This window comes from Salvia hispanica, chromosome 5, assembly GCF_023119035.1.
Source record: "Salvia hispanica cultivar TCC Black 2014 chromosome 5, UniMelb_Shisp_WGS_1.0, whole genome shotgun sequence".
Taxonomy (NCBI): Eukaryota; Viridiplantae; Streptophyta; class Magnoliopsida; order Lamiales; family Lamiaceae; genus Salvia; species Salvia hispanica.
In genome coordinates, this window is record NC_062969.1 from 22,301,387 (window position 1) to 22,367,912 (window position 66,526).

Here is a 66,526-nt window from a genome sequence, read left to right on the forward strand (position 1 = left end):
AGGTGTTATCATTTTAACACAAACCCTAAAATATATTATCAAAAAATACTTTACCTAATACACTTTATTATCCATATATATGGCTAATTTAGAATTTTATATATTCATTCCAAAATGAAATGTCACGAAAAAAAGAATAAATGTCACACTACTACATTATTTGCGAATGTTTCAACTTCAAATTATTACTTGTCTTATACAGAATTAAAGATCGAAGACTTTTGTAATAGAAAATCTTGTGTTATTTTCAAATGTAGATTAATTAGTCGATGAAATGATAGTGCGAATCCAAATTATGCCAAACAGAATACTGTGGTTTAGGATTAAAGCATAATAATCGTCGGATTTACGATACTAATCAAATAAAAAATGTGAGAGGACTTTGCCTTTAATAATAGCACTAAATTTCCATTCACAACTTTTTTTCTTCCAATTTGATCGATTGTGTCCCACATTTTTTTTGAAATTTGAGGCATATAATATCTTCCAATGTTTACGCTAAATAAGATAATAGTACTACTATTCTATTGTACCATTAATATATCAAATCAATTGAATTTGAGTTTCGAAGGGCTCAAACCTTGCCGTCACATATTAGTGTGTATAAATCAATTAAAATCTACCAATAGTTTATATAGATCAAAATATTTATCTTTTTATACTGATGATAACCATTTAAATCACAAAAGTAATCAAATTATGATCAATATCATAAGGTTTGTAAACATAATATTAAATTAAAAATTTTAAATTTCTCATTTTTTCCATCTATGTATTATAATTTGAAATAAAATATTAAATTACTAAGTTTTCAATTTTTCCATTTATGTGCAAATGGTGAATGCTTAAAACAACATAATCTCATTAAATTTACGAAAAGTTAATGAAAAAGAAAAGACAATAAATTATTCTGATAAAATAATATCATTATTATTTTTAGAATTGACCAATCTCAAAAATCTGATTTTCTATACAAAAATTTGATTAAATTTTTTGACTTAAATTACTATTTTCTCTTATAGTGGTAAGTACTTGAATAAAGCCTTTATTTGTAAGCCCTAATTCTAATTAAAATTAATATTTCCTCCTTCCGTACGTCTTTAAATATTTCGTATTGCTCTTTGAAAATCTATCATTAAATATTTATTTCACTTTTACTATTTTAATAAATAAATATTATATTCCGCTAACTTATTTTACTAATTTTTTAACTATAAAATTAAATATATAAAAATAAAATATAATTTTACTAATTATTTCTACTCACTTTTCTTTATATTATCACTCCCTCCGTCCCAAATAATTTGTCTCACTTTGACCGGGAATGAGTTTTAAGGAATGTAATGAAAAGTGAGTTGAAAAAGTTAGTGAAATGTGAGTCCTACTTTTATACGTTAATTGTATAATAAAATGTGAGTATGAATGAGTTAATGGAATATGGAGTCCACTACCAACAATGGTAAAACGTAAAATGAGATAAATTATGGGGATGGACCGAAATGAAAAAATAGACAAATTATCTGGTACAGAGGTAGAAAAATTTAGGTAGTGACACTTAGTCAAAATATTATCTTATTGTAATTATTATTCTCTTGCCAAATATCACGATGAGTGGTGGACTCTCATACGGACGTCTGCATCGTACGGATACTCTCTATAATCAAGTGTGTCCTAATTTGTGGTCATATAAAATTTCTCCATATCACATACATGAGGTGGGATATTAACTGATAATACAATTAACATTCTATTAAAGCAAAAAACACTACTAATAATGTGAATCTCACAATTTACTATCACTACTTTTATCATATTTTTCTTATTTTTTACTTACTAATTACGTATTAAAACTCGTGTCATTCACAACTTAGTACTATCAATGAAAAATGAGTACTATAAAATCTCCAAAAATATCATAAAAGTTTAAAATTCCTCAAGAAGTTGGCTGTCAATTTTGTGAAGTTGCCTTTCAAAATCGTACGACAAAAAAAGGCATAGGCAAGTTGAAGGTGACACATGACAGCTATAAAACGACTAATAAAATAAAATCAGCCTTAAATTTGGTAACATAGTCTGTAAAATAAGCATTTTGATCTATGATGTTGTTGGAGCTAAGGGTGTGACTGAGAGAGTTGTGTTGGGAAAGCGAAGGAGCGGTGTTTGGTTTTCTTGGAATCGAGGATAATCCTGTGCATCTTTTGTAAAGAAAAGTAGGAGAAATTGGAATATATTTTTTTCAAGCGCGAAATCTCAAGTCAAGTGTGGTACTCCCTCCATCCCAAGAAAGATGATCCCTTTCTTGGGTGGCACGAGAATTTATGCAATTTTATTTTGTGTGTGAAGTGGAGAGAGTAAAGTAAGAGAGAGGAAATAGAGTAGAGAGAAAAGTGTTTCCATTTTTAGTAAGGAGTCATCTTAATTGGGACAAACTAGAAAAGAAAATGAGTCATCTTCAATGGGACGGATGGAGTACTATTTGTAATAAATGGATCATATCCGCATGCCTCTCCAAGGACTTGATGGCATGCTTCTTCTCTTAGTTGAGCATCTTTTCCGGTCCCTAATTAGTTTGATAAGAAAGTGTGAATCTCTAGATTCTACAGTATATTATATTTTGTTCGGTATGGAACAAACGGAATAGAATGACTTTCACATGCTTGAATACTGAAAACATAAGTTTTATATAGTGAGTTATATTATTTAGTAGAAGTTGATGCCCAAAATTTTCCCTCATAATAGAGTTGTCAATTGATCAAGTGAGTGATATCAAAGGTTACAGTAAAGACTGATACAAGGTTTATGTCCCCGGTCCCCCGCCGTGCATTATGGACTTTGTTTGTGTTTATGTTTTGTCGGATGCTTCGAAGGTCAATTTTTTGTTTGTGTTTATGTTTTTTAGTCTAGTTAGATTGTTTTCTATTAATTGAAAAAAAGGTCTAAGATATTCAGTTTATTTGTTCGCTTATTTTGCACACTTCACATGCACAACAAATTTGTATTAATTCTTAACCATTTTGGGTTGAGCTAATTTTGAGTTTATTAAGCCCAAATATGTATTTGCTTCCTACACTATAGTAGATAAACTGAACACCCTTTTATTTTGTCTGACCAAATATAACTCGTTTTTTTGCTTTCCTCCTAATGGTTAATATTTATTCACATATAGTAGTACAAAATTGAATTTTATTTTTTCTGCTACTAACTTTTTTATCTGGGTGGATTTTCATTTTCCTCAATAGTAGTAACTGCAGATAATTGCAGGGAAAGGAACAGGTGAGGTGGACAAGACAAGACGAAGTGGATAATTGCAGAACTGTAGAGGAATGGACGTCTGTGGGAGTGCAGTTTCCAAAATATAATAGAATTTCAATTTCTGTGTCGTCTGTTCTCCAATCATTATATCCAGACGATATTATTTTTATTTTTATTTCCTTTTTCATTTTTTTTCGAATAATTTGTCCATCATTTGCACACAAAAAATTGTGAATCAGGCTAATAAATTTCTAACTAATACTTCCTCCGTCCCAATTAATTGTCACTCATTTCTATTTCAGTCCGTCCCTTAATAATTATCACACTTTATTTTTATCATAAATGATAAGTAGGTCACATATTCCACTGACTCATTTCACTCACATTTATTATAAACAATATAAATAAGTGGATCGCACATTCAACTAGCTTTCTCAACCAATTTTTCTTTACATTTCTTAAAACACCTGCTCAGTTAAAAAGTGATAATTAATCAGAGACGGAGGGAGTAATTTCTAATAATCAAAAGATTGTTAAGTAAGATCAGTATATTTTACTCTGATAGCACGGAGTAGTTTATCATATTTTTTATTCATTTTTTATTATATTTTTTTAAAATATGTGTCCAGTCAAAATTGTTCTTGTATTGATGAAAGGAGGGAGTATAACAAAAAAAAAGTAAAAAAGTGGATCTAACTAATTAGTAAAATTTTAGTTATGAGAAATTAATTTGGTGCAATTAACTCTATGAAATATCACAAATATGCATCGTGCATTAACTAGATGCGAAATTTGCAATTCACTATTTAATGAAATATAGTAAGGGGAGAAATTGTGAAATAGAAAACCAAAATAACATAAGCATGGTAGTAAACTTATCAAAATAACAAAAACAATCGTTCAATTATTTACCTTTAAACCATATACTATACAGTATCTTATATAATCCTCAAAATACTGAACATTTATTTGAGGAATCATTAGACATTAGTTATTCACTTAATTGCTTAACCCTTATATATTGGTTTCTTGAAATTTACTATATGACCAAAAAAATGCACTAATTATGCATAACATCATTTTCATCATCACCATCGTATATTTAATGACTCATAAACCTCACATATATGTGATTAATATATATATTTATTTTTTCCCAAAAAGTACAACCCCTTTGCCCATCGAATTCGATAATGATATTTCCAATTTCATATCAAGAATATGATATAACTAACTTTTCTATTTTAAATACTAAACACTTGGAACATTTTTTTCTATAATTCTTTCTTTTTATACATGGCTTTTTTATTCAACAAAGAAATATCCACATATATATATATGTTGCAATCCGATTTGATTCGTGGACTCTACGCTTTCCTTTTTTCCAATCATTTTCTTTTTTTTTTCACTCTTCAAAATGTTATTTTTTGCGTTTTTATTGTCGATATGAAAATTAAGCTGTTGATTATCACCAATTTTACATTCGATCATTCATGTTTATCTATGGGGCTTTCTTATTGGCATTTTTTTCAAAAAATAAAACAATAAAACGAGATTTTGAGCTACGATTTTTTTAAATCATTTGCCACAAATTTAAAATCATCATTCAAGCTATATCTAAGAAAAATACTAGTGAATAAACACGAAATTTAAACCTATATAAAAATAGAAATTTTTACGAAACTTGATTTTATTACATTTCCTATTGTATATTTTTATTTAAGAACATGTAATATAATACTATTATATATTCATCTACATTTTTTAAATCACTCTTTTTTTCCAATTTAAAGACAATAATTATATAAAATTATATACTAGAATCAATTATTAATTTACCATGTTAATTAGTCATGCAAAAATATTCAATTTTAGTGGCAAAACCCGAAATAAAACATATTTTTTGCGTTGATTATGTCTTTTTAGCTTATTTAATTTCAACAGCTACTTAACATGGAGTGCATCATTACTAACAGAATACGAACCTCTCGAATTTGTGTTGCCTAAATTCAAGATTAACATAAATGAGAGGCCCAAAATTAATGGAATGCAACCTACGTTTAATCCTATTTATCACAATGAAAATGATTGTGGGAATCGAAAATTACATCTAGCCATGATTAGAAAATTTTACGGTTGATGTATATCTTATTAAATTAACTCAACAAATAGCTAGGTTCCTATCTCATGATTATTGGAAATTAACATAATAAAATTCGTTGTGAATTCATTGCCATGCCTTTTTATAATAATTTTTTCAAAAATTTATGTAAATTATTATGCAAAAGCATCTGATGAATCATATACACATATATTCTTGAATAAACTTTGGAAAACACAATTATACCATTTTTTTCATGTATACTAGATCTAAATAGACTAGTACAAGAAATTATTGCATTTGAAGTTTGAAAATCAATGCATGTGTAGTCAAATGTCACGTTTAAATAGGTAGACATAAATGTATGCAGTTATAATTCTCCCTATCTTTTCTACTCCTATTAATTATTTTATCTAGATAGAGCTATCTTAATTTATAATCCAATCCAATGCAAAAGCATCACCAGAATTTGCTTAGAAACCACTTGATTACTCTCTCTCTCTCCTCTCTCTCTCTCTCTCATATGACTTCAATCTTAAGTATGATTTCTTTTTTCTTCTCTTAAACCCCTTTAAATCATCACAACATATTCTCAATGATATACATGTTTGGTTCTACCATGTTGGGAACATGCCGTAGCTGTCACTATTAAGTCCCGATCTCGATAAAAGCCCGTTCGAGTTTGTGTTTCCTCTCTCCCAAGTCCCGGTCTCGATAAAAGCTCATTTTCCCTCTCAAGCCTCGATAAAAGCTTGTTCGAGTTCATTTTTCCTCTAGAGTCTCGATAAAAAGCTCGTTTATCGTCATCTGAGAGTGGGAAATGGGGCGGAATTCGTGTTGTGTGAAGCAGAAGCTGAGGAAAGGGCTGTGGTGCCCTGAAGAAGATGAGAAACTTTATAATTATATAACAAGATTTGGAGTTGGTTGTTGGAGCTCAGTGCCTAAATTAGCAGGTACATTATTTATTTATTATTATTTTTATTATTTTTTGCATATTTGAAATGGAGATTATAGTGATTGAATTCGTTGATTGATTCATGCAGGATTGCAAAGATGTGGGAAAAGCTGTAGATTGAGATGGATCAACTACTTGAGGCCTGATCTCAAAAGAGGAATGTTTTCACAACAAGAGGAAGATCTCATCATTAATCTCCATGAAGCTCTAGGCAACAGGTCTTTTTTTATTAATTTATTAAATTTTATATATATATGAAAGTATGAATTCATTTTTACCTATCCGATTTTAATTATTTGATCACGATCATCTACATTGAACGCATTATCTTGTTGAATAAATGCAACACTTGCGTTTGAACCCCATAACTTAATTATGTTTCAGTGGCGAATGCAGTAATTTTATAATTTAGTAGAGTATACTTTTATGTTCTAGCAATAAGAGTAGCAATTTTATTTTACGATTTTGTGGCGAATGCAGTAATTTTATAATTTTGTGTACGGGTTTTCGAATTTTGCGGCAGGTGGGCTCAGATTGCAGCGCAATTGCCGGGAAGGACAGACAATGAGATTAAGAATTTTTGGAACTCGAGCCTGAAGAAGAAGCTGCTGAAGCAAGGGGTCGATCCCAACACACACAAACCGATGATGATCAAAGATGAGAGAGAAAGCAGCGGCGATTTGAGTTCTTCATCGCTGCAGAATATTCTTCACCATCAGCAGCAGGTACGGGGGCTCCAAACCTCAGGCTCGGAAACGTACAACCTCAGCAGCCTGCTGTGCAACACCAATGCAGCAGGGAAAATGCGGGAGAATAATTGTTCGAACAAACAAGTCTACGATCCTCTCTTCTTGTCTGAATTCCAAGCCAACGTGGATCCTGATGGATTCCAATCCACCTTTCTCTCTCATTGCCAACAGAATCTTAATAATAATTCTAATAATAATAATAATTCTAATAATAATAATAATAATCCAATTTGTGGATTCAATTCAATGCCAGACCTGACCAATTTCGATCACCACAATTTGGGGAAATTGGTGATGAATGAAGCTAAAGAGAGCTCAATTTTGAACTTTCAAAGCGCAATGACGATGCAGACGAACAACAACGACAACAACAACAGCAGCAGCAACGCGTTTTCGTGGGACGGGAAGCTGGATTCGGTTTTCCAGTTCCAATTCAGTGGGATTCAGATTGAAGAAAGGGGTGATTTGAAGCTTCCGAATCAGATTTCGGATGATGATTTTGGTGCATACGTGTTTGATCATCGTATATAGATTGGAAATGTACATGGAGGAAAATACGTATAAATACAAAAGAAGAAGAAGGAAAGGAAAAAGGTAGAGAGGTGTAGAAGGATTTGATTCGGACATTACATTAGATTCCTACGTTGTTTGTTTGGATTGAGGATTGGTAAAAGTGATGTTTCAACAGTTTAATTATGGGAGGAAAGAAAAATTGGTGAAGTTTTGTTTTAGTGATGTGGTCCAAAATCTATTATTGTTATATATCCAATGGTAGTTTGATTTGCTGGCATACATACAATATAAGTAAAAGTCCCACACAAAATTGGTTATGCTTTTTTGTGATGCATGTTGCTTGTTTATATTATTGTGTGGTACGTACGTTTTGTAGTCTTGTTGTACGTGCCTTAGTCTCGTATTTTATTTCAGTGTCGAAATGTATATGGAAAATGGATATATTTGGAAATGTGAGTTTGGCGGTCCCATGTGGGGCCGAGGGCTTAAGTTAACGGTGCATTGATTCAGTATAGAACTGAATCGATGGTTCTAAATTTGAATTCGTAAATGTCCTTGGCTGACCACCCCGGAATTGGCTTTATCGGTTCTGCCAATCCGATTTTGATTTTGATAATTTGAACTTTGAACCTACGGTTAGTCATGATTTAGGCTCAAAATCGGTAAAATTGAAAAAAATATGTAAAAAACAACTGAAAATCGAATAAATCCAGTGGTAGATCATCGGATTTAACCAGATCCATAACCACCAATTTTGATTTAAAATCTAAATGGAAAATCTTCTTTCCAGGTGATTCTGGTTCCGATTTTTCGGAACCTGAACCACTTATTTGAACTAGCCACATCACTAGCCTGAGCTCTCAACCAAGCAAAAGTGTGTTCACAATTTCTTTATTCAATAATTATCAAATTATCGGGGTATTGTAGTATTAATTACTTGTATAATATCCCTTGTCAGCAATTTAGCAGATTATATAGGAAGAAAATTATTTATTTAAATTTCAAAACACAAAATTTAGAAAATTTAACACATATGAGCCATTTTGTATGCATTATGCGTGCACAAAATAAACATGCCTGAAGTTGTCACTTTATTTATCAATTTTTGAAAGAAGAATAATAATAAAAAAAAGCTTATGAAAGCATCTGATGTATAGTAGTGTTTAGTTGATGGCGATAATTAGTCTTAATGACGGCATTAATTTCAAAATCAATTTTCACACACTGATTAAGACAGAATGAAATGAGAGATTTTGTGTATACTTTAATTTTGTTCTGACTTTTGAGGTAAAAATTATTTCTAACTGGAACTTGTTAATGGTGGCTAATAAATATGATATGCATGTCCGACACTCGAAGCATTAATATTTTGTAAGTGCATAATACTCCTACAAGATATTTTACATATAAAATCCCAGAGAAAAACTGATCGACTTAATTAACATTAAATTTGGATTCAATCAAAGGACGTGGTTTACAAAACGGAAACATATTTTCATGTTATACAAAAGGTGCAAGTATTAATTTCATTAATGTGTGTGCCCATTATCATTTATTTCCTTTTAATTAATTATGTAATTAGTGGTTGGTTGATGATGATTGTATTAACTTGACTATATGCAATTAATGGAGTAATTTTTAGAATTATAAATACGATGACAACGACAAATCACAATTCAGTTGACAAAACGTTTTTACAAAACACTCTAGCCGAAACAAAAAAACACTCTAGCCGAAACAAAGACCGGCAACATAATATCATAAAACAATCAGTTGAAAATTAAAACATCAACAAAAACAACGAAATCAACATAGAACAAAAGCAAAGGCTCTACGTATACGTGTTGAAAGCCCGAAGTAATAAAATGTCTTTTCTCTGTACTCATTGAAATGGCCGACTTTTTTTTCTCTATTTTAATACACGCAACAATTTCAACTAAACTCCCGTTCCCGTGTCATTCAAAATGGACATCTAGACCGAGACAGAGGGGTAGAAATCAAGCCGATGGCGTGGGGTTGAAACTAATTGACCATTCATAGTTGCACACGTAAGGAAATAGACTGAGCCTTCTTTGTCGAATGTAAGAAAAAAACACAGTCATTTTTTGTCTCAATTTAGGTAATAACCTTTTGGTCCTCACATGAAGAATATCCAGAATCAGAAACTGGAGTGATGGAAAGAGCCTTTCCAACTAATTTCTCTATCATTTGAAAGATACACCACTTAGGACCAGTGGTCTCACTCTCACTCACCTAAGAGAGAGAGACTGCCCACCACTTCTCATTTTCATTTTTTTTTCATCTAAATAAAAAAAAAGTAAAAATAACAGATCATTATTCAAATTTCAAGAGAGGTAGCAACAAAGTCTGGAAATACATATTCATGTTCGGCGAGCGACAAGCACGAACTCAGAAAGAGTTCGACAACGAGTACGATAAAACAATACCGTCTGGAAAAAGAACTAGCAAACCGGGAGTAGAGCAAAGTGACGAGTCTCTAATAAACTGGGATGCAGTTATGTACAGGCACGTCGAATTCATCCATCATGGTTATCGAATAACGCATTTCATTCCCTTCAGATCTTTGAAATGAGAATAGGTGAACTTGCCTTAGCAACGCCGTTTTCTTTGACATCGTTCTCTTTTGGATCCATTTCCCAGGCACTGGGTGGCACATCCACTGCAGGAGAACAATTGAAGAATCCGTGCGGCTACAAAAAATAGCGAAGCAATAGAAGTGTTATGAATGTGATAAGAAAATATACGAGAGTGAGTTAACATTCATAAAACGTACCTGAAGCACGAAACCAATGTGCTCCACGGGCATAACAGGCCAGTCTTCCAGTCGAGGAACATGCGTGATGCCAAAGATGTACCTATATAGGCCGAAAAATGCATTCAGAGATGAAATATTTCACTGCAAATACTAGAAACAATTATGTTTTCTCTAAGATGCAAGAAACAGACCAGAGAACGATATCATTTTCCTCCAAAGGCCGATTCTGCTTCACCCATGAAGCCAATCCTTCACCAGCACGTGGATTTTGGTTGGGAAACTCCCCTCCGGGGAAATCCTCTCCACGTGCATATTGTGTTACCCACAGATTATGCTTCAAAAATGCAGCTCTTCTCAGAAATTTAGCCTCGGGACCAGCTAGTGGAAGACAATTTGAACCAGGCACCAGTTTGTAGCCTGTCAGTTTTCCAGTCCTATTCACAGTTCTTGTGTTCCTTATCTGAATGGAACAATAAACCCGATAACATTATCAGACAGAACATAAAATGATGTCATGTAATAGTCACAAGACACTATGGAGTCTATCCAGATTTAAAAAAAGAGAAGTCAGAGCAAACGACTCTTCCAGTCCTTTCTAGCAAAACCAAAAAAAAAAAAACTTCTATCTTAGTAGTATAACCAGATAGAGAAAGAAATCTCCCGCATCAAAAAAGGGTTAGCACAGAAACTACTTTTGGTGGGTAAAGTTGGATCTGTTTCGGGTGTTCAAAACATAATTCGTGTCAGGATGCTTACAATCCAGTGGCGGCCAGATAACGGATCACAATCACGCATTGCCTCTAACTCGGATCTAAGGACAGTTTCCTCAGCATAGAATGCATTGTTGTGAACATTGTCCTTTCCAGGTTCTTCAACTCTGACATTCACTTCAACAACCTGAAGAGAATAGGAATAGGAATAGGAATAGGAATAGTAACAGAACAAAACGAGTCAAACCTTGTTTATCAATCTTGGAATGAAGCGCATCAATCATCAACGTTTCCATCAATATAGCAAATAAATAACTGATTCTGGGCCAGATACCTGATTGTGTGCTTCTCCAGGTTTACAGTCGACAGCCATATCCATACGAGAAACAAAGAAATGTTGGTGAACAGGAGCATATAATCCAGGTGCAATGGTTGTACCATATTTTCTAAATTCACCAGGTTGTAGAGCCCCTAAACTGAGAATCCCAGTAAGTTTAACTTCAGCTTCAATCTTCCCATCCTGGAATCAAGAACACACGGCTATAATGCTATAATACATTATTTGTCCAGACGGCTTTCGTTTTAACATATACTACACTTTTTAATCATATTTGACCGAGAAAATTCTGCTTAACATTCTGCTTCCTATTTGTTAATTCAATCCTGTTGTATATCACTGACTAAACTAATACTAGGTTCCAGAGGAAAACAAGAAATGAAACGTCTTGTTATTAGAGAATGCTCCTATGTCCATCTTCTATCATCCTATACGAAAATATATTACTGCTATATAGGCGAGCACTATTGGGAATGCATTCTACTTGCCTGGTAAAAGTGCCAATAAAATCCATACTCATAGTTAGCCACAGTGCAGAAAAAAGAAACAGTAAGACGCCTTGATCTTCGGACTTCAGCCATGCCAGTTCTCCAATCTTGATGCTTCCATAGGACTCCATGATCCTCTTCATGCAAGCATACACAGTTTTCAATTGTCTCAACTCCTCCGGTAAAGTTTGTAAAATGAGCATCAAAGTACTTTATATATCCTAAGCAATCACATCCCTGAATAGGAAACGACTTAGACAAGAATTACACACTGAGATGAAGATTGCAGTGAACTAAGCAAAAATGATAATCAAATAAAAATAAGAATTTGAATTTGAAACCTTCTTCAGAGAATGGGCATTCTTGCCCAGACCATCTTCCCCTGCATCAAATGCGTTTTTCCTGTAATGAGGGTCATTAGGATCACCATACGGCACAACCATCTCCACGAAACTCAACCTATGCGCTATAGGTCTCCTTCCCCGGCTACCATCAACATAGGCAACAGAATGAATGACCAGACCCTCCCTTGGAGTGAAACCAATGCGAAAGTTCCACTGTTAACCAAAATTTCAACAGTGATTTTGACTAAACTCGGGCTGATTATGTGCATGTGTGAGTGTGTTTAGTTAGTAATAAAGAGAGAAAAACCTTCTGCCATTCTACGTAATTCCCATTGATGCGAAAACTTGGACCTTCAGGCTGAACAATTTGAAGAGATTTCACATCACTTCTATCTACTCCTCCCCTTGTTTCACCAGGAGTATAATTTCTCAGAGGATCAGCCGGTGGCAAAGGAACAAGCTTGCGATCTTCAAACTCGATTACCACCATATTTTGCATATCAACAAGAACGTGAATTCCTTCTACAGGACGCGCATAACCATTTTCCAGTGGGCAGTCACTCTCTGTCCGGCAAAACACAAGTGGTTTTGCAAGTCTACGACTAGGAGCATCAGCCTCGCTGTGGTATCCAACACACCTGCAGTAGGAATTTCACCAATCAGATCACTAAGTGAGTATACTAACAAGGTCGTTTCCAGAGCATGTCATCATCTGCAAATACTAACCATGGATCAACCATGACAAGGTCCATGTCATGAATGCCCCTCTTCTTCATTGCCTCCACAAAAGGAGGGTAATCTTTCACAATAGCTTCACATTCTGCATATTCTGTAGCATCCTGCAGTTGGAATACATAAGAAATTACCTAATTAAGTGGACAAGCATTGTATAACAAAGAAGACAAAAGCCAAAAATGAGTCCCACAAAGCACATGCAACAATTAATTAATCAATGAACTAACATTTATCTTTTTTTCACAAAAACACATGCTACATGACATATTTGCTATAAAGAATGCTCTGAATCCAAATTATGAGTATAGTGTGTTAAGTATTCCTGCAATTTAGTAAGATACCATTGGAGGCTGAACATCTGGAACAATTTCAGAGGATACAACTTTTCCTCGATGATGTCCACCTCGAGTAGTTGCATGTACTTCTGTCAACTCAACTATCCACAAACTAGTCTCATTGGACTTCTTATTGTAGACAACTAATCTGGCTCTCCTCGGTGGGAGCTTACTAGGTATTGCAGGCCCTCCTTTGGTTCTAGCCAACAATGATGGTTGGAATGGAGGAAAGAAATAAGCATCTGCAAGTGCAACAACATGCTTTTCTGGCTCCAACAAAACAACTTCAACAAACCTCATGCTATCTCTGACCTAAATAAACAAGGGACAAGTCAGAGGATGACCAAATTACAATAGCAGTAATTAAGTAACATGACATTAGTTGCATGGACATCATATCAATGAAAAGTAATTTCAGACCTCAGGGGTGGCCCCAGCTGCTCTGACAGTTGCCACAGCCACAGAGATTTCAGTAGCAGATAAGGGATCTAAAGGATGTTTTGTTTGAGCCCTTGTCATGACTTGGACCCCTGAAAAAACAAAGCATTGATAAGTAACCAAGTCCTTCAAGCAGGTTCTATTCATACCAAAAAGTTCAAAAGGGATTTAACATCATAAAAAATCCACAAAATTGAAAGATTAGCTCTGAGATGTTCATAGAGATAACATACAATTCTACACATCCGTGTATACAAGAAAATAATGGAAGCAAAGCATTATAGCACGTGTAACTACACACTAAGACCTTCAAGTATTTCCAACTACATAAGTGATACAAGAATGCGATTTAAAAAAGGGGTTATTAGCCTAAGCCCCGTGAGAAAAAGTAAAGACTAAAGGAAAAGAATCACAGTAATTGAATTGAAATAAAAATATATTCTTTTCACATCAAGTAATTCAGAATGACTTGTAAGATTTCTAAAAGCACACCTTTTGAAGTCATCAAACCAATTACACACTCCCTTCATTGTCAATTGATAAAGATAGCAATATGAGATGGACACATAATGATGAGTTTCATATCAAGCTTGTCTTCTAATGATGATTATCGTAAACTAGGCCTCCATCCTTTACTTCATAAAGCACTCACCAACACTTTCATACACCGGAATATCAAACATAGAGCAGTAATAGACCTTAAAATAATCCACCAAGATGACAAGAGTCTCAAAAGCACAAACAAGAATAATCCAATGAAAAATGTGGAGTAAAGTTAATGTTTACGCAAATAAACAACCAAAGAACACCCAATGTTTTGTGGTCCTCACTCTTCCATCAACTCCAAATCACATAGTAAAATTAAACTTTCAATGAATGTAAGACTTTCTGATCACTAACTTTTTGCACAATCAAGTTCTGTTCTCTTTTTTTGTGTTGTTTCTCCAAAGTCACTGACTGTATGGAGAAAAAACAGATTGAAATGCAGATAATCAACATCAAAGGAGAATCTCTCTGATATCTATTTTCCAAACCTTGATGCCTTCCACAAAAAAAAACATTAAAATCGATAATTACGCAGTAAAATTCAATAGCATGCCAGACACAGATAGATACAGAGTCATTCGATATTCCTATCAACCACCAAATATAAAAATCACATAATTTCAACATAGAGAAGAAGCGAGATCTCGATCAATGCACACCACATGCACACAAACCAAAACAACGCAGCACACATCAACGCCAAAACGGAATCACACAGGAAAGGGCAAAAAAACAAATTCACGATCGCATTTGATTAAGACCTTTCGCTGCGGCATTGGAAGAAGGCTCCGTTCTAATCAAAGCCGCCGCGGCCGCCGCCGGCTTCTTCTTCTGATCCTCAGCGGCGGGAGGCACAGTCCAATCCGTGGCGGAGACCGACTCGCGGCGGACTAGGGCGGGCGAATCGCCGGCGCCGGCAGCTGGAGGAGCGCCGCTGCCGCAGCAGCTCGTCGGAGGAGGAGTAAGCGTCGCCTTTTTCGGAGCTGTGGCCATTGCAACTGGTTCGCAATCTCACCGAATCCACCGCAATGAGCGTCGCAATTCAGTGACATACAGCAAGCAATCGAGCTCCTTCACTCCACCAACCAACACCGCCACCACAATTTATTCAGATACGGATTGATTCGAGTGCTGTAACGGAAAACGGAGTGAAGTGAATGTGAAAGCTAGGGATTGATTCTGTGATCGACGATTTGTGTGTATCTAATTGTATGTATAGGCTGTTTTTTCCTATTAATGCAGAGAGAGAGAGAGATCCCTACAGAGATACACGTGAAGGGGCTTTAAAAAGGTTAAATTTCAGAGCAAAATATTTATTTGCATTTAATTTTTAACCATTTTATCCTTTAAATTTTCCTGTTTTGTTTTATGATAGATAAGTAATGGTGATAGGCGCATTTGCTTTTAGATACCCCAACTAACCATATTTTGCTTGATAAGGCCATGATTATTGGATATTTAACTTCTATTCCGATTTTCTTTGTGAATAATGTACCTATTACTGAAAAGAATTTCTATAAATGGTTAAAACTTAAAAGATACCCCAACTAACCATACTACTATATCTATTCAGGGATGTATCGATCTCTAATTGTCACTCACTAACTGAATCTAAATTGACATATCGATTCTACCTGTACGTGATGTGCTTATTTTGAACTAGAATTGGGAATGTGAATTTATTTGCTAGATCGATTATGATTCGACAACCTTTATATCAGTAGGCTTAATTAAAGATATTGATCGAATGTATTTTAATTATATACTAATATTTAAAATATGGAATCTTTGGATTTAATATGAAAATTTATTTTATGATTTAGTAAATGAAACGAGTCTGTATATACCAGTGTTTTGGATATATAAATATGGTAAGTATGTAGGTTAGTCATTTTTATTTACATTATGATAATGAAATATTTATTATTCGGAATTTTTGGATTGCAATATGACAAATTTAGTTAATGGTTTCGTAAATGGAACGAGTCTATACGTATTAAATTTTGTCGCATAAATTATGGCTAAATGAATGAGGTAAGGAAGAGTTTATACACAATGAATGAATTTCCTTTTGTCACATTTGACAGTGATAGATGAATGTACGAAAATACTTTTGTATACAAATTTGACCCTTGTTGCTGGCATAATTATAACTAATGAAAATGATATAATGGCCTACAAAAGATTCATTTTTGTACACCTAGCTACCACTAACACAAAAAAAATATACTATACACAAATTGACATACATAATTATGTATGTAGTGAACTTATAAATTACTAAGTATAGTGAACCTATTAATAATTTTTTTAGTGACAATTATGGGTTGTATATGTAAAGATGAAGCAACGGTTGTTTTTGCAACTAATTTTTAAAGTTGCAGAGATCAAAATTTAATATTTTCTGACTTTATTAACTAGGTCAAATTGTTTACGATAGGATAGATAAAGGCATGAGACATGGCTTAGCAGCTGATCACGAATTAATAATTTGATTTATCAAATATATTAAACCCCACATCACTAATATTAAATCTTCATTATTTTGAGCTAGGCTGTCTCCTCGTCACCAAGCCATCGGTGACGAAAGTGTGATACAAAAACATTATTCTTATACCAGATTTAAATTATTATAAAAATATAAAAATCAGCCCAGATTTTGGTGTTACATGCATTAATTATGTATCAAGTTGCAAGTACCAAAGTGGGGAGATCAGTGTTGTGTACTTGAATTATTTAATCCAACAAAGCAAAGGCCAAGAAGATTCCAGCCCCACATATTTAAGATTCCACTACAATAATTGAGGCTGCCTTTCCCAGCCACTATTTAACAATATTATCAAAATAGTTTTATCTATACCTTGCTTTCGTGGCCATGACTAATGTTTGTCAAGTTATTATCAAAATCAAATCTTGATTTCAACTACTATGACTTTGATCGGTGAATATAAAATTATGCCTAACACTAGCTAGATATTGTTGATAAAACTATGATTTTAATCTATCTTTTGTAAGAAAACATTTTATGATTTATACTTTGTATCAATGATATCTATAATACATTCGTGCTAGTAACAGAGATAAATTAATCTTGTCATCGGTGAAAAACCAGTGCACATAGTGCATTTATGCCAACCGTGTGAACGATGCAACCGTGTCTATGTGTAAGTTGTACAATATGTCGACTCAGAGGCGGACCTTCATGTTAGGGTTGGGGGCCAATGGAACCCCCACCAATTTACAGATTATATTATATGGGAAATATTGAATTGTAGTAGTAGTTCAAGTGGTTATGTACTTGGGTTAAAAATTTTGAGTTATTGTTGGCCTGAGTGCAAATCCTACAAGTGCAATATTTTGTTATTTCCATTTTTTTCTTGATTAAATTTTTTATTTACTCATTTTTCTTGTGTTATGTGGTTTAGAACCCCCAGTGTAAAAAACTTGCGTCCGCCGCTTCGTCGACTATTTTAACTGTATTATATCACTTATTCGTGATATATCAACATTTGTGAGGTTCTTGTGCTTATTTTTTTACTTTATCAAAAGGTTCAATGAATTAAAGATGTATTCATTGTAATGAATGTAGCTACAAACATGGAGTACAAATTATTATTGTGAGTGAATATACATAATCATTTAAGGGACACCTTTTTAATTGTTTTAAAAACTAATATGATCAACCCAATTAATATGATACATATAGATTAAAGAGATCAATTATTCAAAGTCGTATAGTTATCATTATATACCTTCTCAAGAATAAAATAGGAGTTATAGGCAATTCTCTAGCTAACAAAATATATGCCTAATCGAACATCATCTTTAAACCTTTACCTAATCTATCCATCTTAGAAATTCGAGAACAGTACAACTTTGTGACAATCGTAAGTCAAATTATTTTCATCGTTAAATCACACTATTTTTAAAAATTAAGAATTAATGAAATGAGAACATAAAGTACTTTTCTATTTTAAAAAACACATTAAATAGGAAATATGAACTATGAGTAAAATGTTTTCCCTCCATCCAATAAATTGAAGATTAATTTGAGTCTATCATGAAGATAAATGATGACCTAATATTACTGATCCTTTTTATAAAAAAAAAAAGTGAATTACCAACAAACACTAACCATTCTATAACATGCACGATCAATAAGTGAATAGTCTTATGCATTCAACTTATAAAACTCAAAGCTATGGTAAGTCAACATATATAAAAGGGACCATAAATGTCACTTTTTCTAATGTGAAATGACATCATAAGGGAAATGTACACTAACATCCCATTATCACTTGATTCTATTGCATGTAATTATTGTGCTTTTCTTGTCACTATCTATTGTGTAATGTTTTTCAATCCTTTCTATCCTATGTATGAGGGGTCACTTTTTTATATGTGTGGACTATATTGATATCCACTTAGAGTTTAATGGTTGTTTTACACTCACTCCACCAACCATCTTCTTTTTTTAAACTAAGAAACAAATGTGCTCAATTGAGGTAGTTGAATGGTAATATATGACATATTTCGAGTTTTTATATTTGAATTATTTGATCCACTTAGTTGTGCATATTACATAATAATTTTATATACTCTGTTTTATTGCATTTGTGCCTTGAAGACAAAATGTGCAAATCACCAATTATGGTGAGCCAAAGTTCAAATAAAGAGCCAAGCAAAATCGGATGTACATTTTTAAAAATTAAATGCCTTCTGCAAATAAGAGTGTGAAATATTATTGTGATGGATCGTTGTTTATGATAGTCAAATATATCAACTCCTTTAGACTTTCTTCTTCCAGATAAACAAATAATGGATCTTAGATATCAGATCTTTTATTGCATAGTCATATGATATTCTTTTTTTCGATATACATCTTATATGGTAAAATAGTTTATCATTACATAAAATACAATAATTACTTACATGCACATCGGTCTAATTAAAAATATAAATGAGCTAAAAATAGGATTGAAATTTGCAGAGCTTCTTAACATCTTTCTACACTATGAATCAAGGAGCTTCTTAGAATATCTCATATTCTTAAACCTAAAATGTAGCATTAGGCCATTAGCTCTAATGGTACTCTAAAACATATTCCATTTTGGTTTTTTAAGTCAAATATACCCATTTTTGGTTTATAATAAACAAACTCAAACCATTTTTTTTTAAAATTTTATTATGGGTAATGAAAAGATACTACTGATAGAGAATATTCTTTTAAGTTTTAAGCTTAGTGTAAATGGTTGGAGTAAAATCACTATTTGATACTCCCTCGTCCATGAAAAATAGTCTCGTTTTGTCATTACTAAAATTTTCTTTTATATTCTACCCACTTTTTCTCCTTTTCTCTCTTACTTTTTCTCATTTATCTCCTACTTAATCTACTTTTTCTCTCATCTATCTTACTTTATCAATTTTATATTAATTGTGTGTTACTATTTTTTTTGGACGGAGAGAATATGATATTTACAGAAAATGAGTGCGAAATTGTTGAAGATAATTATAGTATAAAAGTGGTGATTTTCGGAAAGGAGACACCAAATAGCCATCAATTATTTATTGAAAATAGAATAATAAAAGTGGATCCATTATTGGGAAGTTTCCATTTGAGGAGAGGCAACTATAACTTTAATGATGGGTATAGAGCCCACATGCTCAAGCAAATTGAGTTGGATATCAGTGGCCCAACACCATTTGATATATGAGAGAGAGATGAGAGTGCTGGATATAAAACATGACATCACATTTTATGTATTTATTTTTAAAATATGTCGAGAAATATTATTTTACATTTATGAACAAATGTGAGGTTATATTGTAGCTGGTGGCTAGGTTGGCTCAAAATCGGATTGGTAGGTCATAGTCATAAATGGGCTGAATCGGAACTGGCTTCGCTGTTCAAATGGTGCAGTTCCGATGCCATTATTTTCCAAACCATCAAATAACGATTTTGAGTCGAAATCAAGAAGAAGAAAAAATTAAAAACCAATGACAACCATAACCAACAAAAAACCAGCAGTTTCATTTAGCCCATACTATCATTGATTTCATGTTTAATCCTTTAATTTGATACTACTACTTTAAAGAGTACACTATAATTGATATCATTAATTGTATACAAAAAATCAAATCTCGAATTATCCATTTTACTTTTATATTTGAATAAACAAGAGAATAAAAGTACACGGTAAAAATTGATTTTAATGCATTTTCCCTCACTTTTGTTTAGGGGTGTCGAAACGAGTAGCGGGTATCGGGTAATTTCCAACCCGATCCGCTACCCGACCGAAACGGAAAACGAGACGGGATCGGTATTCATATTTTGTGTTTTGCGGACCCGATACGATACCCGAGCGGGAAACCTATTTGTCCCGAAAATTACCCGATTGTTTATTTTTATCTTTTTTCCTCTACTAATTAAGATTAAGTTTTTTTAACTTTTGTTAATCTTATTTTCTCATGTCTGTCTTGATTCTCCTTCCACAGCCACCACCCGCATCTGCCGTCGGCTATGTCTCCACCCGCATCCGCTGTCGGCTACGTCTCCACCCGCCAGCCTATTTCTTTTACCGTTAGTTGTTGTTTAGTTCACATATTACATAGTACTCCCTCCGTCCCATAAAAGATGTCACACTTTTCTTTTTAGTTTATCCCACAAAAGATGTTACATTTCTCTTTTTGGAAAAAGTTCTCTTTCACATGAATATAAAAATTATATTTTTTCTCTCCATTTAACACACAAAATAAAACCTCCTAAAATCCCGTGTCGTCCTACAAGTGTGACATCTTTTGTGGGACGGAGGGAATACTCCATATCTTTAATTGATTCTTGAATATTTTTTTTTATTTCTTTATTGATTTCAAAATTGTTGGGAAGGAATTCTGATTTGTAAAGTAAAAGTTACATATATATTCTCGATTCTTAAAGTGTGAATATGTGATTCTTGATTCTTAATTCTAAATTCCACATTTTTACACCCGCCGGCTGCCACCTTCTTATAACAAAAATAAGATTAAAAAAACCAAGGTAGGGTTTACAACAAAAATAAGATTAAAAAAACCATGGTCAGGTCGGGTACCAGCAACGTCGGGTGCAGGATACCCAAGTCAGGTATCAGGTTATACCCAACACAGTGCGGAACGGGTATCGGGATTGCCATCATGGCTGAAACCGGATACCCGCAGGTACCCGACTCGTCGGGTGCGGATACCCGCGGGTACCCATTTCAACATCCCTACTTTTGTTTAATCCTTTTAATTTTATTTAAAATTAAAAATTAATTTGTATGCCAAATTCGTGAAAAAGAAAAAGCAAAGATCGCACATTATAGTACTAACATATCTAAATGAGAATATAAATAATTGAAAACATATCCCTTAAATTTTCATGGCTACTATTTTCAATTCAACACAAATCTTCTTACTATATAGTACGATGAAAAACAGCCAATTACAGCAAAGTACTTAACATCCAAGTTCAAATTAATAGTTCCACTCAATGCAAATCTGCTAAGGGCACAAATATAAGAGGGCATTTACTTATCACTTGAACAAATGAATTGAGCAATCCTATGATTAAAGATAAAATACAAGTAACAATCTATTTTATCAAGAGGGATTTTGCAAGAAGGCATGGTAGGAGAGGCAGTGATGGAGGAAGAGAGGGAAACCGAGTCAACATTCTATGGAGGAGGTTGAAGTAGGAGTGGCGGCTGCGTAGGATGGGGGAGCGGCAGAGAAGGAAGGTTCGATCCTGAGAATTTATGTACAAGGTTGAGATGCAGTTACAACTGAGAATCAGGTTGATTAAGATAGGATAATTGTGTTAGCAGCCAAAGTTAATCCACATTATTAAACTGAATTTAACAACAGAACATTGTGAATCAAACTACAAATCAAAACTCTAATGATACAAACTCTGATCAAACAAATGCATACATATGTCAACCACCATTTCCAAGCAAATCATTGAACACCCCCCCCCCCCTCTGAAGACCCTCTCCACGCCGCCGGCAGTCTCGTCGCACACTCGCCACCTTGTTGTCCACAAAGAAGCGGGACGACTGTTGCGCTTCCTCAAGTTTGACGGATCCTCCCTCAATTCCATATGGATGCTCTTAAAATTATTAATATTCTATCTCAAGAAATTGTTTTTCTCTCTAATAAGATGAGATTCATTTTTTACTAAGTTGAATCACTTTTATTTCAATATCTCTTTTACTTTAAAAATTGTGTCATTTCAAAAATTTACCTCTCCATTTTAAAAGCATTATTGATACAAATAAAAAATAAAATACTCCGTAGATAACATAAAAAAAGAGTAGATCTTGATTGTTGATAATAATGTAAAAAAAAGAAAGAATTGCTAAGTGATTAGTGAATAATCCTTGTTGCGCCGAGCGAATTCTGATCCCTCAAAATAGCCAAAATGGTTTCAGATCCAACAATGAGTCCTAGTGAGCATTATACATGATCATTGCTTTCATTTACCAAGATGCATATTATTTCTATGGTTGATTCTTCAAAAACAAAATATGAGAATGAAGAATTAAGACATCATTATGATTCCTAACATGTTCCTCATTTCTGCCTTCCGATATTAATCTCATGCAACAATTGAAAATATATTTGCCCCTTCATATATTACTCTACTAACCATATCATTCTATTCAAGACAGGCTCTTACATAGTATGATGAAAATCGGCAAATAACAGAAAATATTAAACATCAAAGTTGCAATAATATTTCCACCCAATTTAAATCTGCTAAAAAAACAAATACTCCGTATAAGGGAGCAGAAATGGAGAGTTTATCAGCCAAAGTTTCAAACACAGAATTTGTATGAATCAAACAACAGAACCCCTTGTCAATCAAAATTATAGAGATTAAAACTCTGATCAAAACATATTCACTAACACATCAAACAAATTAAGAGAATGAGCATCAAGCATAGCTTACTACCAGCCAACATAATCAAATTGAGCAAACAAAAATCAAATTAACATGCCTAATCAAAACATTCAAAGAAGGAACATAAAACAAAAATAAAATTGCATTACTCTGAAATATCCCAAAACACAAAATTCATTTCAATTAAAGCGTCTAATAGAGCATAGAGTAGCAATATCACCAGTATCCACGATTTCATAAAATTTTAAAAGCAAAATTAAATTGGGGGAAAAAACCCTAAATCAAGCGGTGAGCACAACAGCGCCTCCAGCTTCCTTGATCTTCTTCTCGGCGTTCTTCGACACGAGCTTGGCCTTCAACACGACCGGCTTCCCCTCCGGCAGCAGTCCCTTCCCCAGCACCTTGAAGTAGCCGAACTGCGTGACGTCGATGAGCGGCGCGTTGTCCTTGGACGCCTTGTCCTTCACCTCCTGCGGCACCAGCGACCAGAGGCGATCGATGTTGACGGTGGGGCAGTGGAACTTGTTGCGGAGGCGGTGGAAGTACCTCATACCGACCTTGCCGAAGTAACCGGGATGGTACTTGTCGAAGAGAATGCGGTGGTGGTGCATTCCTCCGGCGTTACCCCGACCTCCGGGATGCTTGCGGTGCTTGCCGATACGGCCGTGGCCGGCGCTGACGTGGCCGCGCTTCTTGCGGTTCTTCTTGAATCTGGTGGTCATTTTCTCTGGGTGGAAGAGGGCGGCGGCGCTGGGTGGAGGCGAAATGGGGGTTAGGTTTTGGGGATTTATAGGGAAATTGATTTTGGGTGGGTGCGTGTTAGGGTTTCAGAGAAGGTTTTTTTACAATAATGCCCTTTCTTCTGTGGAATTCCAAATTATATTTTGTATAAAATCAATTTGTAGAGCTAATTTTTCTCCTCTTTGAAGACTAAATGAAATATAGACTATAATTCAATTATTTTTAATTAAAAATCTTTTTAAAACTTAAGAAGATTTTTTTTTCTCGAAGCAAAAATTTTAGATTTGTGATAGGCAGACTATAAGCCCAAAAGTCATAATTACAAAATACTAGTACTCCTAGTATATGAATTCAATGATACTTATATTGAAAAATTATTGATAACAAAAATACATCTCGGTAACATGGTAGAGAAATTAAAAGAGAAAACAGAGAAAAAAGATTAAAAACAGAGTAATGAATTTAAAAAATAATTATATCTGCTTTTTTGGTAATAGAGAATATTTATTTGTAAATAAGTTGGGATAATCATTCACAGTGGAACGAAACTCATAAAATCAAATTACAAAACGAGGTAAGTGAATAAATATAGTTATGAATGAGTTTTATAGGTTTGTGTAACACCTCTTAAAGTGGTGACACCACATATCCAACAATATTATAAATGCTACACAACAATCTATAGTCTATATAGCATGTTGAATATTGCTAGCCGAAAAAAAATTGTTATATACAATGTTGTATATTGTTGGCCGAGATTTTTACACTTGAGCATTTTTTTATTGCCATATGACAGCTTATTATTTGTCCACGTGTCATCGACGTGTAGTGTACAAATAATTGACTATGAATGATGGTATGGAGTTATTTTAGGAGGTGTTGTCATTTTAATGCACCTCTGAGGTTATATGATGCATCCATACAAATCAACTCATCCCAAATCTGCATAGATTTGATGTAAAATGGAGTTTTTTTTTTCACTTTAAAGGTAGAAGTAGAACTAGTATGCCTTAAAAAACATATTGCGCATACACAAATAAAGATCATAGTAAAACTTGTACATCCATTACAAACTTAAGGCACAAAACTAATAAGGCCTTCTTCCACCTATAGGTATCACATTAGACCCCGAACGGTTGCCAAAGCCGCCGCCTCCTCGGCCTCGGGATCGGAAGTTGCGCCCCGATCCTGCAGAAACATCGTGGTTAGAACAACAATAGATCGACCGACATTTTTCAGATCAACAACCATCCACAAACTCCTACATATGTTAAACATTTCAGCACTAATGAAAGATAGTAGCACGGTCAACACGATTACCTCCCGTATCATTTCCAGCAGTTCGTGACAAAGCAGCAAGTTGAGGCGGCACGGCCTGCCCAGCTTGTTGCAGAATCTTGATGAGTTCTCTAGCATGCTTCACATTTGCATGAGTGAAAAATGAGAAAGCAGTTCCCGTGGCTCCTGCACGGCCAGTTCGGCCAATCCTATGGACATAATCCTCCAAATTCGAAGGGAAATCGTAGTTGACTACGACTTTAATGTCCTTCACATCTAGAGAAACATACAGAAAGAGTTGGGATCAGATAAGAATTCAAAAGCAACACAAAAAGAATATGGCCCCTTATCCCTTTAAATTATTTTGTATACCAAATTCGTGAAAAAGAAAAAGCAAAGATCGCACATAATAGTACTAACATAACTAAATGAGAATATAAATAATTGAAAACATGTCCCTTAAATTTTCATGGCTACTATTTTCAATTCAACACTAATCTTCTTACTATGTACGATGAAAAACAGCCAATTACAGCAAAGTACTTAACATCCAAGTTCAAATTAATAGTTCCACTCAATGCAAATCTGCTAAGTGCACAAATATAAGAGGGCATTTACTTATCACTTGAACAAATGAATTGAGCAATCCTATGATTGAAGATAAAATACAAGTAACAATCTATTTTATCAAGAGGGATTTTGCAAGAAGGCATGGGTAGGAGAGGCAGTGATGGAGGAAGAGAGGGAAACCGAGTCGACATTCTATGGAGGAGGTTGAAGTAGGAGTGGCGGCTGTGTAGGATGGGGGAGCGACAGAGGAGGGTTCGATCCCGAGAATTTATGTACAAGGTTGAGATGCAGTTACAACTGAGAATAAGGTTGATTAAGATAGGATAATTGTGTTAGCAGCCAAAGTTAATCCACATTATTAAACTGAATTAAACAACAGAACATTGTGAATCAAACTACAAACCAAAACTCTAATGATACAAACTCTGATCAAACAAATGCATTCATAAATCAACCACCATTTTCAAGCAAATCAAATAATGCAAGAAGAACAAGGTCATAAAAAGAGCATAAAAAACAATAGAAATAAACAAAAAATCATATAAGAAATCAGAGTATTATGAAAAGCCTGCATAATCAAATCCAACTAATACAAATCAAGCATTGCATAAGCTTATTCCAATTAACACACGCTATCAAATATAAAAACGCATTACTCTAAAATATCCAAAATCACATAAAACGAAACACAAAATTCATAGTTTTCAATGTAAGCAAAATATGATAAGTATAACCGATTGCATAAAACATAAATAAAAAAGCGGCAAACTCAAATTGGGGGAAAAAACCCTAATTAAGCAGTGAGCACAACAACGCCTCCAGCTTCCTTGATCTTCTTCTCCGCGTTCTTCGACACGAATTTGGCCTTCAACACGGCCGGCTTCCCCTCCGGCAGCAGTCCCTTCCCTAGCACCTTGAAGTAGCCGAACTGTGTGACGTCGATGAGCGGCGCGTTGTCCTTGGACGCCTTGTCCTTCACCTCCTGCGGCACCAGCGACCAGAGGCGATCGATGTTGACGGTGGGGCAGTGGAACTTGTTGCGGAGGCGGTGGAAGTACCTCATACCGACCTTGCCGAAGTATCCGGGATGGTACTTGTCGAAGAGGATGCGGTGGTGGTGTATTCCTCCGGCGTTTCCCCGACCTCTGGGATGCTTGTGGTGCTTGCCGATGCGACCGTGCCCGGCGCTGACGTGGCCGCGCTTCTTGCGGTTCTTCTTGAAACTGGTGGTCATTTTCTGAGGAGAGAGTGCAGCTGCGAAATGGGGGCTAGGGTTTGGGGATTTATAATGAAATGGTGTGTTGGTGGTGAGAGGGTTTCGTCAATAATTAGGAATATTATAATAATTCAAAGTTTGAGATGGGCCGAGCAAAAGCCCAAAACTCATACTTACATATGCAATTATTGATGAAACTAACACTGCTTTGGTCCATTAAGGGTCCATTATAAACAACTACACTATATTACTTCATTTTTATATTGGTTCATCGTGACTCTCACCTTAACTTACATAATTTATGACACTAAACGACATCATAGAAAACAAACTAAATTTACGACTTCACACAAAATGAACTAAATTTACAATTTCCTCCGATTTACAGAATACCCAAACACCAATTGCAATAAAGAACAATCAGCAAGGATGAACTCAAAATAGAAAAGAGAGAACAAAAGGGAATTACGTGGTTCGGCCGTAAGACCTACATCCACGGAGAAGACGATCTAAATTTTATTCAATCACACCAAGGAATACAAGAATCACAGCTATACGAAACTAGAACAAGATCACTCAAACTCACACTATGCGCTCAATACAATCCCAAAAAGAACACAATTTGAGTCTCACAAAGAAAGTGAATCTTACTTCTCAATTGCTGCAGAGGAATGAGCTGCTCTCCTTTTATATCTTGATTAAGCTCAAGCCTCAACTGATTGAGCTCTCCCATAACTGACTGATCTCTCACAACCTCCCAACTGCTTGGTTGTTAGAATCATCAACGGCAATTTTGCCAAAGAACAAAGAACAAAAACCCCCAAATGCCTTTTATCCTCATTTGCAGTTTGGTCCCTCTACTTCTTGCTATTCATTAGTTCCACCCCCTAACAAATCTCCACCTTGGAGCTATTGAACAGATTCAAGCCATCTTCTCTAATCACCCTTCACTACTGTTGAACCAAGTTGATCAGCTCCATACACAACTTAAGTTTGGAGTTGGGCAAAGTCTTTGTAAACATGTCTGCTGCATTGTCTTCGGTTGAGATCTTGGCTATCTTTACAGAACCTTTACTGACCTCATCTCTGATGAAATGGAGTCTCACATCTACATGCTTACTCCTCTCATGGAAAGTCTGGTGCTTAGTCAAGCAGATGGCACTTGAGCTATCACAATTTACCTCTACAGACTGCTGCTCAATGCCAAAATCAGAGAGGATCCCTTTAAGCCAAAAACTCTCTTTCACTGCTTCAGTCAATGCTATGTATTCAGCCTCCGTAGTGGATAAAGTCACCACTGACTGCAAACAAGATTTCCAGCTGACAGCACTCCCATAGAGACAAAAGACATAGCCGGTTTGAGACTTTCTGGTGTCTAAGCTTACTGCATAATCCGAATCACAGAACCCTATCAAAGGCTCCTTTCGTCCACCCTCATGCTTCTCAAACACAATCCCATGATCAACTGTTCCTTTCATGTATCTCAAAATCCATTTAAGAGCATGCCAATGTTCCATTCCAGGATTAGCCATGAATCTACTAGCAACACTAATGGCATGGCTCAAGTCTGGTCTAGTACATATCATGGTGTACATGATACTTCCTACAATGCTGGAGTAAGGAATTCTTTCCATTTCTCTCTTCCCTGCATCTGTGTCCGGGCTCTAACTGGCACTCAACTTGAATTGTTGTGCCAATGGAACAGTAACTGGTTTTGAGCTATCAAGCTGAAACTTCTTGAGAACTTTGCTGATGTAGTCCTCTTCTCTGTCCCTTACAATATCCATCCCCAGGATTCTTCTTGCACAACCCAGATCCTTCATTTCAAATTGAACCCTCAGCTGGTCTTTGATTTCCTGGACTTCAGCTACAGCTGCAGCAGAGACTAACATATCATCGACGTAGAGCAATAAGTAGGCCACAACAGATCCATTCTTCTTCTTAATGAACACACAGTTGTCATACTTAGACATTTCAAAACCAATCTTCAGAATATAATCATTGAAAGTTAAGTACCACTGCCTTGAACTTTGCTTCAAACCGTAGAGACTCTTCTTGAGTAGGCAAACTTTTCCTTCATCTCCAGGCCTGATGAAACCTTCGGGCTGTTCCATGTAAATTGTTTCTTCAAGCTTTCCATGGAGAAAGGCTGTTTTTACATCAAGTTGGTGAAGTTCCCAATTTTTCTGAACCACAATGGCCAAGAGGATTCTGATTGAGCTGTGTTTAACTACTGGGGAAAAAATCTCATTGTAGTCAATTCCCTCTTTCTGAGTAAACCCCTTTGCAACCAATCTAGCCTTGAACCTTATGTTATCATTCTGGAAAGCTTCAACCTTTTTCTTGAATATCCACTTACACCCCACTGCTCTCTGATTTGAAGGCCTCAGAACTAAAATCCATGTTCTGTTCTTATATAGAGAATCTATCTCCTCTTGCATAGCTCTCAACCATTTATCCTTTTCATGACTTCTGACAGCTTCTTTATAACTGGAGGGCTCATGATATTCGATTTTTTCAGCAATAGCAAGTGCATAATACATCATATCATAGTCACTATACTTGGCTGGTAGCTTGATCTTTCTCTTAGACTTTTCTCTGGTTATTCTTGGCTGATCAGGTACTCCAGTATGAGTTTCCATATTCTGAGTATCTGCTGGACTAACTTCACTCTCAGGCATTTCTTCTTCAGCCAGCTCTCTGTATCTATCAGAAGTCTCCACCTCAACTTGAGTACTCTCTGCTACCTTCTTCAAATATGGCATTTCTTGCTCCTTAAAAACTACATCTCTGCTGATTATAACCTTGTTGTTGCCCGGCTCTGTGCACCACAACCTATATCCCTTCACTCCCCTTTGGTATCCCAACATCACACATTTGAGGGCCCTAGCTTCAAGCTTTCCATGCTTCACATGAGCATAAGCTCTACAGCCAAATATTCTCAGTTTATCATAATCCCCTTTAGATCCATACCACCTCATATCCGGTGTGTCAAAATCCAAAGCAGATGAAGGGCATTTGTTTATTAGCACAGCAGCTGTAGCCGCTGCTTCTGCCCAGAAATTCTTGGGCATTCCAGAAGAGAAAAGTAAACATCTCAACCTCTCCAAAATGGTCCTGTTTGCCCTCTCAGCTACCCCATTCTGTTGTGGGTTGCTTGGCACGGTTCTGTGCCTCTTGATCCCCTTTTTCTTGCAATATTGATCAAACTCTGAAGACAAAAATTCTAAGCCGTTGTCTGTCCTCAAACATTTAAGAGAGCATCCTTTTTCAGATTTTACTTCTTTGCACCACTCTTGAAACTTAGAAAATGCTTCTGACTTTTCTTTCATCACATACAACCACAACTTTCTAGAATAGTCATCTATAATGGTAAGAAAGTACCTGCCTCCACCTATGCTTTGTGTCTGTGCCGGACCCCAAACATCACTGTGTGCATAGTCCAGTGGAGCCTTTGAACTGTGTTTGGCTTGAGGAAATGTGAGCTTCTTGCTTTTGGCCAGTATACATTCTTCACATCCGGATATGCTATCATCAGAGCCTGCATCATGGGAAGAAATAAACTTCCTCTTCTCCAATTCCTTCATGCCTGCATCACCAACATGTCCCAGCCTCATGTGCCAAACTCTTCTGTCAATTCTCTCAGTAATGTTCAACTGATCAGTAATAACCTCTGCATCAAGATAATAAAGGCTATTTACCCTTGCTGCCTTCATGTAGATGACACCTTCCTTTGAAACTTGCATCTTTCCACCAACAGAACAGAAACTAAAGCCCTTTCTCTCTAGTGTTCCCAAAGAGATAAGATTCCTCTTTACAGCAGGAATATATCTAACTTCCGACAAAATCTTGATTGAACTATCAAACATTCTCATCTTCACTGATCCTATACCTTTCACTTCACAAGTGTGATTGTTTCCCAGTGTTACTGACCCCTCAGCTGCTTCAAGATCCATAAACCAACTTTTATTTGATGTTATATGAAAACTGTAGCCTGAATCCATGATCCAAGAATGCAAAATTCCCTTATCAACGACATTCATAATCTGCCCAGTTTCCATCTCTTCAGTTACATCAGCTGTGTCAGTTTTCTTCTCATTTTCAGCCTGCTTTCTTTTCCAGGCATAGCAGTCCTTCTTAATATGGCCCGGCTTCTTGCAATGATGGCAAGATCTAGTTTCCTTGCCTTCACTTTGCTTATCCTTCCAAGATTGTTGTTTCTTTGCAAACTTCTTCTTGCCAGGTTTCTTGGAGTATGCTTTCACATTCAAACTTTCAGCAGCAGTATCTATTGATCTTGTGCCAGATTTTTGGATTTCCTTCAACTTCAGAGCTGAATAAACCTCTTCATAAGTTACCTTAGAATCTCTTCCCAGAAGAATGGCATCTTTGAATTGTTCATAGCAGCTGGGAAGTGAGTTGAGGAGCATTAAGGCCTTGTCTTCATCCTTGATCTTCTCCTCAATCATCTCCAAATCATCCACGCATTTACCAAACTCCTCTAACTGCTCAAGAATGGTTTTAGCTTCTGATATCTTGAATGTGAAAAGCTTCTGCTTCAAGTGGAGCAGATTTTCCAAAGACTTGGTCATGTATAGTGACTCAAGCTTAGCCCATACCTCTGCTGCACTCTCTTCTTTGGAGACCTCCCTCAATACTCTGTCGCTTAAACTGAGAATCAGAGTACTATAAGCCTTATCTTGGAGTTCTTGGTGCTTGACGGTTGCCTTCTCATCTTCTTTATCAGGCTTGCCATCATTCCCTCCCTTCAAGATTTCCCAAAGACCCTGCTGCATCATGACTGCCTTCATTTTGAGCTTCCAAAGCCCAAAATCATTTTTCCCCGTGAATTTCTCTAAATCGAACTTTGCGGTCGACATTGCAATCGGTAGATCCTCTCAATTCCCACAGACGGCGCCAATTTGTTGAACAAGCTCCGATTTACAGAATACCCAAACACCAATTGCAATAAAGAACAATCAGCAAGGATGAACTCAGAATAGAAAAGAGAGAACAAAATGGAATTACGTGGTTCGGCCGTAAGACCTACATCCACGGAGAAGACGATCTAAATTTTATTCAATCACACCAAGGAATACAAGAATCACAGCTATACGAAACTAGAACAAGATCACTCAAACTCACACTATGCGCTCAATACAATCCCATAAAGAACACAATTTGAGTCTCACAAAGAAAGTGAATCTTACTTCTCAACTGCTGCAGAGGAATGAGCTGCTCTCCTTTTATATCTTGATTAAGCTCAAGCCTCAACTGATTGAGCTCTCCCATAACTGACTGATCTCTCACAACCTCCCAACTGCTTGGTTGTTAGAATCATCAACGGCAATTTTGCCAAAGAACAAAGAACAAAACCCCCAAATGCCTTTTATCCTCATTTGCAGTTTGGTCCCTCTACTTCTTGCTATTCATTAGTTCCACCCCCTAACAATAAAATATGAATCAATCTACGAACTAAATTTATCGATCTTCTTCCTAAGTGTATGCAAAAGGAGACTCTGCACTCGGCTCTCCTCACCGATCATCTTCGGAATATTACGATAATTCAAGGTTTGAGTCATGGTCCGACCAAAACCCCAAAACTCATACTTACATATTACTCCATCCGTCTGCCATTAGGAATCTCATTTATGGACGACACGCGTTTTAAGAAATGTTAAGGAAAGTGAGTGGAAAAAAGTTAATGGAATAGAGATTTCACTTGTATATAAAATGTGAGTGGAATGAGTTAGTGGAAGGTGAGACCCTATTACCATTTATGGTAAAAGTGAACCGGGACTCCTATTCGCGGATGGACTAAAATGAAAAAACATGATTTCTATTCGCGGACGGAGGGAGTAGTATGCGATCTAACACTACCTTAAGCTATTGAAAACAACTATTGTACTATTACAATAATTCAAAGTTTGAGCGAGTCATGGGCCGACTAAAAGCCTAAAACCGCCTAAAACTCATACTTACATATTAATATGGGATCATTGATAAAACCAACATTACCTTGATCCATTAAAAATAACTATTGTACCATTTTGGTTCATCCCTTATTTAGGTATCAACAACGGATGCGCTATCGCCACGTCGTCATTCCCCTCTTTTTCTGTACCAAGACACAATTCCTACAATGAACGCTATATCCTCATGAATCTCATATTAACTTACACTATTCATTGTTTTACTTGTCAATTGAAATACGAGTATATACTAGTTTATTACATAAAATGACTTCATATAAAACAAACTAAATTTACGACTTCTCAGAAAATGAACTAAAATTACAATTTCATAGAAAATGAAATCTATCTACGAACTAAATTTTTCGATCTTCTTCCTAAGTGTATGCTAAAGGAGGTTGTGCACTCGGATCTCTTCACCGGTCACTTCGCGTATCCTTGGCTTACACTTAAAGAGTATTTTTTGTGTCAATGGTCATACTCACACGGATGTTACGAAGAGACTTTGAAATTATCCTATGCTAGATTCCGTGGACGGCTCTGATTAGTGCTTGAATTGAACATGTTCCCAATTTCTTAAGAGCTTTGGGCAATGAATCAAACTACAAATCAAAACTCTAATGATACAAACTCTGATCAAACAAATGCATTCATAAATCAACCACCATTTCCAAGCAAATCAAATAATGCAAGAAGAACAAGGTCATAAAAAGAGCATAAAAACCATAGAAATAAACAAAAATTCATATAAGAAATCAGAGAATTATGAAAAGCCTGCATAATCAAATCCAACTAATACAAATCAAGCATTGCATAAGCTTATTCCAATTAACACACGCTATCAAATATAAAAACGCATTACTCTAAAATATCCAAAATCACATAAAACGAAACACAAAATTCATAGTTTTCATTGTAAGCAAAATATCATAAGTATAACCGATTGCATAAAACATAAATAAAAAAGCGGCAAAATCAAATTGGGGGAAAAAACCCTAATTAAGCGGTGAGCACAACCGCGCCTCCAGCTTCCTTGATCTTCTTCTCGGCGTTCTTCGACACGAGCTTGGCCTTCAACACGACAGGCTTTCCCTCCGGCAGCAGTCCCTTCCCCAGCACCTTGAAGTAGCTGAACTGAGTGACGTCGATGAGCGGGGCGTTGTCCTTGGACGCCTTGTCCTTCACCTCCTGCGGCACCAGCGACCAGAGGCGATCGATGTTGACGGTCGGGCAGTGGAACTTGTTGCGCAGGCGGTGGAAGTACCTCATACCGACCTTGCCGAAGTATCCGGGATGGTACTTGTCGAAGAGGATGCGGTGGTGGTGCATTCCACCGGCGTTACCGCGACCTCCGGGATGCTTGCGGTGCTTGCCGATACGACCGTGCCCGGCGCTGACGTGGCCGCGCTTCTTGCGGTTCTTCTTGAATCTGGTTGTCATTTTCTGCGGAGAGAGTGCGGCTGCGATGGGAAGATGCGAAATGGGGGCTAGGGTTTGGGGATTTATAATGAAATGGTGTGTTGGTGGTGAGAGGGTTTCGTCAATAATTAGGAATATTACAATAATTCAAGGTTTGAGATGGGCCGAGTAAAAGCCCAAAACTCATACTTACAGATGCAATTATTGATGAAACTAACACTGCCTTGGTACATTAAGGGTCCACTAAAACAACTACACTACTATATTACTTACTTCATTTTTATATTGGTTCATCCTTTACTCTTTAGGCATTAACAACGGATGCGCTTCCGCCATATCGTCATTCCCCTCTTTCTTTTGTACCAAGCTACAACTTCCACAATGACGCCATGTCAACATGACTCTCACATTAACTTACATCACTAAACGACGTCATAGAAAACAAACTAAATTTACGACTTCACGGAAAATGAACTAAATTTACAATTTCATAAAAAATGAATCAATCTACGAACTAAATTTATCGATCTTCTTCCTAAGTGTATGCAAAAGGAGATTGTGCACTCGGATCTCCTCACTGATCATCTTCGGAATATTACGATAATACAAGGTTTGAGTCATGGTCCGACCAAAACCCCAAAACTCATACTTACATATTACTTTCTCTATTTGCCATTAGGAGTCTCATTTATGGCGGCATGAGTTTTAAGAAATATTAAGGAAAGTGGGTGGAAAAAAGTTAATGGAATACGGGTCTCACTTGTATATATTAGTTTTAAATAAAATGTGAGTGGAATGAGTTAGTGGAAGGTGGAACCCTATTACCATTTATAGTAAAAGTGAACCGGGACTCCTATTCGCGGATGAACTAAAATGGAAAAACAGGACTTCTATTCTCGGACGGAGGAAGTAGTATGCGATCATTGATGAAACTAACACTATCTTGAGCTATTGAAAACAACTATTGTACTATTACAATAATTCAAAGTTTGAGTCATAGGCCGACTAAAAGCCTAAAACTCATACTTACATGTATTAGTATGGGATCATTGACGAAACTAACATTACCTTGATCCATTAAAAACAACTATTGTACTATTTTGGTTCATCCCTTATTTAGGTATCAACAACGGATGCGCTATTGCCACGTCGTCATTCCCCTCTTTTTCTGTACCAAGACACAATTCCTACAATGAACGCTATGTCCTCATGACTCTCACATTAACTTACACTATTCATTGTTTTACTTGTCAATTGAAATACGAGTACATACTAGTTTATTACATAAAACGACTTCATATAAAACAAACTAAATTTACGACTTCTCAAAAAATGAACTAAAATTACAATTTCGTAGAAAATGAAATCTATCTATGAACTAAATTTTTCGACCTTCTTCCTAAGTGTATGCAAAAGGAGGTTGTGCACTCGGATCTCTTCACCGGTCACTTCGCGTATCCTTGGCTTACACTTAAGAGTATTTTTTGTGTCAATGGTCATACTCACGCGGATGTTACGAAGAGACTTTGAAATTATCCTATGCTATTGCGTGGACGGCTCTGATTAGTGCTTGAAGAGATGTTCCCAATTTCTTAAGAGCTTTGAGATTTAATCAAACATTGAACATCCCCCCAAGACCCCCCCCCCCCCCCTCTGAAGACCCTCTCCACGCCGCCGGCAGTCTCGTCGCACACTCGCCACCTTGTTGTCCACAAAGAAGCGGGACGACTGTTGCGCTTCCTCAAGTTTGACGGATCCTCCCTCAATTCCATATGGATGCTCTTAAAATTATTAATATTCTATCTCAAGAAATTGTTTTTCTCTCTAATAAGATGAGATTCATTTTTTACTAAGTTGAATCACTTTTATTTCAATATCTCTTTTACTTTAAAAATTGTGTCATTTCAAAAATTTACCTCTCCATTTTAAAAGCATTATTGATACAAATAAAAAATAAAATACTCCGTAGATAACATAAAAAAAGAGTAGATCTTGATTGTTGATAATAATGTAAAAAAAAGAAAGAATTGCTAAGTGATTAGTGAATAATCCTTGTTGCGCCGAGCGAATTCTGATCCCTCAAAATAGCCAAAATGGTTTCAGATCCAACAATGAGTCCTAGTGAGCATTATACATGATCATTGCTTTCATTTACCAAGATGCATATTATTTCTATGGTTGATTCTTCAAAAACAAAATATGAGAATGAAGAATTAAGACATCATTATGATTCCTAACATGTTCCTCATTTCTGCCTTCCGATATTAATCTCATGCAACAATTGAAAATATATTTGCCCCTTCATATATTACTCTACTAACCATATCATTCTATTCAAGACAGGCTCTTACATAGTATGATGAAAATCGGCAAATAACAGAAAATATTAAACATCAAAGTTGCAATAATATTTCCACCCAATTTAAATCTGCTAAAAAAACAAATACTCCGTATAAGGGAGCAGAAATGGAGAGTTTATCAGCCAAAGTTTCAAACACAGAATTTGTATGAATCAAACAACAGAACCCCTTGTCAATCAAAATTATAGAGATTAAAACTCTGATCAAAACATATTCACTAACACATCAAACAAATTAAGAGAATGAGCATCAAGCATAGCTTACTACCAGCCAACATAATCAAATTGAGCAAACAAAAATCAAATTAACATGCCTAATCAAAACATTCAAAGAAGGAACATAAAACAAAAATAAAATTGCATTACTCTGAAATATCCCAAAACACAAAATTCATTTCAATTAAAGCGTCTAATAGAGCATAGAGTAGCAATATCACCAGTATCCACGATTTCATAAAATTTTAAAAGCAAAATTAAATTGGGGGAAAAAACCCTAAATCAAGCGGTGAGCACAACAGCGCCTCCAGCTTCCTTGATCTTCTTCTCGGCGTTCTTCGACACGAGCTTGGCCTTCAACACGACCGGCTTCCCCTCCGGCAGCAGTCCCTTCCCCAGCACCTTGAAGTAGCCGAACTGCGTGACGTCGATGAGCGGCGCGTTGTCCTTGGACGCCTTGTCCTTCACCTCCTGCGGCACCAGCGACCAGAGGCGATCGATGTTGACGGTGGGGCAGTGGAACTTGTTGCGGAGGCGGTGGAAGTACCTCATACCGACCTTGCCGAAGTAACCGGGATGGTACTTGTCGAAGAGAATGCGGTGGTGGTGCATTCCTCCGGCGTTACCCCGACCTCCGGGATGCTTGCGGTGCTTGCCGATACGGCCGTGGCCGGCGCTGACGTGGCCGCGCTTCTTGCGGTTCTTCTTGAATCTGGTGGTCATTTTCTCTGGGTGGAAGAGGGCGGCGGCGCTGGGTGGAGGCGAAATGGGGGTTAGGTTTTGGGGATTTATAGGGAAATTGATTTTGGGTGGGTGCGTGTTAGGGTTTCAGAGAAGGTTTTTTTACAATAATGCCCTTTCTTCTGTGGAATTCCAAATTATATTTTGTATAAAATCAATTTGTAGAGCTAATTTTTCTCCTCTTTGAAGACTAAATGAAATATAGACTATAATTCAATTATTTTTAATTAAAAATCTTTTTAAAACTTAAGAAGATTTTTTTTTCTCGAAGCAAAAATTTTAGATTTGTGATAGGCAGACTATAAGCCCAAAAGTCATAATTACAAAATACTAGTACTCCTAGTATATGAATTCAATGATACTTATATTGAAAAATTATTGATAACAAAAATACATCTCGGTAACATGGTAGAGAAATTAAAAGAGAAAACAGAGAAAAAAGATTAAAAACAGAGTAATGAATTTAAAAAATAATTATATCTGCTTTTTTGGTAATAGAGAATATTTATTTGTAAATAAGTTGGGATAATCATTCACAGTGGAACGAAACTCATAAAATCAAATTACAAAACGAGGTAAGTGAATAAATATAGTTATGAATGAGTTTTATAGGTTTGTGTAACACCTCTTAAAGTGGTGACACCACATATCCAACAATATTATAAATGCTACACAACAATCTATAGTCTATATAGCATGTTGAATATTGCTAGCCGAAAAAAAATTGTTATATACAATGTTGTATATTGTTGGCCGAGATTTTTACACTTGAGCATTTTTTTATTGCCATATGACAGCTTATTATTTGTCCACGTGTCATCGACGTGTAGTGTACAAATAATTGACTATGAATGATGGTATGGAGTTATTTTAGGAGGTGTTGTCATTTTAATGCACCTCTGAGGTTATATGATGCATCCATACAAATCAACTCATCCCAAATCTGCATAGATTTGATGTAAAATGGAGTTTTTTTTTTCACTTTAAAGGTAGAAGTAGAACTAGTATGCCTTAAAAAACATATTGCGCATACACAAATAAAGATCATAGTAAAACTTGTACATCCATTACAAACTTAAGGCACAAAACTAATAAGGCCTTCTTCCACCTATAGGTATCACATTAGACCCCGAACGGTTGCCAAAGCCGCCGCCTCCTCGGCCTCGGGATCGGAAGTTGCGCCCCGATCCTGCAGAAACATCGTGGTTAGAACAACAATAGATCGACCGACATTTTTCAGATCAACAACCATCCACAAACTCCTACATATGTTAAACATTTCAGCACTAATGAAAGATAGTAGCACGGTCAACACGATTACCTCCCGTATCATTTCCAGCAGTTCGTGACAAAGCAGCAAGTTGAGGCGGCACGGCCTGCCCAGCTTGTTGCAGAATCTTGATGAGTTCTCTAGCATGCTTCACATTTGCATGAGTGAAAAATGAGAAAGCAGTTCCCGTGGCTCCTGCACGGCCAGTTCGGCCAATCCTATGGACATAATCCTCCAAATTCGAAGGGAAATCGTAGTTGACTACGACTTTAATGTCCTTCACATCTAGAGAAACATACAGAAAGAGTTGGGATCAGATAAGAATTCAAAAGCAACACAAAAAGAATATGGCCCCTTATCCCTGCAGTCCTATGATCCAAAGAGATCTTGTTGAAGATATAACACATCTTTTAAATGTGCCTACCTTACTTTGCAGGGATAAGAAGCAGCTGCTCCACAACTGTCAAAATCACTGTCCAATCAATGAATAATCTCGCACGAGTCTACCGGCTGTCACAACTATTAGCTCCCTAAGAGTGGATGGGCACTTTAGCCTTAATTATGTCGCTCGATCACATGCAAGGAGCACGCTGTATATGGAACAGTCTACTAAATCCTGTGTCCGCATATAATGTTGATTCTCCATCATATGGATATCACAACAATCAAGGTAACCTATTGAGATTCATTAGCCTATGACACACTGGACTATAAAAAACATGCGTATTCTAGAGGTTCTGTCACTTTTGCTCAGGACTTTCGAGAAACAGAAAAGTAACAGCATCATCTCAATATTTTCTAAGTCATTACTAGGCCAAGGCACCATGCTCGTAGCGTAGAGATACCGTAGTAGGCAGCCAACGTGCATAATACGAAAAACTTCGGCACCCAAACCACTATATCATTAGGAACATGAAGAACAGCCGGGAGACGAGCTATGTAGTTCAAAGACCATAATGAGACTCTAAACCTATACTTTTAGACTAATCCTACCAAGGCCACGAGCAGCAACATCAGTAGCAATCATTATAGGAGTTCTGCTACTTTTAAACTCTGCTAGAACCCAATCCCTTTCGTCCTGGTTTTTGTCACCATGTATGGACAGAGCTGGCCATCCATCCATTCTTAGTTGTCTTGTAACCTGATCACATCCCTTTTTAGTCTCCACAAAAATTAAAATTTTACTCCCATCCATTACTTCTTTCAGCAATCTGATCAACCTGCAAGAAATAAATGGTAAGAAGCAAGAAACTTATAAGTGCATTATAATGTCTATCGCCTGTGTCACCTATTATATTTCTCCAAATCAGTCATAACTTCAACAATTTGATGTATAGATTGATTTGCTTTCAGTTCTTGAGATCCAATGATGACCTGTTATACATTAAATATTAAGTGTTCTGACAATAAAACAGACTTCCAGCACCATTTCAAGGTCCTAGCATTGTGGTAGACGTCGAAAGTGTAAGAAGATCATAGGTTAAAGGTGTAGGACGAACCTTGTAAGCGTTGCGTAGGAACTGTCTTGCCAGAGTTTCCACCTCCCTAGGCCATGTGGCACTCCAGTACAGGGTCTGTCTATCTGGGCGAATCTGCATTTCACTTAAATGTAAGTTTCTAAATGTTTAATCTAAAATAGAAACAGAATAAATGCAGATTAGCAAATAAATACCTGAGAAACAATTTTCCTGATTTGGGGTTCAAATCCCATGTCTAGCATACGGTCGGCCTCATCCAGCACAAGGTAAGTCACTCTTCGCAAGTTAGTGTGCTGAGCTTCCAACATATCAATCAATCTACCAGGTGTAGCTATGACAATTTCAACTCCTGAAAAAAGAAAGTGTGCAGACATTTCATTACAAACTATACAAATGAATTTAAGAAAGACAGGATCAACAAGGTTGAATACCTCTTTTAAGATCACGAATTTGTGGCCCCTTTGGAGCACCGCCGTATATACAAGTACTTCTTATATTAGCAACTGATCCGAACTTCAAAGCTTCTTCTTGAATCTGAATAGCTAATTCTCTAGTAGGTGCTAGGACTAGTACGATGGGGCCATCACCTTGAGCTGGAATTTTACTTGGAGTCATATAAAATAAAAGATCTCCAAGCATACGAAAAATAAAAGATAACATCTCAATTTCCTTAGACATGAAACTATAAAGAACTTACCCAACCTGGGCTGAGCACTAACATGAACAAAAGCAGGCAGCAAATACGACAAAGTTTTTCCAGAACCCGTCTCAGCAATGCCTATAAGATCTCGACCTCTTAATGCCATGGGCCATCCTTGTGATTGAATAGGCGTTGGCTCAACAAACCCCAGTCTGGCAATCACCTCAAGGCAGTAACCTGTACGCAAACTATCAATCAGCTAAGCTAAAAGTTACATAATGAAAACATATAATATACACTGAAACCATGAACTTGGGTTAGATCAAGCCCATGGTTGATCACTTCCGGATCAAGGAATGCTTCCAACTCTAGATACATTAGCATGCCATTTTAGTACTTCAATTTAAAAGCAAAGAGCTTCACATAAGTACCAGGGAAACTTGCTTCTTCAAACATCCGGATAGGTTTGGGGACATCGTGTCCTTCAACAGTAATCTCACGACGTGCACGATACATCATCACCTCCTGCTCAGTCATTGCCCTAACAGATGGGCTCTCCACATAAAAATCCTTTTTAAAGGGAATCAACCCACTAAAATCGGGTTTAGGAAGCGAAATGTTGTCCAAGTCATCCCCCTTCGACCTACCTCCTCTGCCACCACGACCCCCACTAAAACCACCTCCACGACCATGATCAAAACTCCTTCCTGAGAAATGACCTCCTCTCCCACCTTCATGGCCACCCCTATCTCCTACGCCGTTATAGCTATGTCCTCTACCACCGAACCCTCCCCCACCTCCACCTCTACCTCGGTCAGTAAAACCACTACCATAACCAGCCCCAAACCCTCTTCCAGCACCATGATCAATCTGATACCCACTCCTAGCACCACCCACCATAAACGGAGGTGCCACATGAGGACCTCCGCGGCCATAGCTGGGCGGAGCACCACCTGGCATAGGGGGTGGACTCATCATCGGTGGCGGCCCAACTAAATCACTACAGTATCAAATAGAATAAAATCACAAAACATAACATATCTCTATAATTCGATGATTCTAAAAGAAATCACAAAACAGAAGCTCAAAATAACTGTCTTTGAACACTCAATTCATAAAATATTTCTATTCCTGAAACCATACCCATAAACCCAAAAAAAAAAAAATATACAGAATAAGTCAAGAAATGTGATCAGTCAAGTCAGTCAGCACCTATAAACAACTCAAAAACAATATGCTTCAAAAACAAAGATCGCTTTAAACATGAAAACGTACACTCGGCGCTGTCGGTAAGATCCGGCGTCGTGGAGTCTAGAATCATGGTTGCTGAACATGATGTTGCGGATTCGGAGCGACAATTCGGTTTATGGTTTGCGGATTTGAGATGTACACCGAAGTTAACAAAGCTAGAAATGAATTGAAAAGAGGGAAAGAGGTTGAGAGGAGAGAGATTTTGAAATTTAGGGTTTAGCTTTGTAAAAGGAGACAGGATTCGACCTCTTCTTTCCCCAAAAGGATAAAATAAACGTATAGTATAGTAATTAGCTTAGTTGAATATAAATAGTTACTAAGTATTATTAGTAGTTGAAAAATGCGAATAATTTATACGAGTTCACCGCTTTTTATTGTTTGTCCTTCGATAACTTTTCTTCTTCATCCTCAATCCTCATGGTATAGGCTCATATTGCTACTCCCTCCGTCTCATTCAAGATGACCATCTTTCCTTTTCTATTTGTCATAATCAAGATTACCATTTTCCAATTTTAAAAATAACTCTCTCTCTTCTCTCTCCTCATTAAAATATTCAATTATTTTTTCCTCTTTATTTTATTCCAACTAACAACACTTTTTAAAATTTCATGCCACTAAAAAATGTGGCCAGTTTGAATAGGACGGAGAGAGTATTTTTGGCTATACTAGATAGTTATTCTTTTAAAAATGGATTGGTTGAGAATGTGTCTTTTGTATTATGCTATTTGACAAATTACCAATGTACATCGCAAAATCACACGATCACGTGAACCTTTGATCAACCTATATTTTATGTGTTTTAGTATGTATTGAGCCGAATATATCCTAAAGCTCTGTTGGTGGAATGGTAGAGTATAACCATTGTTAATTGGATAACTAGGTTCAAACCTCAATAGCAGCAAATTTGTGTTTAAATTCTTTTACTTCCATTTTTGCTCATTTCTACCTGCATTTTTACGTTATTCTTTTACTTTTCGTTTTTTCCTCTTTTTCCGCTACTCTATTTTATTATTTCTTTTGTTAATTATATGATAATTGTATAACAAAATATTTTTCAAAAATGAATCAAACCTTTCACAACTAATTTATGTAAAATACATATTATATATTTATTTATCGCACCCCCGAATGAAATTTTGTGTTTAAATTCTTTTACTTCCATTTTTGCTCATTTCTACCTGCATTTTTACGTTATTCTTTTACTTTTCATTTTTTTCTCTTTTTCCGCTACTCTATTTTATTAGTTCTTTTGTTAATTATATGATAATTGTATAACAAAATATTTTTCAAAAATGAATCAAACCTTTCACAACTAATTTATGTAAAATACATATTATATATTTATTTATCGCACCCCCGAATGAAATTTTTTTGATCCGACGCTGCATTTATGACACTTTGTTCATGTGAAAACATTAAACATTTGCGAACTGCGATAATATGAACATTTGATTTTTTTTTTTTTACTTGGGCCGGGTTGTTATCTGCATATAAAAAAATGGGGTGTTGGGATAACATAAATTACATTAGTAGTTACTTTAATAAAGTTGGGAGTGAATACGTGTTTATATCTTATAATATAAGATATAACCCTCTTTCTTTTGTTTTTCTTTATATTCTCAATAATATTCCTTCAAAAATTATTCAAAATAATTTAATTATTCACAATATTTATGTTATTTGGATTTTATTTTTATGGGTCATATTTGAAATTTTGGACAGATCGCACACAATTGAGTCGAGCTGAAATATTTTTTTAGCAGTAACCCTTTGCCCAATACCATGAGACCATGACAAGTAAGAATGCATCACAAAATAAAATAAATCCAAATAATGCTATTGAGAACCCAATTTTGGCGTCATTGAATCTATAATCTATTGATGGGAAATAGTTTGCAGTTTGATGCAAAGTGGTTAGCACTTAAACTTGTTTGTAGCTTGAAGTAAACAAGAGAGAGAGGGGCATAGTTTTCTTGACGACTATAAAACTACAATCTCTCAACGTAAGTCTTTTTAAAAATCTCAAACATCGTTTGACGTTTCAGTAGATTACTAGGAGCGGCTATGGCGTTTCTAGCTGACCTAACAAAAATTACGCTCTCTTGGCTATTTGCGAGGATGGCGACACCATCTCGTCTCGCCTCCTAAAATTCGTCAATGCAGCCAGTGTAAACCAAAAATTATCTATCTATCAACATTCAATATTTCGTATATAGTACTCCCTCCGTCCCATTGAAGATGACTCACTTTCCTTTTTGGTTTGTCCCAACTAAGATGACCCATTACTTAAAATGGAAACACATTTATCTCTACTTTATTCTCTCTCTTATTTTACTCTCTCTCCTCTTAACACACAAAAATTAACTGCATAAAATCCCGTGCCGCCCAAGGAAGGGGTCATCTTCCTTGGGACGGAGGGAGTACCTTCCTATTTCTCTAGATCCCAATAATAAACGGACAAAATATTTGAAATTACTACAAATATGAAACTTTTCTCAATCGAATTTTCTAGAAAAGCACACACACTCAAAGAAGTGCCTTTCATAATTCTTGGCTACTTGTGGCCTTTGATTAGATGCATTCTTGGATGATTTGGACACCTCATTTTTTATTGGTAGTGATTGCTCGTCCTTCATCTTTTTGCCATCATCATATACCACACTAACTTCACAATATTCCGGTGCATATTTCTTTACATATTCACCCTTCCCCTTTCTCGATATCCTAAAAAAGAGGAAACGATCGATAAGGTCATCAACAATACTCATGACATGCAGTGATAAAATGGGTTAAAACCAAATTTCCAATATTTGTGTTGGGAAATTTTACCTTGAGAAGGGAGATTGTTTAGTTCCCATAACAAGATGAGTGATGTTAGCAACACCAATGAGTTCTAAAATGGCCTTGGCTGATGCACTGCTCTCTACTAGCATTGTATCCACAGTTATCTACATAATAATTCAATAACGCTTGGTAATTACTCTCTGTCTTTTTCTAAGAGACAAATTTTCTATTTCGTATGAAATTTTATGTATTGTTGTTTTATGGAGTAAGTTAAATATTGAGAAAAAAAGATTGAGAAAATAATATTTTTATTTTAGGAAATGCGTCAAATTAAAATGGAAAGTCTAAAAAATGACTCAAGATTTCCATTTGTGTCCAAACACAATCATAAAGATCCTGTAACAAATAGACTCGGATTCAAAAGATATGATCTCTGACATAACTCACACTACCGCTCAGGACCAGGTGTTAAAAAAGACACTAGTGGGGGCTAAATTTTCTAAATATGATATATGTGCAAGGACTGATTCGCGCCACAATCAACATAACATAACATATCTCGATAATTCAACGATCTAAAAGAAAACTATTAAAAAACTAAAAAACTCTTGTTCGGTATGGGTAAGTCCTTTTGGCTTCACTTGCGTATGCTACTCCTTACAACAGATCAACATGTATACAATCTCGATTCGAGAAATGTTATCCTACATACCTTCGATTCGTTGCAGAGTTGAATGTACTTGTCCAAGAGGTGTCTCCTCTTATTGCTTTCCTCCCTTATGTAAACCTGCAATTGATCTTTACTAAGCTGGCTTCTTGATAGCCTCCCAACTGCCATTAATTATTAAGACATGACTAATTATTGAAAAAAATTGCATTGCAATATAGAAACTGATAACTAACAAGATATTCACAAATTACATCACTTAATTAAGCAACTGCACGAACCGGACCTGGTGTGGCAACGTAGGCAATCGGGGAGAAAACGTGCACGAGGAAAACACGACTCTCCGGCAAGACCACGTGATCGAGAGCCCATTTAAGCACGTGTAAATCGTGTTTGCCGACAGCAACGTATACATCTCCAGCTCCACCATCTCTGCCGGCGGCTGTGCCTCTGCTCTCCTCCCCGATCTCTACTATCTCTGGGGACGACGCGGTAGCTAGGAAATTACGATAGTGCCCCTCCATGTGATCGCTTAACCTTTTAGTTCACCACTTTTGCCTTAGACAGCAGATACACACACGAGAGGAAAAGAACAAATGTGAGTGATGAGGTTGTAAGAAAAGGGAGTCAACAAAACAGAAAATATTGGAAAATGATTTTTTTTTTTAATTTATAAATTGTCTATATTTGTGAGTGATTGCTAAAAAAAATTGGTGCTTTTCTTTAGTGTATGGCCACTTGTTGGAAACCCATTTTGAGTTGGCTAACTTGGTATGGATTATGTGGTGTAGATTTGCACTCTCCTTAAACTTTTTTTTTTTTTTTTTTTTAATTTTAATTTAAAATTTTCTTTGGTTTGTTTATATCTTATTTCTATGCAGTGACGGATCGGGGTTTAATGATCTCATCATCAACCTAGACGGTTGTTAAACTCTATACCCTTCAACGTTTGAAGTTGTCGTCGATTACACGGTGTGATAATTTTACCTAATCACTTTTGGGTTTTGGTTCACTTTTGTTATTCATTCACCGTTCATTGACAACAACGATCATGGCACAACCTTATGCTGACTATAACTTTTTTTGCTTTGTCCAACTTCATGAGTTTTGTTCCCTAATTTATGTTGTTGATGTATCGCAAGTAATTAAATAAATTACACAAAGTTAAAAGAATATATGCTAGTGAAAACTTATTTTGAAAAAAAGAGTAATGACCGTTTAAAAATACCATTATCCATTCGTTTTGTTATCGTTTGAGTATTACATGTAAGACTAAATTGCTTACATATGATTCCACTATAAATAGTCTAATTCTTTATTCTTGCCTTTTCAATTCATGCGACTGAATTGAGATTTTGAGATAGAATTGAAGCAAAAAGAAACCTGTTTTATATATTGTTATTAACCGGCCATTTTGAAATTCGTTGTACACAGAACATATAATGCAAATGATAAGTCCAACTTGATTTTGGCTTCTTCTTTAGATAGTCACCACTCATGTCTGTTTCTCCATGGCTCATTACTAAAAGATGATCCTAAATTATATGGAATAACCAATCCAAATGATTATTTATTCATAAAAAATAAGCTCCTTTTGTAGTTATAGTTCACATATTTGTTAATTCAAAACTCCAATCTACTAACTAAGGATTTGAAACGTCTTATTGATTAGTTAACAAAAGTGGCACCTTTTTATAGCAAAAGGAGACCACTTGTTGCATATGTAACAAATGCTTTGAACTTCTTTCTTCTATCTTCACATGAATAACTTTTCCAAAGATTTGAGCACATCATCAAGAATCTTTGAGGCCGACTGCCCCACTCAATTATCTATCATCCCACTACGAGAAACGATGCATATGAAACTAGGCATGCAAATCCGGGTACCTGCGTGTACGCAAACCTGAAAATTCGGGTATTCGAACTCAAAAGCTCAAAAATATCATACCCAATACCCGACCCGTATGTGATTTCAGGTATCCTAATATCCGATGTGGGTACCCAAATCCAACTAATCGGGTACCCATAAATCCGAAATAATTATATTTTAAGTTTATTATATTGTGATGAGAATATAAATTATTAAAAATAACACAATACTACTATTCATTGACTATTATTAAAGTCTAACTTTAATTTTAATGCTTTAGCTTTCTCAAGGATATGATTCTATGATCATATATATAATAGACATTAGACAAATAGACACTACTTAATTTTAAAATAAAGAAATTTTTGGCATAAAATGAAACTCAAAAGAGATAAAAATAAATTTTTAAGATTTTATATAAACATGTAAATAAAATGGAGAAAACATAAATATATACTGAAAATATATCAAATAAGAACATAAATAATGCAAAATGATGTTTAAATAAAGCATAACACAAATGTAAAGAATAAAGTAGTAGTACTAGATAATAGAACAATAAAATGTCAAACTAATCCTAAATCAGATTGCATTATACTAAAAGCATTCATAAATCTAAATGTGATTAAACAAGTTTACTCTACGGGGCCGTAGGCTCTATACTAAATAAAAATATTTATCACAAATACATAATTAATCGGGTTCAATCGGGTATTAGTCGGGTACTCTAATACGGGTTTCGGGTACCCTAAACCCGAAAATCCTAACATTAACTACCCAAACACGTACCCGAACCCATAATTTCGGGTTTCGGATACCCAAAACCCGCCCGGTATTGGGTCGGGATCGGGTATACCCGAAACCCAATAACTAAATTTGCACTCCTATATGAAACACATAAGTGTTATACTTACTATATTTCAAGCACTAACTGATTTTAAGCAACAAGAACAACCACCTAAGCTTTTTGGTATGAGTTTTTTGGTATTGTTTGTTTATAAGATACACAATTTCGATAACTTTTTTTATTGTTCTACGAGTTTTTTTTTTTAATTCAAATAAATGTAAAATTTAGCATTTGTTAATTTTTTTCCAAATTAAAGCTCAAATATTCGGCAGAAGAGTTAATTCAAATATTCCTTTTCCAATAATATATCTTTCAATTCTCCATTATGAATATAATGAAGACATATCAACTAGTCCAACGAGCTGAGCTCCACCAAATATATCGAGCTCAAAACCGGATTTGAGCTCGAGTTGCTTACTATCGAATTGAGGTATGAATGAGTTTTTTTCGAGCCAAGACTTGACTAGCCGCAAATAACCGTTTATTTAGAACCTAATATCTAAGTCTTTACCATTTAAAATATTCTATCTTCCATACTAACGACAAATATTATTTGGATAGGTCAACAAATAACATTTTCATTTTCTAAACATGTAATGCTAAAATATCAAATTGTTCACCGCACTAATCTATTTTAAACAACAATGGATATGCTGAAAAATGAAAAATAGAGTGAAATCGAATTGAATAAGATGGGCCGAATTGTGAAATGACAAGCCCAAACTACAATCCAAAAACCATAGTTCAGCGATCGAAATATGATGTTTTTAAATTTTTGGTAAAGAATGATACTATTATTTGAATAAAAATTGATTTAGTTCATAGTGATAAGTAAAATCATTTATCTTTAAACTAAGTAGAAATAAATAATATTGTAAAAAAAGTGATCATTAAATTATTAATACTTGACCATTCTACTCTAAACCGAACATTTTTTCGATTCTTGCGGAGTGTTTCAGTGTGAGCCGGCTTATGACAATTTTTTCTTTAGGTTATTGTTATCAACAAAAATACCATAGTGAAGTGTTGGAAAATACTATTGGACTAAATTTATCAACATTTTATTCTTTTTAATATTTCTAGATATTAGTATACAAGAATCTTTACTATATTGGATGGATCCACGTATTGATCCACGTGTCCACATGAATATATCATGTCAAAAAATCATTAAATTCTACTCCATATATGGTCGATGCATTTTCTTGTTATAAAATGATAGTATGAAATACACCCTAGAAAAGTATAAATAGCACCTACTACTTGAATTGATTTGGTGATTCGCAGTTGGCAGGGTATGGGTAAAAGCAAAGAAAATTATTACTCCAATATGTATTAAGATATTTTTCAATCATACACCTCCCAATATATATATATAGGGTCTTGTTAGGTTGAGATTATTTAGCTAAATTGAGAAATGAGATGCAATATGGGCCACTAATCCACAAGCTAAACAAAATGTCAACAAATACAACATTATGTCAACAAGGGGGTAAAATTGTAATTTCTTTAATAAAAAAAGCGTGAAACATCCAAACTGATTTCAAACCAATTTCTAAAATTTCTCTAAAATCTCTCTTCCAAAATCTTCAAATCTTCATCTGCAAAATCTCGCTGATCTTCAAAATTCAAAACGTAAACATTCAAAATCTCGCTGATCTAAATGACGAATGAAGAGGAAAATCTGAAAGACGGATTGGTAGGAAGAGAGGCGGTAGACGCCGCTGGAGGCTTCTCGGAGGAGGATTGGTCGCTCGTTGATGAAGATCGGGAGGGTTTCGGTGGTGGAGGAGAGGAGGAAGGTGAGTGTGTACACGAAGAGACCTAATCGCTTCTCGATCCCCGATTTGTCTAATCCGATGTTGATGTAGATCGTGCCGAGCACGATTCCGACTCCTATGGCTTGCAATGTGTTGCTGACGAGCAATTGCTTCGTTCTGTAAATCAATTTCCAGAATCGGAAGGATAGGAGTGTGATTTCGTGGATTCTCGAGCTTCCAGATCTGATTTTGTGTTCAATTGGAGGAGGAGAGATGGATTCGATTGATTTTTCCGGCTACTGCTCCGGCTGTTCCAGTGGTTGGAGGTCGGTGAGGATTTCCATGGCAAATTTGAGGGGATCGAGCTAAGGGGGGACGGTGAAGCCGTTGGAGAGGAGGAAGGCTTCGAGGGAGGAGTTGTCGCCGTGGTGGATCACGAAGCAGCAGCAGCCGCCGCAGGGCGTGCCGCCGGAGCTCTTCTCCGTGCTGCAGTAGGTGAAGAGAGCGTTTGTGCCGTTTTGGAGCCACCAGCAGCGCAAGGGGGCGGCAGAGGTGGTGGAGCTCGATCGGATTCTCCAGGTGTTTGATGAATTGATTCAGAAGGTGTGTGCGTTTATGCGTGTGAAAGTTTAGAGTGAATTGTCTCTCTAATCTAATTATTAAGATTCGATTTTTTTCCAGAATAAAATGTTCTTTTTTCTTGTTTATAGTGATGGTTGAATGTGTTCTGTTTTTCTAGCAAATGTTTCCTTTCTTTTCAATGAGGGATTTTTTTGGTGGATTGTTTTTCTTATTCTTGAGCTGAAATTGTTCTTGATGGAGTTGTTGTCTTACTTAATTCTGCTGATTTTTTATTGGTCTTGATATCTTACCATATCTAATCTCTCTCTCTGTTTGCCTCTTGAGCTAAGATTTCCATAGCTTCTTGGTTCCTGAAAGAAACATATTGATCTATTTGAGAGAAAGAGTGAGAGAGAGAGAGGAAAACATCTTGATCTTGTAAGGAATAGAGTGAAAAGCAGCACTCTCAATATTGATGATGACGATGATGATGTGCAGAGCCATAAAATAGTAGTTATCTTTTAATTACAAGAATTGTTTTAGTTGTTGACACTATATACAAGTTGTTGACAAGATGTTGACATTTCGCCTTCCGATATGGAAGGCGAAATGGAAGGCTTCTCGATCGACGCTGCCGAGTTCCCCGATTTCTTAGGCGTCATTCTGCTCGATAGCATTGATTTCAACGATCTCTTCCTCGGAATCGAAGACGGCGACGTTTTGCCCGATCTCGAGATGGATGCCGAGAGCTCCTCGCCGACAGCATTGATTTCTACTCTTTGTTGGATTTTGTAGTGAGATCTGCAATTTTACTCATTTTTCCTGAATTGGAATTTGTAGATCTAAAAATTGGAACAATAAGATTTGTGAGATATTGAATCCTCGTGTCGAAATTGTTAAATTTTTTAATTGACTAATAGATTTTGTGTATGTTGGTGGAAGCTCTGCGATGTTTCTGAAAGTAAGTAATATGTCAGCTACACTTTCAAGTCATGTCAACTACACGTAAAAGTCATGTCAACAATTATATGTCATGTCAACTACACTTTCAAGCCATGTCAACTACACTACAAGCTATGTCAACAATAATTATAAGCCATGTCAACTACACTTTCAAACCATGTCAACTACACGTACAAGTCATGTCAACTACACGTACAAGCCATATCATATCAACTGCACACACATATAATGTCAACTATGTGTACAATCCATGTCAACTACACATCAAATGTCAACAACTATGTAGTTGACATCAAATGTCAACAACTGTGTAGTTGACATAAAAAAAAAATTTAAAATTGAAAAAAATTAATTTTTTTTTAAAAAAAAAAATTAATTTTTTTTTAAAAAAAAAAAATGTAAAAAAAATTCAAAAAAAAACCATGTCAACTACACGTACAAGTCATGTCAACTACATGCACAAGCCATGTCAACAATTATAAGTAATGTCAACTGCACTTTCAAGCCATGTCAACTACATGTACAAGCCATGTCACGAAATTATAAGTCATGTCAACTACACTTTCAAGCCATGTCAACTACACTTTCAAGCCATGTCAACTACATGTCAATTGATATGTGAATTATAAGTGTTATTTTTTAGTTGTTGACATTTTAATACGAGTTATTGACATTCGATATTCTCGGTATTGATATGTGAATTATAAGTATTATTTTTTAGTTGTTGACATTTTAATACGAGTTGTTGACATTCGATATTCCGCCATTTTAGAAATGAAATGACGATAATACCCCTAGTTGGCATAATCATGTCAACTATACACATATAATGTCAACTATAAGTTGTTGACATTTGATGCAGCCACTCATTCATAATTTTCGTGCGATGTCAACAGCGTGTAGTTTATGTCAACTAGGGGTATTATCGTCAATAGCTTGCACATCAAATGTCAATAGCCTGCATCAAATGTTAACAACTTATAGTTGACATTATATGTGTATAGTTGACACGAATTGTATATGTAGTTGACATTATATGTGTGTAGTTGATATGAATTGTATATATAGTTGACATGGATTGTACACATAGTTGACATGAATTGTAAATGTAGTTGACATTATATGTGTGTAGTTAACATTAATTGTATATGTAGTTGACATAGATTATATAGGTAGTTGACATGCATAGTTGATATTAAAAAGGGGAGATAACTAAATCTTAGCAACTAATTTTCAAATGAGAAATATTACCAAACAATCAGAGTGCAAAATATTTCATGCTTTAATTTGGAGAAATAAAAGAGAGAGACACGTAACATTTGCCTCAAAAGCAGAATTCTTTACGTATTTTCCGTTCCTTTCATACTTGATAAATCATCCAACAACAATAAAAAAATTGTACATTTAACATTTCTTCAATATCGAGAATATCAAATGTCAACAACTAACAAATAACACTTATAATTGACATATCAATACCGAAAATATCGAATGTCAACAACTCGTATTAAAATGTCAACAACTAAAAAATAACACTTACAATTGACATATCAATACCGAGAATATCGAATGTCAACAACTAAAAAATAACACTTATAATTCACATATCAATAGCCAAAATATCAAATGAACTAAAACAAAGTTGAGATATCACAGTTAACAGGCAAGAAAAAGCAATAAAACTGCCAGACATCCAATTCAATCATCAAATAAAAGTTCAATCATCAAATTGGTCAATCATCTGCGTCGGACTCACTACCAGAGGAACTCCCTGAATCAGAATCTGTAAAAAACAAGCTCAAACGAATGAACATCTGTTTCTGTTTCCGTTTTCCATACTTTCACCCCCAACACAATGTAGAAACGCAAGAAGAATCAGTATCAATACCACTCGAGGATGACGAATCGCTGCTTGAGCTGCCAGAACTGCTTGAGCTACTGCTGCCATTGCCTCTACCATCATTCTCCTGTCCAACAACACCATCATTCTCCTGCCCAACAACACCTTCTTTCACAAACTCAATCTCCACAACAACAGGGAAACTCGTTGCTGGCATATCGTCATCAATATCTACATCTTCTTCATCATTTTGTTTCATCATCTTGCCACAATCATCATTCTTGTCGCTCAATGCGCCCTACACAACATTACCAACAACATGAATAAACAGTGAAAACACCACAAAAAAGACAAAAATCTTGATGCAAATTTAACTTACCACATCAGCATCAGTAACAGGACTGGAGGGAATAGAAACTCCAGCAGCTGGATTGTTGTTCATCATCAACGCTTGCCGCTTTGTCTTGCTCACCATCTTCTTCGAATTGGTCACAAACCGATCAAGTTCCCACAGCGTTTCCGTATCAAGAGCCTCAATATCAAGCTCAATTTCATTGACATCCTGTGCCAAATGCTCATCCCTCTTCCTGATTATCTGTACAAGTTGAGGCATCTTCTCTTGGGGTAAATTCTGCAACCCAAATCCAAGTTTTGTTGACATCCAATTCCTGATAATACTTCCAATTCTATAAACAAATCAACAATTAAGCTTGCAAAAAGTTCAAATCCTATAACAAAAGCAAATATTGGAAAATCAATCTCTCAAATGAGTTCACATCTAATACAATTGAATCATCTACTGCAAAAATATGGTAATATGGTTGCAACAGAAGCAAAAATCTCATAAAAATGTTGATAGCAAAAACACAAGTTAATAGCAACTCATCAAATCATGATCAAGGAAAAACAACTACTTAGTCTACAGTCATCACAGCAAGCACTACAAGGCAAAAAAAAAAACAGAGACGTATCAAAATGCCTCTATTTTACAGAAATCAGTAAAACATGAAAAGAAAATAGATGAATTCGAATTAAAACATGGTACAACCACAACAAAAATGCTTGTTTCAAATAAATAAAAATGGAAAAGAGAACAAAGAAATTCACCTAAACCTGATCTACTTTCCCCAAATAACCACACAGTGTTAGCTCAAACAATCAAAACATGAAAAGAAAATAGAATTAGCCAGAAAAGTAGAAACAGAGTATGAGAGATGCGGTGAAATGAGAACAAAAATTGAAGTGCATCTCACCCTATCAAACGATTTACTCCCAAATTTAAACAGACATGCAGAGTGAGCTTTCGGGTTCCTGTTTTTGTGAAATACTCCCAAAGTTCACCATCTCCGATCAGCATTTCACCTTCTCCGATCACCTATATGTAGTTGACATTATAGGTGCGTAGTTGACATTAAAATTGAGAATCTAACTCTTAGCAACTAATTCCCAATTAGGAAATATCACCAAACACCTAGAGTGCATTATGATTAAGCTTGATTCCTCACTCCAACACAATTGATAATCTAAACCTAAAACTTTCAATTCCATAAACGAATTAATAATCAAGCTTGCAAAAAGTTCAAATTTTATAACAAAAGCAAATTTTGATGAATCAATCTTTGAAATCAGTTCATCCAATTCCATAATCTGGCGGTGGTATTGAATTTGTCTCATCTTTAATTGTTGAATCTGCAGCTGCAAAATCTTCAAATCAAATTCGTTGGATTCATTGAAAAGCAGCAGCTAATAAGATGTCATCATCACTCCTGTCAGCGAATCCAGCACTAAATTCCGGTAGATCGTCGATGAGGAGACGGAACAAGAAGAAAATCCATAGCCGCGATATAGCAGAAAATAACGATCAGCACCAAAACTCACCAATCGAATGGAAATCGGAGACGCAGCAGCAAATCTACTCGTCGAAGCTCCTCCAAGCGCTCGCCAAGTCCGGAACGGCGACGGCTCGCTCCTCAGATTCGCGCTCGTGATTCCGGCGAGCTGCCTGAACACGAAGCTGAATTCGCCGTCCGCGTTAATTGATTGATTATTAGATTTCGACTTCGTCAGCTTGTCTGCCGTCACTTTAGGCGACGGCGTCCGGCTCCCTGCTGTGGCAGCTCTTCCGGCGGAGACATGATCGAGCTGCCACCACCTCGTCGCCGTCATATCAGCGCAATCGCAGGCGCAGGCGGCGCTCAAACATGCGCTACATGATCGCTGCAAGCTCAATTCACAGCTGCCACAGCCTCTGTTGTTTCACCACTCCGTTTCACCCTACGTTTCGAGACGGAAATCGCACACCGGCGCATCCGCGCCGCGTCACCCCCACGGCGGGCATAAGCTCTTCTTCAGCACTCCCCAATTGATGCCTCGCCGCTCAATTGCAGTCGAGATTGAGAGGTTTTCTTCTCTGTTTTGGGGATTTTCAGATCGAAACCCAATTTTTCTCTCCCAACAATGCGTCCAGATGCAAGGAATCAACATTTACCATTCTACCCTTTCATATTAAATTAATCTAAAAATATTTATTGTGTGGCAAAATCTGGACCACTCATTTAATAAAAATGAGTGGCTGATATTGCATCTCATTTCTCAATTAGCCTAAATAATCTCAATTGATCACAATCCTATATATATATATATATATATATATATATAAAAAATCTCATCCAATGAAGTAATAACGTTCCTGAATGAAGTAATAAACTCACTTGAATAAATTGTATTTTTAAATGTTAATCAAGCAAAAACCCACGTCAATGAATTTGAATGAAACATATGTTGAATCATTTCAAAACCTACTGGAAGCAAGTAAAAACATGTTGTAGTTTCAAGGTATTAGGTACAGTAATGAAGTAATAAACCTATACAATGAAGTAAAATGGGCTAGTAATGAAGCAGAAAAAATTTTCACAGCAGCACATCTCATAAAAAAAACTAGATCTAATGGCCCAGATTTGGTCTCTAGTTCGGTCTTTAAAATTGGTTCGACATTGATCACAACTCTATATATATATATATATATATAGGATTGTGATCAATTGAGATTATTTAGGCTAATTGAGAAATGAGATGCAATATCAGCCACTCATTTTTATTAAATGAGTGGTCCAGATTTTGCCACACAATAAATATTTTTAGATTAATTTAATATGAAAGGGTAGAATGGTAAATGTTGATTCCTTGCATCTGGACGCATTGTTGGGAGAGAAAAATTGGGTTTCGATCTGAAAATCCCCAAAACAGAGAAGAAAACCTCTCAATCTCGACTGCAATTGAGCGGCGAGGCATCAATTGGGGAGTGCTGAAGAAGAGCTTATGCCCGCCGTGGGGGTGACGCGGCGCGGATGCGCCGGTGTGCGATTTCCGTCTCGAAACGTAGGGTGAAACGGAGTGGTGAAACAACAGAGGCTGTGGCAGCTGTGAATTGAGCTTGCAGCGATCATGTAGCGCATGTTTGAGCGCCGCCTGCGCCTGCGATTGCGCTGATATGACGGCGACGAGGTGGTGGCAGCTCGATCATGTCTCCGCCGGAAGAGCTGCCACAGCAGGGAGCCGGACGCCGTCGCCTAAAGTGACGGCAGACAAGCTGACGAAGTCGAAATCTAATAATCAATCAATTAACGCGGACGGCGAATTCAGCTTCGTGTTCAGGCAGCTCGAATCACGAGCGCGAATCTGAGGAGCGAGCCGTCGCCGTTCCGGACTTGGCGAGCGCTTGGAGGAGCTTCGACGAGTAGATTTGCTGCTGCGTCTCCGATTTCCATTCGATTGGTGAGTTTTGGTGCTGATCGTTATTTTCTGCTATATCGCGGCTATGGATTTTCTTCTTGTTCCGTCTCCTCATCGACGATCTACCGGAATTTAGTGCTGGATTCGCTGATAGGAGTGATGATGACATCTTATTAGCTGCTGCTTTTCAATGAATCCAACGAATTTGATTTGAAGATTTTGCAGCTGCAGATTCAACAATTAAAGATGAGACAAATTCAATACCACCGCCATATTATGGAATTGGATGAACTGATTTCAAAGATTGATTCATCAAAATTTGCTTTTGTTATAAAATTTGAACTTTTTGCAAGCTTGATTATTAATTCGTTTATGGAATTGAAAGTTTTAGGTTTAGATTATCAATTGTGTTGGAGTGAGGAATCAAGCTTAATCATAATGCACTCTAGGTGTTTGGTGATATTTCCTAATTGGGAATTAGTTGCTAAGAGTTAGATTCTCAATTTTAATGTCAACTACGCACCTATAATGTCAACTACATATAGGTGATCGGAGAAGGTGAAATGCTGATCGGAGATGGTGAACTTTGGGAGTATTTCACAAAAACAGGAACCCGAAAGCTCACTCTGCATGTCTGTTTAAATTTGGGAGTAAATCGTTTGATAGGGTGAGATGCACTTCAATTTTTGTTCTCATTTCACCGCATCTCTCATACTCTGTTTCTACTTTTCTGGCTAATTCTATTTTCTTTTCATGTTTTGATTGTTTGAGCTAACACTGTGTGGTTATTTGGGGAAAGTAGATCAGGTTTAGGTGAATTTCTTTGTTCTCTTTTCCATTTTTATTTATTTGAAACAAGCATTTTTGTTGTGGTTGTACCATGTTTTAATTCGAATTCATCTATTTTCTTTTCATGTTTTACTGATTTCGTAAAATAGAGGCATTTTGATACGTCTCTGTTTTTTTTTTTTGCCTTGTAGTGCTTGCTGTGATGACTGTAGACTAAGTAGTTGTTTTTCCTTGATCATGATTTGATGAGTTGCTATTAACTTGTGTTTTTGCTATCAACATTTTTATGAGATTTTTGCTTCTGTTGCAACCATATTACCATATTTTTGCAGTAGATGATTCAATTGTATTAGATGTGAACTCATTTGAGAGATTGATTTTCCAATATTTGCTTTTGTTATAGGATTTGAACTTTTTGCAAGCTTAATTGTTGATTTGTTTATAGAATTGGAAGTATTATCAGGAATTGGATGTCAACAAAACTTGGATTTGGGTTGCAGAATTTACCCCAAGAGAAGATGCCTCAACTTGTACAGATAATCAGGAAGAGGGATGAGCATTTGGCACAGGATGTCAATGAAATTGAGCTTGATATTGAGGCTCTTGATACGGAAACGCTGTGGGAACTTGATTGGTTTGTGACCAATTCGAAGAAGATGGTGAGCAAGACAAAGCGGCAAGCGTTGATGATGAACAACAATCCAACTGCTGGAGTTTCTATTCCCTCCAGTCCTGTTACTGATGCTGATGTGGTAAGTTAAATTCGCATCAAGATTTTTGTCTTTTTTGTGGTGTTTTCACTGTTTATTCATGTTGTTGGTAATGTTGTGTAGGGCGCATTGAGCGACAAGAATGATGATTGTGGCAAGATGATGAAACAAAATGATGAAGAAGATGTATATATTGATGACGATATGCCAGCAACGAGTTTCCCTGTTGTTGTGGAGATTGAGTTTGTGAAAGAAGGTGTTGTTGGGCAGGAGAATGATGGTGTTGTTGGACAGGAGAATGATGGTAGAGGCAATGGCAGCAGTAGCTCAAGCAGTTCTGGCAGCTCAAGCAGCGATTCGTCATCCTCGAGTGGTATTGATACTGATTCTTCTTGCGTTTCTACATTGTGTTGGGGGTGAAAGTATGGAAAACGGAAACAGAAACAGATGTTCATTCGTTTGAGCTTGTTTTTTACAGATTCTGATTCAGGGAGTTCCTCTGGTAGTGAGTCCGACGCAGATGATTGACCAATTTGATGATTGAACTTTTATTTGATGATTGAATTGGATGTCTGGCAGTTTTATTGCTTTTTCTTGCCTGTTAACTGTGATATCTCAACTTTGTTTTAGTTCATTTGATATTTTGGCTATTGATATGTGAATTATAAGTGTATTTTTTAGTTGTTGACATTCGATATTCTCGGTATTGATATGTCAATTGTAAGTGTTATTTTTTAGTTGTTGACATTTTAATACGAGTTGTTGACATTCGACATTCTCGGTATTGATATGTCAATTATAAGTGTTATTTGTTAGTTGTTGACATTTGATATTCTCGATATTGAAGAAATGTTAAATGTACAATTTTTTTTATTGTTGTTGGATGATTTATCAAGTATGAAAGGAACGGAAAATACGTAAAGAATTCTGCTTTTGAGGCAAATGTTACGTGTCTCTCTCTTTTATTTCTCCAAATTAAAGCATGAAATATTTTGCACTCTGATTGTTTGGTAATATTTCTCATTTGAAAATTAGTTGCTAAGATTTAGTTATCTCCCCTTTTTAATATCAACTATGCATGTCAACTACCTATATAATCTATGTCAACTACATATACAATTAATGTTAACTACACACATATTATGTCAACTACTAGGTACAATTGATGTCAACTATGTCCCCAGTTGATGACTACTATATATACAATCCATATCAACTACACACATATAATGTCAACTACATATACAATTCGTGTCAACTATACACATATAATGTCAACTATAAGTTGTTAACATTTGATGCAGGCTATTGACATTTGATGTGCAAGCTATTGACGATAATACCCCTAGTTGACATAAACTACACGCTGTTGACATCGCACGAAAATTATGAATGAGTGGCTGCATCAAATGTCAACAACTTATAGTTGACATTATATGTGTATAGTTGACATGATTATGCCAACTAGGGGTATTATCGTCATTTCATTTCTAAAATGGCGGAATATCGAATGTCAACAACTCGTATTAAAATGTCAACAACTAAAAAATAATACTTATAATTCACATATCAATACTGAGAATATCGAATGTCAATAACTCGTATTAAAATGTCAACAACTAAAAAATAACACTTATAATTCACATATCAATTGACATGTAGTTGACATGGCTTGAAAGTGTAGTTGACATGACTTATAATTTCGTGACGTAGTATCACGTATGGTTAACGTGAAAGTGCGATTGGCGATGCATAATTGTTGACATGGCTTGTGCATGTAGTTGACGTAACATGCGTGTAGTTGTGTGGTTTTTTTTTTTTTTGAATTTTTTACATTAAAAAAAAAAAAAAAAATTTTAAAAATTTAATTTTTTTTCAATTTTAAATTTTTTTATGTCAACTCTGTGAGTTGATGACATTTTGAATTATTCGTAGTTGTTGACGTTGATGTGTAGTTGACATGGATTGTACACGTAGTTGACATTATATGTGTGTCGCGATTGATATGATATGGCTTGTCGTGTAGTTGACATGACATGCGTGTAGTTGACATGGTTGAAAGTGTAGTTGACATGACTTATAATTATTGTTGACATAGCTTGTAGTGTAGTTGACGTAGACGAAAGTGTAGTTGGCGTAGCGTATAATTGTTGACGACACTACGTGTAGTTGACATGACATGAAAGTGTAGCTGACATGTTACTTACTTTGAAATATCGCGAGCTTCCACCAACATACACTGAAATCTATTAGTCAATTAAAAATTTAACAATTTCGACACGAGATTCAATATCTCACAAATCTTATTGTTCCAATTTTTAGATCTGCAAATTCAATTCGAGGAAAAATGGTAAAATTGAGATCTCACCAAAATCAACAAAAGAAGTAGAAATCAATGCGGCGGCGAGCTCTCAGCATCCATCTCGAGATCGGGGCAAAAAGCGTCGCGTCTTGATTCCGAGAAGAAGATCGTTGAAATCAATGCTATCGGCGAATGACGCCTAAATCGGGGAACTCGCGTCGATCTCGGCCTTCCATTAGCCTTCCATCGAAGGCGAAATGTCAACATCTTGTCAACAACTTGTGTATAGTGTGACAACTAAAACAATTCTTGTAATTAAAAGATAACTACTATTTATGGCTCTGCCACATCATCATCGTCATCATCAATATTGAGAGTCTTGCTTTTCACTCTATTCCTTACAAGATCAAGATGTTTTCCTCTTTCTCTCAAATAGATCAATATATGTTTCGAGACAGTATAAATCTTAGCTCGAGGCAAACGAGGAGAGAGAAATTAGATATGGTAAGATATCAAGACCAATAAAAAATCAGCCAGAATTAAGTAAGACAACAACTCCATCAGAACAATTTCAGCTCAAGAATAAGAAAAACAATCCTTCAAAAATCCTCATTGAAAGAAGGAAACATTTGCTAGAAAAACAGAAAAACACATTGACCATCACTATAAACAAGAAAAAGAACATTTTAATGCAGAAAAAATCGAATCTTAATAATTAGATTAGAGAGAGACAATTCGCTCTAAACTTTTCACACGCATAAGCACACACCTTCTGAATCAATTCATCAAACACCTGGAGAATACGATCGAGCTCCACCACCTGCGCCGCCCCCTTGCGGCTGGCTGGTAGCTCCAAAAACGGCTCCTGGCTCTCTTCACCTACTGCAGCACGGAGGGAAAGAGCTCCGGCCGGCGCCCTGCGGCGGCTCTTTGCTGCTTCGTGATCCCACCACGGCGACAACTCCTCCCTCGAAGCCTTCTCACTCTCGACGGCTTCACCGTCCCCACACCCCCGCCCAGCTCGATCCCCTCAAATTTGCCGTAAATCCTCACCGACCTCCAACCTTTGGAACAGCAGATGTAGGAAAAATCAGACCAGATCATCTCTCCTCCTCCAATTGGAACACAAAATCAGATGCGGAAGCTCGAGAATCCACCGAAATCACACTCTATCCCTTTGAGATTCTGGAAATTGATTTACGAACGAAGCGGTGCTCGTCTGACAACACATTGCAAGCCATAGGAGTCGGAATCGTGCTTTGACACGATCTACATCAACATCGGATTAGACAAATCGGGGATCGAAGCGATTAAGGTCTCTTCGTGTACACCTTCCACTTTTCCTCATCTCCGCCTTGCCAAGAGCTACTCCGATCTTCATCAACGGCGACCAATCACTCCTCAAAGAGAAGCCTCCGGCGGCGGTCTACCGCCTCTCTTCCTACCAATCTAGTCTTCCAGTTTTACTCTTCATTCGTCATTTAGATCGAAATGAGATTTTGAATGTTTACGTTTTGAATTTTGAAGATCGAGATTTTGAGATGAAGATTTGAAGATTTTGGAAGAAGAGATTTTAGAGAAATTTAGAAATTGGTTTGAAATCAGTTTGGATGTTTCACGCTTTTTAATTAAAATTACAATTTTACCCCCTTGTTGACATAATGTTGTATTTGTTGACATTTTTTGTTTAGCTTGTGGATTAGTGGCCCCATATTGTACATCTCATTTTCTCAATTTAGCTAAATAATCTCAACTTTAACAAGACCTATATATATATATATATATATATAGGATTGTGATCCAGTTGAGATTTTTTGCACTAATTGAGGAGTGAGATGCATTATCAACCACTCATTTTTATTAGATGAGTGGTCTGAATTTGCTGCATCCCCAAAAATATTTTGTTAATTAATTGTGAAAGGATATAATGGTAATTTTGTGTTTTAATGGTAACCTCCAGCGGCGGCATTTGCATTACGCTTTGGATGCTTTGGAGAGGCGGAGGCGGAGTTTCTGAGAGGTGGTTCTGGGCGGCGGCGGCCAGACTGTGAACCTCCAGCGGCGGCTCTAATTTAGAGACGGTGGTTTTATTGCTAATTGTTGGGAGTGGTAGTTTTATTTGCTAATTTTGGATTTATTTTTGGAATCAGCTGCAGAATTCCTGATTGATCCCCAAAAATTTTCTTTTTCGATGCAGATGAATCGTTCTGGGTTTTGAAGAAAAAGGGCCACTCCAACTCCGGGCTTCGGTTTCGATAATTGTGTGATTGAAGTGATTTGTTTTATGAAATAAGGCCGTAACATAAATAATATAGGTCGTTGATATGAAAATATTCGTTGTTGACATTAATTATTTGTAAAATGTTGTTGTTGACATAATAGTTGACATAAATAACTTTTGCTGTTGACATTAATTATTTGTAAAATGTTGTTGTTGACATAATAGTTGACATAAATAACTTTTGTTGTTGACATCGTAGTTGACATAAATAACGTTTGCTGTTGACATCGGAAAAGTTGAAAACTCAGTAGATGTGTAATGAGCTACCTGTTTTACATTTCAAACTGTTCTTTTGAAACATGTGGCAAAAAAATTGTTTTTTGTTGATTGCTCCCCTGGATTCCTAAGTTTATTTGTTATACAACATATTTCATTGACTTTATTTTCACCCTTAACAACACTATCTCTCCTTCGCTCTTTTTTGAATTTTCATCCTTTTACTAGCTATGTTGGTGTTACTGATAGTCTATGTGTAATTTAGGAAGCAGAGACTCTTCAGCTGAGTTTGGCAACAGCCTCCCAGGTCTACAAGCAAAGCACTTCTTCAGATAATGAAAACAGCTGATGAAGTATTGCACAATGATGATTTAAATGTCCAAATTGCAGTTGCATCTTGCTGTAATGAGCTTACCGGATAACTGCTCTGAATTCCCTTACGAAGATGATATAATGAGGGTATGAAGATGCAGTCAGTTATTCCATGTCTAAATATATACTCAAGATCACACCTTCTTATCTCATCCTTCTATTTGCACAAGCACCCCGTACTCTATTTTGTGTTTGCTGGTGACAGGAAATTTTCCAACTATATATGATTGCTTTTGAGCAATTATCTTTGCCAATCTGGCCGCAATTACTATAGGGCTTTGCATATTGTTGAAACTGTTGCAAAAGTGAGATCATTCCTGATTCTGTTGGATGTCGATGCGATGGGCTGGTTGTTGAGATGTTCCATTTTCTTAACAAGATTGGGTAAGTTTTTTGGGAGTTTCTCTGCTACTATACATGAACTTGAATTTTCTAATTCTGACCTTACTGAATTTATAGGCTGTGTCCATACTATTTCTCATGGTTTTAGTGTCAAACGTATTTTGTGGTGATCAATAAAGATTCTAATTATGGTGAAGGTCAAAAAACTCTTCTGATGTCTTCAAATACATGGAAATGATCTTGACTATGGTGATAGAAGAAAGTGATGAAATTTCATTTAATCTCTGAGGCCTCTTCTAGCTAATTGTCGAAATGAAAAATAGGGTAATGAATCCCTCCTCGACTATTTATGCTGTGATTATCCCATTTCTTTCTAAAGTGCACTTGTGCTTCAGGATATTTGCCTATTTCATGGGAATTGGGTAACAAATCTTTGAAAACTGTGCAACTAAGCTCAGCGTTATCTCAAAGAAGCAGTGAGGCAATGAGTCTGGAATTTGATGATTATGCTGAAATAGTTTGCGTGCATATGCCGTGAAACATACAATGATAATGACATGGTTTGTTCTTATAAACTCTGAACTAAAAGTGTTCTCATACATTGTTATATGTTGATTGAACTAAAGCCACCCTCCTCTTGTTTGTCAGACAATCATTATTTTGAGTCACATAAAGTGATATGTGGAAAACAAATTGGCTGATGGAGGATCAAATGTTAATGTGTGACAGATGTGATGATTTATTGATCCTTGTTTTCCTTTTCTCCTAAGTTCTTTTATGGCCAGTTTACTGTGACAAGCTATAGTCATTTTCAGAGCTCACTTAGCAGTCCTATACTATTTTTGAAAATGTCTCCTTCATATTATGCCGTGCAACAGAAACATTTTTATTTCCTTTTTATGTCGATACTATCACACGGATACCTTACATTCTTACTACAGGACTCCATGATTTAGTATGGAATTTCTCATTATTTGATTGGAGACTAGAAAGGAATAGAAGAATGGTAGAATGATGCAAGATTTGTGAAGGAAAGAGCGGATTAACTGCTTTCTTTTATATGCCTGAGTTTCAAAATTTCCTTCTACTACAACTTTTCTTTTGATTTTGCTGCTGCCCAATCTCTATTCCTTAAGAAGAGCTATCTTACCTTCCGGTCAAAACTCATTTTGTTCAAGTCTTTACTCTTTTGATATTCATTACCTCATCAAACTTGAATGTGATGCAAACAATAACTAGTTATGAGCACTTGTTTTGCATGAGAAACTGGAGGAAGATTGGTAATCAGAAAAATGCTATTCCATTTACAACCAGTCTTCAGATGTTCCAGCTTGGGTCTGGGATATCTAAGGAACTTATGCAAATAAGTTTGGAAACTGGACAGTAAATTAGAGAAGGATGTTCTTTGAATGAAGGCATTATGAACTCAATTGGGTAACAGAAAGAGTAGCTTTCAAAATATGCAAATTAATGAATAGGAATCCAAAGATAAACCTCCTGAATGATATACTTCGAGAACATCTACAGTTCCTGTAAGACTGCCAATTTCAAATTTCCCTATTTATGTGGTTATTTATGGTACCATTCTCTAAAATCATCTGATACCTTGTCATATATTAATTACTCTTCTAGATGATTGCTGTCTGAAGGTAAATCGCTTATCTGATATCTGGGAAAATTCAAGATTAACCAATAATGTTCCTCCTCTGGAGTTGTATGTAAGTTCCAAACAATTACCTTACCTTTTTTCTCTTCCATTAAAAAGTTATCTGTAATTTTGTTGATGTTTTATTTTTCAATCAGGTATCAAAGGAGGTATCACCTGCTGCTGGTGTGGCATCCAAACAGATCGAATTTCCAAGGCTGTGAAAGATATTTGTTCTCTGCAAACTGATGATGGTAATGTAACTAAGTTGGACAGTGAAAATTTATTGACAGTAAGGCCTATCATCAGATTATACTATTGCACGCAGATACAGGTGCTCTTAGAAGAGAAGGAGGAAGCCTAGTCCACGTTAAGACCCAAAGGGTGGAACATACTTTGGGAACCGGAGATAGCCTTGACTACATGAGATCTCAGAAGGGTATAATGTGGAGAAAAAGACTTAGCTTTGATGTCAGAACAGGGACACTCAAGCAT

The 66,526-nt window shown here is 36.1% G+C and overlaps 10 protein-coding genes and 1 long non-coding RNA gene across 12 annotated transcripts; 2 read left to right on the forward strand and 9 right to left on the reverse strand.

Moving 5' to 3' along the window:
* Nucleotides 1-5,842: 5,842 nt before the first annotated feature.
* On the forward strand, nucleotides 5,843-7,847 carry LOC125187821 (transcription factor MYB86-like). Its single transcript, XM_048084465.1, has 3 exons — nucleotides 5,843-6,306; nucleotides 6,397-6,526; nucleotides 6,832-7,847. The coding sequence occupies exons 1-3, from the start codon at nucleotides 6,174-6,176 to the stop codon at nucleotides 7,586-7,588; spliced, it is 1,020 nt and encodes a 339-aa protein (XP_047940422.1). The 5' UTR covers nucleotides 5,843-6,173; the 3' UTR covers nucleotides 7,589-7,847.
* A 2,041-nt stretch (nucleotides 7,848-9,888) lies between these two features.
* On the reverse strand, nucleotides 9,889-15,549 carry LOC125187820 (copper methylamine oxidase-like). The gene is made up of 12 exons (XM_048084464.1): nucleotides 15,041-15,549; nucleotides 13,716-13,825; nucleotides 13,302-13,607; nucleotides 12,952-13,064; nucleotides 12,533-12,863; nucleotides 12,223-12,438; nucleotides 11,882-12,118; nucleotides 11,391-11,576; nucleotides 11,103-11,243; nucleotides 10,538-10,806; nucleotides 10,365-10,446; nucleotides 9,889-10,281 (listed from the first exon to the last, which is right to left on the reverse strand). Exons 1-12 carry the CDS (start codon nucleotides 15,270-15,272, stop codon nucleotides 10,147-10,149), a joined length of 2,358 nt encoding a protein of 785 aa, XP_047940421.1. The 5' UTR covers nucleotides 15,273-15,549; the 3' UTR covers nucleotides 9,889-10,146.
* Nucleotides 15,550-23,323: 7,774 nt separating this feature from the next.
* LOC125190505 (60S ribosomal protein L27a-3) lies at nucleotides 23,324-23,971 on the reverse strand. The gene has a single exon (XM_048087826.1). It carries the CDS (start codon nucleotides 23,919-23,921, stop codon nucleotides 23,481-23,483), a length of 441 nt encoding a protein of 146 aa, XP_047943783.1. The 5' UTR covers nucleotides 23,922-23,971; the 3' UTR covers nucleotides 23,324-23,480.
* Nucleotides 23,972-24,969: 998 nt separating this feature from the next.
* LOC125189018 lies at nucleotides 24,970-25,566 on the reverse strand. The gene is made up of 2 exons (XR_007170803.1): nucleotides 25,261-25,566; nucleotides 24,970-25,128 (listed from the first exon to the last, which is right to left on the reverse strand). It is a non-coding gene; the product is annotated as an uncharacterized LOC125189018 (long non-coding RNA).
* Nucleotides 25,567-26,566: 1,000 nt separating this feature from the next.
* Nucleotides 26,567-27,022, reverse strand: LOC125189017 (60S ribosomal protein L27a-3-like). The gene has a single exon (XM_048086183.1). It carries the CDS (start codon nucleotides 27,020-27,022, stop codon nucleotides 26,582-26,584), a length of 441 nt encoding a protein of 146 aa, XP_047942140.1. The 3' UTR covers nucleotides 26,567-26,581.
* A 6,844-nt stretch (nucleotides 27,023-33,866) lies between these two features.
* Nucleotides 33,867-34,416, reverse strand: LOC125189016 (60S ribosomal protein L27a-3-like). Its single transcript, XM_048086182.1, has one exon. It carries the CDS (start codon nucleotides 34,414-34,416, stop codon nucleotides 33,976-33,978), a length of 441 nt encoding a protein of 146 aa, XP_047942139.1. The 3' UTR covers nucleotides 33,867-33,975.
* Nucleotides 34,417-37,095: 2,679 nt separating this feature from the next.
* Nucleotides 37,096-37,743, reverse strand: LOC125189015 (60S ribosomal protein L27a-3). Its single transcript, XM_048086181.1, has one exon. The coding sequence runs from the start codon at nucleotides 37,691-37,693 to the stop codon at nucleotides 37,253-37,255; it is 441 nt and encodes a 146-aa protein (XP_047942138.1). The 5' UTR covers nucleotides 37,694-37,743; the 3' UTR covers nucleotides 37,096-37,252.
* A 998-nt stretch (nucleotides 37,744-38,741) lies between these two features.
* On the reverse strand, nucleotides 38,742-42,624 carry LOC125189014 (DEAD-box ATP-dependent RNA helicase 20-like). 2 transcript variants are annotated; one of them, XM_048086179.1, is made up of 10 exons: nucleotides 42,375-42,621; nucleotides 41,531-42,099; nucleotides 41,157-41,336; nucleotides 40,891-41,052; nucleotides 40,654-40,808; nucleotides 40,481-40,573; nucleotides 40,270-40,355; nucleotides 39,975-40,201; nucleotides 39,033-39,266; nucleotides 38,742-38,900 (listed from the first exon to the last, which is right to left on the reverse strand). In XM_048086179.1, the coding sequence occupies exons 1-10, from the start codon at nucleotides 42,431-42,433 to the stop codon at nucleotides 38,800-38,802; spliced, it is 1,866 nt and encodes a 621-aa protein (XP_047942136.1). In that variant the 5' UTR covers nucleotides 42,434-42,621; the 3' UTR covers nucleotides 38,742-38,799. The 2 variants fall into 2 exon arrangements, with proteins under 2 accessions (XP_047942136.1, XP_047942137.1); XM_048086180.1 differs by lacking the exon at nucleotides 38,742-38,900 and adding an exon at nucleotides 39,406-39,441 and having other exon boundaries at nucleotides 39,125-39,266; nucleotides 42,375-42,624.
* A 2,086-nt stretch (nucleotides 42,625-44,710) lies between these two features.
* On the reverse strand, nucleotides 44,711-46,420 carry LOC125190481. The gene is made up of 4 exons (XM_048087803.1): nucleotides 46,088-46,420; nucleotides 45,847-45,965; nucleotides 45,180-45,298; nucleotides 44,711-45,074 (listed from the first exon to the last, which is right to left on the reverse strand). Exons 1-4 carry the CDS (start codon nucleotides 46,323-46,325, stop codon nucleotides 44,846-44,848), a joined length of 705 nt encoding a protein of 234 aa, XP_047943760.1. The 5' UTR covers nucleotides 46,326-46,420; the 3' UTR covers nucleotides 44,711-44,845.
* A 7,027-nt stretch (nucleotides 46,421-53,447) lies between these two features.
* On the reverse strand, nucleotides 53,448-55,808 carry LOC125189647 (transcription factor GTE7-like). Its single transcript, XM_048086902.1, has 5 exons — nucleotides 55,521-55,808; nucleotides 54,896-55,017; nucleotides 54,022-54,310; nucleotides 53,691-53,940; nucleotides 53,448-53,585 (listed from the first exon to the last, which is right to left on the reverse strand). The coding sequence occupies exons 1-5, from the start codon at nucleotides 55,806-55,808 to the stop codon at nucleotides 53,536-53,538; spliced, it is 999 nt and encodes a 332-aa protein (XP_047942859.1). The 3' UTR covers nucleotides 53,448-53,535.
* Nucleotides 55,809-57,132: 1,324 nt separating this feature from the next.
* On the forward strand, nucleotides 57,133-59,450 carry LOC125189648 (transcription factor GTE2-like). The gene is made up of 5 exons (XM_048086903.1): nucleotides 57,133-57,216; nucleotides 57,920-58,041; nucleotides 58,627-58,912; nucleotides 58,997-59,246; nucleotides 59,352-59,450. The coding sequence occupies exons 1-5, from the start codon at nucleotides 57,133-57,135 to the stop codon at nucleotides 59,399-59,401; spliced, it is 792 nt and encodes a 263-aa protein (XP_047942860.1). The 3' UTR covers nucleotides 59,402-59,450.
* Nucleotides 59,451-66,526: the final 7,076 nt, after the last annotated feature.

Excerpts from the sequence above, each read along its gene's own strand:
- LOC125187821 (XM_048084465.1), top strand. The coding sequence starts at position 6,174 with ATGGGGCGGAATTCGTGTTGTGTGAAGCAGAAGCTGAGGAAAGGGCTG. Across the intron at positions 6,307-6,396 it reads CTCAGTGCCTAAATTAGCAG|GATTGCAAAGATGTGGGAAA; the intron begins GTACATTATTTA and ends TGATTCATGCAG. Across the intron at positions 6,527-6,831 it reads CATGAAGCTCTAGGCAACAG|GTGGGCTCAGATTGCAGCGC; the intron begins GTCTTTTTTTAT and ends ATTTTGCGGCAG.
- LOC125187820 (XM_048084464.1), bottom strand. The coding sequence starts at position 15,272 with ATGGCCACAGCTCCGAAAAAGGCGACGCTTACTCCTCCTCCGACGAGC. Across the intron at positions 13,826-15,040 it reads TTCCAATGCCGCAGCGAAAG|GGGTCCAAGTCATGACAAGG; the intron begins GTCTTAATCAAA and ends TTGTTTTTTCAG. Across the intron at positions 10,282-10,364 it reads ACATTGGTTTCGTGCTTCAG|CCGCACGGATTCTTCAATTG; the intron begins GTACGTTTTATG and ends TATTTTTTGTAG.
- LOC125190505 (XM_048087826.1), bottom strand. The coding sequence starts at position 23,921 with ATGACCACCAGATTCAAGAAGAACCGCAAGAAGCGCGGCCACGTCAGC.
- LOC125189017 (XM_048086183.1), bottom strand. The coding sequence starts at position 27,022 with ATGACCACCAGTTTCAAGAAGAACCGCAAGAAGCGCGGCCACGTCAGC.
- LOC125189016 (XM_048086182.1), bottom strand. The coding sequence starts at position 34,416 with ATGACAACCAGATTCAAGAAGAACCGCAAGAAGCGCGGCCACGTCAGC.
- LOC125189015 (XM_048086181.1), bottom strand. The coding sequence starts at position 37,693 with ATGACCACCAGATTCAAGAAGAACCGCAAGAAGCGCGGCCACGTCAGC.
- LOC125189014 (XM_048086179.1), bottom strand. The coding sequence starts at position 42,433 with ATGTTCAGCAACCATGATTCTAGACTCCACGACGCCGGATCTTACCGA. Across the intron at positions 40,356-40,480 it reads TCCTACGCAACGCTTACAAG|GTCATCATTGGATCTCAAGA; the intron begins GTTCGTCCTACA and ends AATGTATAACAG. Across the intron at positions 38,901-39,032 it reads TGCTGGAAATGATACGGGAG|GATCGGGGCGCAACTTCCGA; the intron begins GTAATCGTGTTG and ends ATGTTTCTGCAG.
- LOC125190481 (XM_048087803.1), bottom strand. The coding sequence starts at position 46,325 with ATGGAGGGGCACTATCGTAATTTCCTAGCTACCGCGTCGTCCCCAGAG. Across the intron at positions 45,966-46,087 it reads TGCCTACGTTGCCACACCAG|TTGGGAGGCTATCAAGAAGC; the intron begins GTCCGGTTCGTG and ends AATTAATGGCAG. Across the intron at positions 45,075-45,179 it reads AAACAATCTCCCTTCTCAAG|GATATCGAGAAAGGGGAAGG; the intron begins GTAAAATTTCCC and ends CCTCTTTTTTAG.
- LOC125189647 (XM_048086902.1), bottom strand. The coding sequence starts at position 55,808 with ATGACGGCGACGAGGTGGTGGCAGCTCGATCATGTCTCCGCCGGAAGA. Across the intron at positions 55,018-55,520 it reads CTCCGATTTCCATTCGATTG|GTGATCGGAGAAGGTGAAAT; the intron begins GTGAGTTTTGGT and ends AACTACATATAG. Across the intron at positions 53,941-54,021 it reads CTGTTACTGATGCTGATGTG|GGCGCATTGAGCGACAAGAA; the intron begins GTAAGTTAAATT and ends AATGTTGTGTAG.
- LOC125189648 (XM_048086903.1), top strand. The coding sequence starts at position 57,133 with ATGACGGCGACGAGGTGGTGGCAGCTCGATCATGTCTCCGCCGGAAGA. Across the intron at positions 58,913-58,996 it reads GTCCTGTTACTGATGCTGAT|GGCGCATTGAGCGACAAGAA; the intron begins GTGGTAAGTTAA and ends AATGTTGTGTAG. Across the intron at positions 59,247-59,351 it reads CGATTCGTCATCCTCGAGTG|ATTCTGATTCAGGGAGTTCC; the intron begins GTATTGATACTG and ends TGTTTTTTACAG.